The 72,089-nt window shown below is 33.4% G+C and overlaps 3 protein-coding genes and 1 long non-coding RNA gene across 4 annotated transcripts; all 4 read left to right on the top strand.

Annotated features, from left to right (window-relative positions):
* Positions 1-14,972: 14,972 nt before the first annotated feature.
* LOC131935280 (serine/threonine-protein phosphatase 6 regulatory ankyrin repeat subunit C-like) lies at positions 14,973-35,458 on the top strand. Its single transcript, XM_059291666.1, has 6 exons — positions 14,973-17,841; positions 19,036-20,343; positions 23,141-23,240; positions 28,067-28,115; positions 34,527-34,616; positions 35,321-35,458. Exons 1-6 carry the CDS (start codon positions 14,973-14,975, stop codon positions 35,456-35,458), a joined length of 4,554 nt encoding a protein of 1,517 aa, XP_059147649.1.
* Positions 35,459-39,987: 4,529 nt separating this feature from the next.
* On the top strand, positions 39,988-43,202 carry LOC131935279 (uncharacterized). The gene is made up of 5 exons (XM_059291665.1): positions 39,988-39,991; positions 40,392-40,528; positions 40,870-41,119; positions 41,371-41,543; positions 43,065-43,202. Exons 1-5 carry the CDS (start codon positions 39,988-39,990, stop codon positions 43,200-43,202), a joined length of 702 nt encoding a protein of 233 aa, XP_059147648.1.
* Positions 43,203-43,301: 99 nt separating this feature from the next.
* Positions 43,302-45,283, top strand: LOC131935286 (uncharacterized). Its single transcript, XR_009385919.1, has 3 exons — positions 43,302-43,431; positions 44,361-44,538; positions 45,198-45,283. It is a non-coding gene; the product is annotated as an uncharacterized LOC131935286 (long non-coding RNA).
* Positions 45,284-61,182: 15,899 nt separating this feature from the next.
* Positions 61,183-69,793, top strand: LOC131935278 (uncharacterized). The gene is made up of 4 exons (XM_059291664.1): positions 61,183-61,321; positions 66,160-67,308; positions 69,039-69,431; positions 69,776-69,793. The coding sequence occupies exons 2-4, from the start codon at positions 66,175-66,177 to the stop codon at positions 69,791-69,793; spliced, it is 1,545 nt and encodes a 514-aa protein (XP_059147647.1). The 5' UTR covers positions 61,183-61,321; positions 66,160-66,174.
* The last annotated feature ends 2,296 nt before the right edge of the window (positions 69,794-72,089 follow it).

Below are 72,089 nucleotides of genomic sequence, written 5' to 3'. Positions count from 1 at the left end.
ACACTAAATCTGCTAATTCTTTCCAATGTTATTATTTATTTAATTTTTAAATTACTTTTCAAATTCAATTAAATTTAAATATTGGTTTTAATTTTTTTTAAATTTTTCAATTCAGTGGTATTTAGCTTAAAAATGTCAAAATGTTTGATTGATTGAAAAATGATTAGCATGTTTTTGTGATTATCACTTATCATTTTAATCAATAAATATAATAGAATTCATACATTTTTTAAATGATTGAGCCTTATACTTCGTTTACTTTGATTATAATTCTGCGCATTTTAAGATAATTGATTACATGCCAGGAAAGGTGTTGAGTGTGTTATATCTCTCCCTTAAGTGTGATCAAAATATTATTTAAAAGTAAATATTTTAACCTAAAATAGTTTTTTCCTTATATTATTCACATTTTTAGAAAAATAATTCATAAAAGGACAATTTTTGTTTATTATTCGAGTCGTTATATTTTTTTCGCACATGATTAAACTTGCTTTAAAACACCTTTGTATATGTTTATGCGATAACTAACTCTTAAATAGTATTATTTTTTTTTTTAAAATCTATTTATTTTCCCAAAAAAGCAAATCATTACATCTTTTAAATCACATTGGTTCATTTAACTAACTTTTTAAAAAATGCCTTTGAGAAAGTTAAGACCAAAATATTCTTTCACAGCCGAGATACGACGAATAAGTTAACTCTACTTTATCTACCTAATGTATCTCAAGGTGTGAAAAAGTAAATTTATTAGCTATTTTGAAACAAATATGTTGGTCGATAATCCGAAATCACATTTAATTGGTAGGTGGTTAAAAATGTTCAACCCCAGATTGTTTTAGAATAACATTGTTATACGAGAATAAAATATATGTAAATTTTACTAACAAACTCAGAGCCACATAACCAATTAATAAGGCAACCAGACAATGTCTTTTTGTCAAAGAATGTTGCCGTGACCTAGAGATTATCAAATACAAATAACCAAATAATTTTAACAAAGCATTATTTAACACATGAATGCATGTAGGTAGTATCAAAGTTACCAGACCAGGACTGTAAAGAATACCAGACTGTATAGAAGATATCACAAAATTAACTTTCTCTCTATTTATGATTGAAACATGGGGTTTTGTGAGTGAGTGGATATTTGCATACAACGGCGTGTTGACGAATTTAGTAAAGCTTTACACGCTGAGTTGAATTTTCTCGCACATAGTACGCCGTCAAAAGTGTTGCTTCTGTGACTTTGACATACTAAATAATAGTTGATTGCATGCATCTCTTCTGCTGAGGATGGTCTTGGGGTCGTCTCCACTTATTCCCATCTGCCGTTTCCTCGCCAAATCGAAATATAATGTATATCAAAAATATATACTTTACCCAGTATTCACTCTCCTCCCCCCCCCCCCCATGCATAATTACACCCGTCTACCCGAAAGCTTAAAGTGCGTTTCCTCCCTTCCAGAATAAAATTAAAACAAAGACACACTGGAAGCATTTACGACCTATAAAATCAGTTCGTAATGTAGATACATTTTTAAAAAAATACAACTATCTTGGAGGACGCAAGTTTATGCAACACTAGGTGTAGATCAGGGAGAGTTGAATTGTAGAATAGCATAGGCTTTAAGTAAACAACCATTTGGAATAGCAACAAACAACTATTTCTATTGAAATAAATCAATTAGACACCGTGGAAAATATGTTGACCAAAAATAGAAGATAGTGCTAATATAAATTGTGTTGAACCCCAAAGTACCTTAGTATATTCAAATTGATTCCGCTTATGTATAAAACACAATGTAAACGGTATAAAGTGGAATCTTTAATACAAATAATAAATATCTAAAACCATTAGAAAACAAGGAGACTCCTTATCAACATGCAATATTAATTAGAATCTTTTGGATTGAAATGCATCTTTTCTTATTATGGTATGTTAAAGTGCTTTGTTGAGAAAATAAAGAAATGTGCCTGTTGCATATTTAAGTGAAGCTTCATGGTGGACTTGGCGTAATTTGGACGTTGGTAGGAATTTAACTGTAGAGACAGTTGAAACTTGAAGCTTAATCTGCTGTACTGTTTCTATGTGTTATAAGTTAAACTGAAATTTCCCTTTTTGTGTTGAAATTTCATTGCAAAATGTAACAAAATGTAAAGATGTTAAGTTGTAAAGGCTAAATTGCATTTTCGAAAATCACATTGATGTGTGAACTTTATAAAGCTAGTAAAATCGCACGTTTTTTTTTTAGATTTAGTAGCATATTTTAAATGTAAATAGATTTTTTGTAAAACAAGCTTGCGTTCTTATATTAAGTAGTTCAATTAGGGAACGACCAAAAGAAAAACAGGTGAAATCTGCATACTATGCCTAAATTTACTTTTGATGAATCTCAGTCATTTAAAATGTTTTCTCTTCTAGGTTGCTGCGTGATCTCAACAAACGTTTTTCAAATATTTTCCTGTTTATTGTTTTAACTCGTCATATTTTTTGCAGGTAAACATTTAACTTTTTAAAAAAATCACTCATCCATAAATCAAAACCAGTGAGATATATATATATATATATATATATATATATATATATATATATATATATATATATATATATATATATATATATATATATATATATATATATATATATAAACCAGTAATGTATAGCAAGAGCACTATTGCAGTCCGAACATAGTAAATACTATTCGTCTGTAGTGGCATTTAGTGACGTTCTTTGATGACAATGAAGAGAGGGTGCGAAGAAATCATGACTGCCCATTTTTGCAACTTAACAAGTAATGTTTAGTCTAAATCTTGCAGTTATTACACGCATTTCTATTAATTTTATTTCACCAAAATTACAGCACCTACTCTTAAAAAAACAAATAAAATTGTGCATTTTAATAGCGTTTTGGGAAATAAATGCAATTAAACTAGCGGTGAGCTTTGACTTAATTTTCTATCAAGAAAGAAGATCGAGGTTCTTTTGCATACTTAAAGGAATAACTCGCAAGGAAGCAAAACTGAAATGCATTTTGAAAATTCGTGTTGGCGGCCAATAAGGAGTCTTTTTGTACAGCACTTAACACGCCAAATTTAGGGATATTTTTAAACAACATTTAACTCGCTATATATAAGAATATTTTTTGACATATTTTGTATCGTTGTATCAAGGAATAATGTTTTAACATAATTTGATTCGCTGTATTTATGAATGAGCTTTTAACGGCATGTGTGTCACTGTATTTGTGAATAGGTTTTAAAAAAATTGTCGTTGTAGCAAGGAATATGTTTTAACATCATTTTAGTCGAAAATATTTTAAACTTGATTTGTCACTGTATCTAGGGATAATGTATGAGCATTTGTGTTGCTGTATTTAGGAATAATTTATGAAGATTTGTGTCAATGTATCTAGGTATAATTTATTAGCATTTGTTTCGCTGTATATAGGGATAATTTATGACGATTCGTATAACTGTATCAAGATCTACAATATCGATTTGTTTTCCTCTCCTTACCACATCAGTGAGATGTATCAACTGCGCTGAAAGATCTGTGTCGTTCAAAAGACCGAACAACACGCTGTGTACCATCAGACCTTGAATGTGACCAGGTATACCGGTAGTTCTAACCTGGCGTGTAGTGTGAGGTGTATGGAGCACTCAAAACTGTGCTCGTGTCACACGTATGTGGTTTCAACCAATGTGTGTACCGTGGGTGAGTACATCTGTTTGAATGCATTGTTTGCACATTTATGCTTAAAATTATAATTGTAATTTTTAAGTCTTTTTGTTTAAATGGCAGGCTGAATAATGTGTAAAATAGGTAAGAATTTTCGTTAGCCGCAGCTTCTGCCGTAGTCACAGCCGCAGATGTAGCTGTAGCCGTAGCCGTAGCCGTAGCCGTAGCTGTAGCTGTAGCTGTAGCTGTAGCTGTAGCTGTAGCTGTAGCTGTAGCTGTAGCTGTAGCTCTAGCTCTAGCTCTAGCTCTAGCTCTAGCTCTAGCTCTAGCTCTAGCTCTAGCTCTAGCTCCAACTTTAGCTGTAGCTGTAGCTGTAGCTGTAGCTGTAGCTGTAGCTGTAGCTGTAGCTGTAGCTGTAGCTGTAGCTGTAGCTGTAGCTGTAGCTGTAGCTGTAGCTGTAGCTGTAGCTGTAGCTCTAGCTCTAGCTCTAGCTCTAGCTCTAGCTCTAGCTCTAGCTCTAGCTCTAGCTCTAGCTCCAACTTTAGCTGTAGCTGTAGCTGTAGCACTAACGAGAAAACCACTGTCTGCATATGGATCTCCTCGCCAACAGATACGCAAACATTCGTGGAAGCAAGAGATAACTGTAGTGGTTATTACAATTTTTCGGTAAAGCAGAATGATCTCCCCTTAATTGTTTTTTTTTTCTTTACATAGAAGAGAATCACATAAAAAATAAACCGGGAGTGACCCCCCCCCCCCTAAACTTTCTCGAATATTCTTATATAACACTATGGGGGATGGCAACTCGCGATATAGACACTATTTTAAATCCATTTTTAATTACTTAAACTTTTAAAAATATAATAGAATCTAGTAGAAAAAAATGATCGCGCAACAATTGAATGGCAAACAACATCTGTATAATAGTGTGGAATATTATTAGTACTTTATAAATTCATTTTTGTTTTTTGAGAAATCCCAAATTGCTACATCCAGTCAACGGAATTGCTCAAAATTTGCAAGAAGGCAAAGCATTAGATCTTTTAATTATACATGAAATTTTGTTTATCTACCTAAAACAGTACTCACGTTATAGGCTTTTGAATAAGTCCCAATTCCGTGTATCGGAAAATGCTGAAAAGTTGTTATAGAATTTACAATTTGATATAATACTTATATATGAAATTTCATCGACCTAGTTTTAACTTTATTCAAGTTATCGTGTTTACAGACATACACACACTCACACACAGAAACATACGGACATAATGGCAGTCCAGTTTTTCCGACTCGAATACGAATAAAACGTCGACATTTTGATACATCTGGATTTATAATTTTTGCCCGATTAAAATAAGTCCCCTAGACTCCATATGTAATGAAGTACTAATGTGTAAAACGGTGAAAACCGTCAAAATTTCATATGATTTTTAAGCACGAATACTAAACTCTATACTCTGTATACGAGAAAGTAAAAAGAGACAATTTGAAAAAAAAACTTCACGCTGATGATAGATTGAAAATATTTTTTTCTAGAAATAACCTCAATATATGATGTGTGAAAGGTTATAATTTTAATCTGATCTATCGTAAAAAATTAATAACTAAAAATTATTTTTCTATTCCCTTAAGGTAAATAGGGCTACCTCTATTCCGGAAAGACGATTTTCACATGTATTTGAGCAAAGCTAAAAGACTCAGTGGTCACTTCTGGTACAGACTTACGGACAAGGTAACAGAGGATCACTTCCTGTTTGAGGACGATGGAGCGAGACTAGAGGTGGCATCGTACTCAGAGTTCGTCTCCACTGGTGAGTAAATTATAGTGCCCTTGCAAGCCAGACAGTCCATGGGACAGCTGATGTAGAGTTTATTTGCTTCCGTGATCTCAGCATGTGAAGGGATAGTGTGTTCAGCACTATTGCCAATCGATTTCACTTTAGGTACACAGCCGAACAGAATCACTCTAGTCCAAAGTCCGGATTTAACTCCAAACTCGAGATCATCTCGCGAGTTGTCAAGCGCCCTCACCACTGCACCACGCCATCCCTTGATAATCATGATATTGCGACAGAAATATTGTAATTAATTATGATAAATATAGTGATAAACGTTCATGTTCTATGCGATGGGAGTGTTATTGATATCCAGCTATAATTATTTATGTTTTTTAAAGAGTTTATGTACTAATTATATTTTTTTATTCCTCCCGATTTAGGAGAACCAAACAACCTGTTGTCTCTTGAATATTGTGTGATGTTCTCATCTTTGTTCCCTCTCCACATCGATTTCTCTTGTGATGTAAGCGTCTGATAAATTTGCCAGTATAACGGCCGGATGCCCTAAATGTATCATGCATGTGGTATAAATGGCAAGAAATTTTATTTTTAGGTTCATTGATGCCCATTTTGACGGTTAAGTTCTTAAAAGCTGTGATATTACGATGTGTTTACAGATTTTTAAAAAAAAATGATTGAAGATGAATTCACTTTTAGAGTCAGTCAAGTGATGAAATTTTTTTTAACATATTGTGTTTTCTTTTTTAAGTGAAAATGAATGGTCGCCTATGAATCGAGATCGGTATCTTAAATTTACCAGCATAGTACACACGATCTCAAGGCACTACGCTTTTTTTATGCCGACTTCTTTTTAGTAGCTACTGAAGATAAACCAGAAGTAATATTTGTTTGTAAAATACGAATATGATGAATGGTTTGAATATCTTAAGAAGATACATAGATTCAGTTGGATTCTTTGTTTTGTTTTGAATCTAAACACTTCAAAACGACAAATGCACCAATGTACTTAAAAGATGCACAACGTGACAATTGACTTCTTTCTTATTATTTCCTTAATTTTTGTTGCATAATTTTTAAATGATACTGCTAAAATAATTCCTAACCAGTTTTTTGTAAGGACATTTTTCACATTTAGGCTACTATTTCTGTTAATAAAGTATGTTGCTTTGTTTTTTAATCATTTAGTAGTAGCTTAAGAAACACTAAATCACTTATGTAAACAGGTTTTGCTGATAAATCTTACACTTCAATATTTAAATATAGTATAAAAAAATTGTTTAAAAAATGTAGGTATCTACATCGCTTAAAAGTAAATTCGTATAGTATTTTTTTTTAATTTTCTTGTTTATTTAAAAAAATAAGAAACAATTAAATAAAATGACAGATTTTTTTACTTTTAGTCTTGTAATTTTTTTTTAAAAGGATAGTGAACGATTAAATTTCTAGGGTGAACTGGATGTGTCCAAGAGTCCCGGGAAAGTTTAAAAGCGGTCCCTAACCCATAATACAATATTTCATTTTTCCCATGAGGCGTCCAGTTTAGCACCTTTTCTGCGACATCATCTGGACTTATTCTTAGGATATGCCTCATCCAGCACCATCTTGTTTATTTCGATTATATCTGTTTACCAGTATGGTGGCAAGTTATAGAGATAAACTAGTGCAAGTAAAGAAATAATTCAAACAAAGCAATATTTAACACAGCCATACTATACATACTCGTTATTTATGAGACCCGCTCAAAAAAGAATTCCAGTAATAAAGTGGAATCGAAATTATAATTTTCTGTATTTATTATTAAAGAAGTAAAGAACTGATAACGCTTTAAAAACTTGGCAAGCAATACATACGTCCATTTAAATTCAGACGCAAATATCTGATAGAACACAGCAGATACGGAGTCGTTTCTTTGCCCAGCCGCGTCTTACTAGCTAGCTTGCTTCAGATGCACATTACAAATGAACTAAATATATTAGTACTAAGAAGCCATTCGTAAATAGATTTGAAAATGAAATACTAAAAGTAAACTAACTACTTCAGTTGCTGAAAGGAATTGTAAAAGTAAAGACGGCTGCGCGTAACGCCTACCAAACGGTCCTGTTTATAAGCTGTGGTAAGAGAAACACGGTGACTCGCGAGTCGTGCATTTGTTCTATAAGTAAATCAATAGAAACTGTTCAAACATTAGACGTTCCGCATTCCCATGTTGCCACGAAGTCGACCCAGTTTGCCATGTTGGCTAGACTTAACATATGTAAGCAGTCGCCTAGCTAGGATCGTCTCATGGGGGGGGGGGGGTTCAAATTTATATATATATATATATATATATATATATATATATATATATATATATATATATATATATATATATATATATATATCACGACTACATCCTTCTAGTTCTAAGGCTAACGTTCAACTTTCCTAATTTATTCTACCGACCCAAGCTTCACCCTCAGGTTCTTTAACTACTGCCTGACCCCGGCATTCCAGCGAGGGGAGGGGCGGGTGCCCTAGCCTGCGCATAGCTAGGTGGGACAGGGATGAATTGTGTGCCAGTTTAGATGTGGGACGGGAGAGGAGTGGGGAGGGGGGGTAGATAACCAACTAGTATCAATATTGGACTCAGATATAACTCTACATTTATCTGTACAAAAATGTGTTGCTGGGCTTCTTTTAATAAATAGGCTGCTGATTCGACTGCTGCGAACGTTTTATTCACGTTGTTACACACGTCACTACATTTATAACGTACGTAATTTCCTCATCTATTTTAAGAAACTTACTGTGTAACCCTGTATAATAATGTGCCTTCAATCCTTATCAAACAGATTTATCCCGTTTGCACACATGAACACACATACAGAAGAACAATCAAACAATAGTGCTTACATTCACAATCCTACCTAAACAAAAACCCACATATGCGTTAACATATCCATCCAAATTAAAAATAATTTCACTCATTCTCTATTCCTTCAATGATTCGATGTATTTCAAATTTTTGAATAAGGATACATGCTCTGTTTTTTCTCCTTTTTACAATTTAAGATATATAGTCTTTTGAATCCTTTTATCATGTTCTGAACATAAAAGTAAGCATTAAAAAGCAAAAATGAAAGGTAGAAATCCATTTTGGTTGTCATGATGGCCTGAAAAAAACCTTCGCGATTTTTAATTCTTTTGGCACTTTTAAAAATGCTAAGGCTTTTTTATGTATGCATTTATAGTAATCATATTTAAACGGCTTATATTTCAGTATATATTAAAACTTTTTTTTCTATGAAAGCCATCAAAATTCCCTCGTGAAAAAAGTTTCACTTTTGCAAGAAGAACAATGACTGAAAATGTGGTTGGCATTGTTAGATAAATAAACGTAGTAGGCTTTTTAGTATTAAAAGAGTACGAACTGAGAAAAACAGCAAAACCATATCTGTGTAATTTGTAAAGCCGATTATAAGATTTGGGTGTTTCCAAGATTAATTAAATCAAATACATGAGAAACGCAGCATTCCAATTATGCCAAATACAAGATGATTAAGGATATAAAATGTTTCGTATAGAGCTTGTAAGATTAAGAAGAAAAAAAATACTTCATTAAGTCTATTATTTTCTTAATACAAAAATAGACAAAGTTTCCAAAAGTGCAAAAACACTCATCATGAAGAATAACAAGAAAGAGACTGCTAACCCGAGAGTCTCGAGTTTGAATCAGGGTTAAAATAAGTGGAACTTCTCTGGGTTAGGGAAACAAAGGCGGCTGGGCATAGTGCTAACCACACTATCCCTTCATATGTCGAGGTCAATGAATTAGATGAACTCTACTTCATCGGCCCCAATGTGTGTTGGGCATGAACGGAATTAAGTGGAATGAAAGGCAATGTTTTAGGTAGAAAATGTTTTGGTATTAGTGTAAGTCGACACTTCAGTTATTGGTTTTCTTTTTTTGAAATATCGATTTACTTTCTTTCTTCTTAACTAAATCTTAACCAGCGTTCTTGACTGAACCAGTAATAGCTACCACCTTGTATGCTAGAATGTGTTAACGTTTTAAATATATTTTAACGGAAAGCTCCAAACTATGTAATGTTTTGAGTTTTAGTTGTGAAGATATTTGATGGAAATGTGAGCTTTTAATCGTGGATTGATAAAAAACAAAATTCCCAAAGGCGGCTTTCGTGTTTTTATTTTCTTTTCTTGATTTAAATAATTGGATTTATTTAATAATAAATAAATAAATAATAAGGTCAAGAGGTTTTATGTTTAAAACCCATAAAGAATCTTCAAAACTACTATCATCATTTATTCTAATCAGGCAACGCATTCACCTAGATTGGATGATGTGTACGTTTAGTCGTGATACTTTTTTTATTACTACAAACATGTTATGTGATCTCTGAGAGTATGTTCACAGAACGACTTTTAGGCTGGTTCAACTTTGATATATTGTTGAATAGAACGGCATACACGTCAAGTGTGCATGAATCGTGACGATTTTATACAGGCCTTATATGGTAAACAAGCAAACTCGAACACCAGATGCGGGTTTTTCCTAACACGTAATATTCTTCAGCTTTTTGTTGCAAGTACCTTGGTTTTAAGTGTAGTTCATACTTAACACATGAGATGATATCTAGGCAAGACGTGTTGGGCGCTGAAGGTTAACCGCTATGTCTGCTCAAGCAAGCGTATCACATCCGTGTTGTGACCTGGATTGTCACATTCCACACAACAAGCCTTGAGTGGTAGGATAAAAATGTTGACACGGTGCACGAAAATAATATATATATATATATATATATATATATATATATATATATATATATATATATATATATATATATATATATATATATATATATATATATATATATATATCAGCGTATTAATGTATAAAATCCGAAATGAAATGAGACGTTCGTATTCTAATATGATTTTAAGAAAATCCGAGCTAGTCTAGCCCGTTTATATTAGGTAACAGAGGTTAATTGTGAACGATAGTGGAAACATACAAATACATATTTATGGTTATTATGACAAGTGAATACATACAGAAAATGTTCAAAAATATTGTAAAAATTCATTAAAAGGGTAAAATATATTATAATGTAACATAATCCATTGCAATCTATACAACATTTTTTTATCAAATTAATTAAAGGCGTGAATTATTGTTTTACCTTAAAACCTTCCGCTGACGAAGAGAGTCAACATGTGTGATTTTGGCAAGCCAATCCGTTCTGTTTATCAGTTTATCGCCTTTTATTGCTTATGGTTTCTATCATTAATTTTTGTCTCTCAATTTTTTTAAACTATTTTATTACAATGGATTAATACATTGATTTTTAGCCACACATCACATACACTTTAATAGGATTAAAAAATAACCTATTAAACATATCACAATTGATAGATAACTAATCATCTACTTAAGCACAATCAGATGAACAACTATTGTTCTACTGGTGTCAGTCACTTTCCTCCACACACTTACACACACACACACATACACATGTAGGCTGTTGTATAATAATTTGATTAATCGAATCATATGTAGATTTAAAATTTTCCAATATGGTGTCACACCAATTCATTTCGAAGGACGGCGTATTTGGTGTCAGCCCTTAGTTTATTGTCGAAAGTCGTCAATTTGTGCAAACATTATATAAATCTACCTAGAACAAACATTTAGAGGGCGAACTCTTACAGTTATTATCGTATTTGTAGTTGTAGTAAATTATTAAATTTCGTGTCACCCCCTCCGGCCCCCTCACCCCAACCCCCACCCCAGACGAGGATTGACGTGTCAGTTATTACAATTCTCAAAAAACATTTTGCAACGTTTAGTTGGTGTCCGCCCCCCCACCCCCCCCCCCCCTCCCTCGTTCCCAATGATAGCTTTAAACTGTCAACAGATAATACTAACGATGATCATCTATTGACAATTATAAATACAGCTGGATGTAGTATTGTTTTCTATATCGTTAGCAGGTTTACGTCATGGTGTCATGATTTGTCAATTTTGTTATTAATTAAAAGACCTTTTAACTCTAATTAATCATTTATTTAACTGGAATTATCGTTTTTGCTCTCTCTATATATATATTGCTATTATGCCTTGGTGTCACCCGGTCATGTTGGGCTTTAAACGTCTAAGGTATAAATATCTATTAGCAAAACATAAAAGTCCACTTTTTAACGTCAGATAAGAGAAAATAATAACGGTAATAAATGGGAAAGCAAAAAAAGTTTTATTAGTGTAAATACGTGTCTCGCATTTAACTTCTTCTTCTTCATCGTTCTATATTAAAATGTTATTATTAACCACCATATTTCTGGCGCAAATGATGCAAAAAACAAGCAATAACGTTGTTGCAAACACACCTTAGTTCAAACACACAGCACATCTCTTTAAAACACCTGGGCGGAAGCGTGTTAATTTTAAGTAGTACCACAGAACACTGCTTTCTTTTCAGCTGGAGCAGTTTACATGTTTCAAACTTGGTTATTCTATTGGCATTCGCATAGTTGGTAAAGTATCCAAAAATAGTATAAAATATATATGTGTGTGTGTCTGTGTCTGTGTCTGTGCCTCTGTCTGTGTCTGTGTCTGTGTCTGTGTCTGTGTCTGTGTCTGTGTCTGTGTCTGTGTCTGTGTCTGTGTCTGTGTCTGTGTCTGTGTCTGTGTCTGTGTCTATGTCTATGTCTATGTCTATGTCTATGTCTATGTCTATGTCTATGTCTATGTCTATGTCTATGTCTATGTCTATGTCTATGTCTATGTCTATGTCTATGTCTATGTCTATGTCTATGTCTATGTCTATGTCTATGTCTATGTCTATGTCTATGTCTATGTCTATGTCTATGTCTATGTCTATGTCTATGTCTATGTCTATGTCTATGTCTATGTCTATGTCTATGTCTATGTCTATGTCTATGTCTATGTCTATGTCTATGTCTATGTCTATGTCTATGTCTATGTCTATGTCTATGTCTATGTCTATGTCTATGTCTATGTCTATGTCTATGTCTATGTCTATGTCTATGTCTATGTCTATGTCTATGTCTATGTCTATGTCTATGTCTATGTCTATGTCTATGTCTATGTCTATGTCTATGTCTATGTCTATGTCTATGTCTATGTCTATGTCTATGTCTATGTCTATGTCTATGTCTATGTCTATGTCTATGTCTATGTCTATGTCTATGTCTATGTCTATGTCTATGTCTATGTCTATGTCTATGTCTATGTCTATGTCTATGTCTATGTCTATGTCTATGTCTATGTCTATGTCTATGTCTATGTCTATGTCTATGTCTATGTCTATGTCCATGTCCATGTCCATGTCCATGTCCATGTCCATGTCCATGTCCATGTCCATGTCCATGTCCATGTCCATGTCCATGTCTATGTCCATGTCCATGTCCATGTCCATGTCTATGTCCATGTCCATGTCCATGTCCATGTCCATGTCCATGTCCATGTCCATGTCCATGTCCATGTCCATGTCCATGTCCATGTCCATGTCTATGTCCATGTCCATGTCCATGTCCATGTCCATGTCCATGTCCATGTCCATGTCCATGTCCATGTCCATGTCCATGTCCATGTCCATGTCCATGTCCATGTCCATGTCCATGTCCATGTCCATGTCCATGTTCATGTCCATGTCCATGTCTATGTCTATGCCTATGCCTATGCCTATGTCCATTTCCATGTCTGTCTGTCGGTCTGTCTGTCTGTCTGTTGGCCTTATTAGGGGAATGGTGTTTTTCGATCCTTTCTGGCAAAAAGCCACTCTTTTGTTTTTTAGTAATATTTTTAAAGGGCCGAAAGTTTTATGACAGCAAGCTTGCAAAAATAACCACATACGTTTAAATGGATGAGTGATTGATGGGTAAGGGGCTGTTTATTCGAAAATCAACATAAGTAATCAAATTAAACTTCGCATAAGTGGTAAAACGTCAGTGATCGTTTTTTTTCTCTATAAAATTAGCTTAAAGGTCGGCGGTATCGGTTCTATGACATCACGCGCCAGCGTTAACTGTTCTATGACATCACGCGCCAGCGTTAACTCGGTGACGATGTGCAAAGTGGGGGAATGAAAAGGTGGGGGTTCAAGAAAAAGGACATGCTTTTTACATTTTTTGTCCCTTCTTAATATTTCCCCGCTGAGAAAATGGATCACCAATGAACTGTGTTTCTTCTAGATTTTTTTCTTCGGTTGGCACTTTCAAATCACAATTTCTATCTGAAACAATATGTTCATCATTATATTTGTTCTGTAATAGTGCCTGCTGTCATAACTATCTAAACCGCCTAAGAACGCCGTCATTTATGGGAGATCTAATATTGATTTGATTACAGCAAAAAATAAAGTGTTAAAGTGTTCGACCTCCCAACAATTGTTGTGGTCTTGGATGCACACTATTAAGTCTTAAAAGGTCTATATATCATTTATTTCAACTATATGAAAAAAAAAAGAAAACTCTATAACGGCATATATTGAAACAATACAAACCAACCACATTAAACCACAAAATCAACACAACAAACATGCGAATAGACATTTTTTTTCAAGGGAAACTACTCTAATATTTTTTTTAAAAACACGACCGCTGCCTTTTACCCACGGTAACGGGCGGCGACGGGCACGCTTGTTCTTTATAAAACATTTTAAAAACTTGACTTTATTATGTAATTTATTCTATATTTGCACAATATAGTTTTGTTTTTTACTTCTAAAACACATCAAAGGACTAAAATGTAACAGGCAAGCTAAATCTGATTATTTTGTTATTTCTATCCATCATTATGTAACTATATACTTTGTATGTATGTTGTAGCAAGTGGTTCGTGGTTTTTAAGTGTGTATAAGGACTAAATTAATATGGACTCAGGGTAGTTCTTGTGGTCTCTTCTTTTAAGGACAGAAGATAAATTGTTTGTTCATTTGTTCATTTATAATAGTTAAATCCACAATTAATACAGCCCATTTCCATTTCCACTGTTCATAATTGACAAATGGCAAAATTCACTGAAACTGTTTAGTGGACCAATAAAATGTATTTCCTTCACCAGCAATTAAAATGTAGTTAATAAATGAGACTTTGAATAGCCATTGAATAGTAGTCATCCTGTTTTTTTGTGTGTAAATGAATGCTTTTAATGTTTTTATTGATTACTTGAGTATTTATTATTATTGATTTTAGTATTGCTTCTGTACATTGATTTGTGTTTGTAATAGATGATGGGAAATCACATAATCTAACATTATTTGTTTTAGTGCACAAGTTATATTTTATATAGTTTACTAGTATAGAAATACGTAATCCTTAATGATATAATTATTTCAGATGTGTTGACGACCATGAGGTTCCACTATACATGGTGTTGGAAGAGCAGACATTTTGAACAATCTTTGAAGTCTTTTATAGATTGTCTAATGTAAAAGAAATCAAAACATTGCAATAAGTAATTTAAAAACAAGATCATGGATGACTTAATGGCCGCATCTTTACATGGTCATCATCAAACGGTAGAACGGCTGCTCTTAAATGGAAATAATGTACACACTCTGGATGACGCAGGATGGAATTCTTTAATGTTTGCATGTTATAATGGCCATGATACAATTGCTAAACTTCTAATAGACAAAGGTGCAGACTTAAATATTATTAATAAAGATGGATTCGATGTAGTTACGCTTGCAGCTCAAAATGGACATTATTCGGTTGTAAAATTATTAATTGAAAAGGGAGCAAATTATACTCGTGTTACTACATGTGGATGGAACGCATTAATTATTGCAGCTTTAAATGGTCATTTTAACATTGTAGAGCTTCTAATGACAAAAGGGGTCAGCTTAGATCAAACAGACATAAATGGAATGGATGCATTAATGATTGCATCCGAAAATGGACATTATAATATAGTAGAACTTCTTTTGAAAGGAGGTGCAGATGTTAAAGCATTGCAATCAGACAATCGGAATGCGTTAATGATTGCTAGTGTGAAAGGGCATGAAACAAATGTAGAATTACTTTTAAAAAGTGGTGCTGATTTAAATCAAGTTGATGCACATGGATGGGATTCATTAATGATTGCTTGTGAATTTGGGCGTGAAAAAATTGTAAATTTACTTATTCAACATGGAGCTGATGTTAACAGGGTCAACAAGAACAAATGGACAACTTTGATGATTGCTTGTGATAAAGGTCACTACAAATGTGTCGAGTTACTCACGTCATGTGACATCGATCCATTATTATTCGCATGTGTTCATGGACATGACAAAGTTTTAAAACTATTATTGCAACACGGAGCTGACATAGAACCAACAAACACACGTGGATGTGAGGCAGTAATTACGGCTTGTAACATGGGTCATTATAAAGTTATTGAATTACTTATTGAATATGGTGCAGATATTGATTTCACAGACAAAGATGGCAATACTGCTTTAATGCACGCAACTAAAAGTGGAGACATTCAAACTGTAAAGTTACTACTACAAAAAGGATGTAATTTAAACCATTTAAATAAAAGAGATGAAAATGCTTTATCTATAGCCTTCTCAGAATTAAATGTAAACATTTTAGTCTTGCTACTTAAATATAATGTAGAAGGAAAAACGCGGGGTTGTGATGCAATACTGACTGCCTATAAAACAAAACAATATCAGATCAAAGAGCTGTTAACGGTATATGGTGCCGATTTGAGAAACAAAGAAAGCGATGACTATAAAGTTTTAATGAGTGCCTTTAAAAATGGACATTTTAAAATATGTGACTTTCTTATCAAAGTTGGATTGGATGTGAACAATCACAATCATTTCAGTATCGACATTTTGATGTTGCTGCTTGCATTTGACAGACAATTGAACATAGATTGTGTTACAAAAAATGGCTGGAGCCCTTTATTATCCGCATGTGCTCATGGTCATTACACACTTCTTGAACTCTTATTACAACACGGAGCTGAGATAGATACAATAAACACACGTGGATGTGAGGCTGTAATGACTGCTTGTAAAAAGGGTCACTATAAAATTATTGAATTACTTATTGAATATGGCGCTCCCTTAACATTTGTTGACATTGATGGTAACAATGCTCTCATGCACGCAGCTGAAAATGGACATACAGAAATTGTAGAATTACTTATTCGAAACGGATTCGATTTAAACCAGCGTAATAAAGACGGATATAATGCTTTATTTTTAACATGCACCGAATTACATGTAGACACTTTAAAGTTGCTGCTTAAAAATAACATAGATGTTAACTGTATCGGAAACAATGGTTTGAGCCCAATGATAATGTCGTGTGTATACGCTGAATACAGAATTCAAGATAACAATTCAAATTGGTTATCAAAAGAGAAAAAAGAAAATAATAAGCTGAGCATCAATAGTGAGCCGATTATCAGGCATTGTCAAAACGATCTTTACAGTATCATGCACTTACTTTTTGAATATGGTGCAGATATGGATTTCACAGACAACGAAGGATATACTGCATTAATGCACGCAACTAAAAGTGGACACATTCAAACTGTAGAGTTACTACTACAAAAAGGATGTAATTTAAACCATTTAAATAAAAATGGAGAAAATACTTTACTGATTGCATGTAGAGAATCACATATCGACATTTTAAAGTTGCTGCTTAAATATGACGTCGATGTGAATTGCACTGCAAAAAATGGCTGGAGTCCATTATCATTCGCATGTGTTCATGGACATGACAAAATTCTAAAACTATTATTACAACATGGAGCTGACATCGATGTAATTAACACACGTGGATGTGAGGCAGTTATGACTGCTTGTAAAAAGGGTCATTATAAAATCATTGAATTACTTATTGATTACGGTGCTAATATGGATTTGAAAGACAAAGAAGGATATTCTGCTTTAATGCACGCAACTAAACGTGGACACGTTCAAACTGTAGAGTTACTACTAAAAAAAGGATGTAATTTAAATCATTTAAATAAAAGAGATGAAAATGCTTTATCTATTGCCTTCAGAGAACTAAATGTAGACATTTTAGTCTTGCTACTCAAATATAATGTAGACGTAAAAACGCGGGGATGTGAGGCAGTATTGACTGCCTATAAAACACATCATTATGAGATCAAAGAATTACTAACAGTATATGGTGCCGATATGAGCAACAAAGAAAGCGACGACTATCAAGTTTTATTGAATGCAAGCAAAAACGGACATTTTGAAATATGTGACTTTCTTATCAAAGCTGGGTTGGATGTGAACAATAACAATCATCTTGGTTATTGTCCATTAATTGCAGCAATAAAAAAGGGGCATACCCAAATTGTTGAGTTATTAATAGAGAATGGTAAAAGTCTAATATGTGTAGACAATTCCGGTAACGATGCTTTGATTCATGCAACCGAAAATGGACATTTTCAAATTGTAAAGTTACTAATAAAACATGAAATAAATTTTAGTTGTACTAATCAAAAAGAATATAACGCTTTCCTGATAGCTTGCAAGAAATTACATGTCGATATTTTAGAGGTTCTACTACAATATGACATTGATGTAAACTATATTGCAGAGGATTGTTGGAGTCCATTATTATTCGCGATTGTTTATGGACATCACAAACTTCTACAACTGCTATTAAAACATGGAGCTGAAATTGATATTATAAACAAGAAAGGTTGTGAGGCGGTAATGATTGCTTGTAGAGAAGGCTATTTCGAGATTATAAAGTTACTTCTAGAATATGACGTGTGTTTAACATTTGTTGACATATATGGTAACACTGCTTTAATGTATGCAACACAGTATGGACATTATCCAATTGTAGAACTGCTTATGCAAAGTGGAATTGATTTAAATCACTTGAATAAAAAATACGATACTGCTTTCTTGATATCGTGTAGAGAATTACATGTGGACATTACAGCGTTGCTACTTAGTAATAATGTTGATGTAAACGGTTATGTAAAATATGGCTGGACTCCATTTGTATTTGCATGTATTCATGGGCATGACAAACTTCTAGAACAATTATTAAAACATGAAGCTCAAACTAATTCACTGCATAATGAAGGATGTAAAGCAATAATGACTGCTTGTGAAAAAGGTTACAAAAAAATAATAGAATTACTTATTAAATATGACTTTTCTTTTAATTTTGTTGACATGAAAGGTAACACTGTTTTAATGCTTGCAGCAACACATGGACATATTGGTATTGTGAAATTACTTATTCAAAGCAGTAGTAATTTAAATGATTTAAATAAAAAAGGTGAAAATGCTTTACTGATTGCATGTAGAGAATTACATATCGACATTTTAGAGTTGCTGCTTAAATTCGACGTCGATGTGAATTGCTCTGCAAAAAATGGCAGGAGCCCTTTATTATTCACAATTGTTCATGGACATGACAAAGTTTTAAAACTATTATTACAACACGGAGCTGAAATAGATATAATAAATACACGTGGATGTGAGGCAGTAATGACTGCCTGTAAAAAGGGTCATTGTAAAATTATTGAATTACTAATTAATTATCATGCAGATATGGATTTCACAGACAGAGATGGATATACTGCATTAATGCACGCAACTAAAAGTGGACACATTCAAACTGTAAAGTTACTGCTACAAAAAGGATGTAATTTAAACCATTTAAATAAAAAAGGTGAAAATGCTTTACTGATTGCATGTAGAGAATTACATATCGACATTTTAGAGTTACTGCTCATATATGACGTCGATGCGAATTGCTCTGCAAAAAATGGCTGGAATCCATTATTATTCGCATGTGTTCATGGACATGGCAAAATTCTAAAACTATTATTACAACATGGAGCTGACATAGATACAATAAACACACGTGGATGTGAGGCTGTAATGACTGCTTGTAAAAAGGGTCATTACAAAATTATTGAATTACTTATTGAACATAAGGCGGGTTTAACTTTTATTGATATTGATGGCAACAATGCATTAATGCATGCAACAAAAAAAGGACATATTGGAATTGTTGAATTACTTATTCAAAGTGGTTGTAATTTCAATCATGTAAATAAAAAGGGTTTAAATGTTTTACAAATAGCCTGCAGAGAATTACATGTTGACATTTTTGTGTTGTTGTTTAATAGTCACAAAGACTTTCGTAAACGCATTGCACAAGATGGTTGGAGCCTATTATTATTCACAAGTGTTTATGGTTCTGATAAAGCTTATGAATTATTATTCCAGGAAGGATTGGGCATTGATGAAATAAATAAAAAGGAATCAGCTGAAGCAAAGATTTCACTTAAAAAATGTCATTTAAAAATTATAGAAGTTTTAAAAAAACATATCGATGATTTTAGTCGTACAGATTGTGATGGCTATAATGCTTTAATGCATGCATCTAGAAAAAAACATTTCAACATAGTAAAATTGCTGATACAAATCGGAGTGGATTTAAATAACTGTGATAATGAAGGAAATAGTGCTTTAATGCAAGCAACAAAAGACGGCAATGTAAATGTTGTTGAAATACTGATAAACATGGGATGTGATATAAATTTTGTTAATATATTTGGACAAAACGCTTTAATGATTGCTTGCCTAAATATAGAATACATAATCGCAGAGATGTTAATAAATACGGAACTTAAGAAAGAAAAACTTGTTGATGACAATTACAGAAATGTACATCTTTCGTATGAGTCCCAGCGTAAAATGTATTATACAATATTAGAATCTTTTTTTATCGCAGTAGAAAACCAGGAATTAACTACATTTGAATATATTGCAAACTTTTATTTTGAGAGTGGAATTTCAAAAATGTCGTTTAAAGAGATGAGGCTTGTTCGACTGCTTTATGAAATATGTACGTATTTATGTTTGAATAATATTATGTGTGTTTATATATACTTAAAATTACAAATATATTTATATACTATATATATACTAGTAAACTGACCCGTATAGATAAAAGACAACTGGTGCTAGTTTGATAGTTGTTTTTTTTTTCTCTAAACCGAAACCAAAACTAAAATACCCTCCTAAACCTAAACCAAAAGTTCAGTTTAAACAACAAAAATAATAATATCCAAACTGCAATTTAACAGCAAAGTAATTTTCAAAGTGAAAAGAAAATTTAACATGAATAGGGAAATTTAAAAGAAACCGAAAATCAAACAGAAACCGAAACTTGAAATTTAACAGGAAACGAAGATATTATTGATCTAGAATTTTCCCTGAAACATAATTCTTTCAGAAACTTGAACTTTAATCGAAACCGGTATTTTTTCATCGCCGAATTGTAATAGGTATTGGAATGTCTTCCGAAAACAAAATTTTAACCGAGCTGGAGCTTAAATCTTAACGGAAATTTAACCCTAAAATTTAACAGTATTCAGAGCCGAAAAGAGAAATTACATCTACATTTTTTCCAGAACCGGAAATTTTACGGAACCATAATTGGACCGAATTGGAAATATAATCACAAGCGAATATTAAATACGAACCGGAGATTAACTTCAAAACAAAATTTCAATGAACCATTTATTTTTTAAAAATCGGCATTTTAACTGTATCATATGTTGGAAATTGAAGCATGAACGGAAATTTAACCGGAAATTAAATTTCTTTGTAAACGGAGTTTTATCAAGAATCAGGTTTTTAACCGAATCCAGACATTTTGGCTGAAACAAAAATTTAGAACCTTAGCAGGTAAGAAATTTAATCGGAAACGGAACGTTATTCGGAAACGGTATTTGTAATTAATCCGGACATATAAGAGAAAATTTTAAAAAAATTACCTTGAAACGATATTTAACCTTAAATATTGTAATTTTAATTTATCATGTAAGGAAATTTAACCCGAAATAGAACTTTATTCTGTAAAATATTATATTTTATGCCCAATAAACAATGAATTTATAATTTTCTTCCATATTTTGGGGCACTCAGCTAAAACTTTTATGTGCATATCTTCAAAAAATTTATGGTGGAAAACCTACGAAGGGGTTACTTTTTCAAGATGGCCGCCGTTGTCATAGTTACCAAGATTTTTCCACGAATTTTTTTTTGTTGAAATGCATATGCGGATGCATCTAAATAAAACTGTAAAGAAATAACTGTTTTCTAACGAGTATTTAAAAAAGTTTTTTTTTAACGGAGCCTTCCCCCTTAAATTAAAAAAAATATATATCCGTGGTTCCTATTCTTAAAGCCTTAGCGATTTGAATAATGAATTTTGAGTAAAAATGCAAAGTTGAGAAAACCTGAAAAGAGGGGCGGAAAAGGCACTGTGCGTTTCCTATTTTAGTAAAAATAGACACGCCTTCATTCCACACCTCCCCAACGCTGAATAGTGAGTGAAGATCCAATGAGATATAGATTACCGATGTTTGTTGAACCGTGAATATTACACCCGTGTAGATAGGGTTAAGCACTATGTTTCTGTACAGGGCCTAAGTGAATACTTATCAGCTATCCCATCTAGTATTTACATTCATTGCTAGCATACCCTATACGGAGAGAAGGGCACACACATTAACACATGTGTCGTATACAGTCCGGTTTAAAGTATGATGAACGCTTTCAAGCCTATCACTGCATGCAGTAACAAGTTTATAAACTGGCCGTTGGTTAAATAGCGAGAAGGGGATGAGGGGGGTGAAGGGGATAGACTTTGTACATTCTTAACACTGACAGACATGTCCATGACGCATTGCATCAGCTTTGTATAAAGCGCGCCAATCAGTGTTTAATCGTGTTATAAATGACAATATACAATGCACTTCTTGGCAAAGTTTCAATTATTAAACTTAATGTTGTTGTGTAACTTCAAAATAACAAATAAAAGAGTATATTATGCAAATAAAGTAAACAAAAAAAAACAGGCGATTGTTTTTTTTATCTAGAAACCAGATGGCTGCCTAGCACACGTGGATAGTTGCAACTTATTGATTTACGGTACTATAATATTATTGGTCAAGCGTATCAATGAATCGCTCCTCATTCATTATTTTTACGCGCATTTCCTTATATGGAATTTGACATCAAATATTTACTTTGTAGAAAACCGCGTTTTTTCCCACTTATTTTTAGAACAAAAGAAAAGGTCACGACTTTAGCGGGTACACGAGTGCTTGGCCGATAGATTGCTGTAGAGTTTATGGTGCCCCGCGGACAATAAATTATTTAATACCCGCTCGAAGATAGCCCTGTCCGCGTAGTAGAATGGAAATTTGCCGGAGGGTACCATGTTTCACATCGCAATAAATGGATAACCGTAGGCTGTAGAAGTCCGAAATGTTCAGGTTAGATAGATATTTAGAAATAAAGATTTTGGGGAGCAAATGGTTTTTTTAATCGAAAACATGTGTATCTTATATCCAGACTAAGTTGCGCGAAATCTACATCTTAAAGTTAAACTTTTTATTTTATTCAAAATTGGAATTGGGGCATCTATAGATCACACACGTTTAGCATTAGGAGTTTTGAAGGCACTCCATTTCTACCACTACCCATATTATCTGGTATTGTACAAGTTCTTTTACTTGTAGACACTTATTTACCCCACTTTATATATTCGAGATGAATGATTATATTTTTACCAGACAAATCTTTTTTTTAATAATTATTTTTGAGTAAATAACTTTTTCTTTAACTTATAGGTAAGGAATTGAACAGCAGTACAATAATTGCCTCTTGGAAAACAAAACCGGAATTAAATGTGAATAGTCTAAATCAAGACGTTTTCAAAAACATAAAAAGGTAGCTTTTATTTTATGAACCTTATACTTCAATTCAATCTGAATTGTAAGTTAACTTGTATAGTTACAATGCTTCACAACTTAGAATAACCTCACACTCATCTTTATTCTATTTTTGAGTTCAATAATATTTTTTCTTAAAGTCGACAATATCAAAGTTAGCAGTTGTTTCAACCTGTTGATAAAAATAATGCAAATTTTACAAATTTCGCTCTTTTTTGGTTCAAACTTTTGTAAGACAAGTTCTTCAACAAATAATTTGAAAACCCTATTCAATATAGAAAATAAGGACAAATTGCTTTAAGAATGGATGTAAGTATAACTGTAGTGTTCGATTCTTAAGTCTAGGGGTTTTAAACGACTACTTAAAGTATAGCGCATAATACAGTAGACTAGATAACTCCAATGATAATGATAAATAATACTAAGAAGTTATATATATATATATATATATATATATATATATATATATATATATATATATATATATATATATATATATATATATATATATATATATATATATATATACTGGCGTACCGGTCCCCACGCGTCGCCGCAGGAATAGAAGAAAGTCCGACGAAATATATTAGAAGGGTCTCATCCATGCGTTACCAATCCTATATTCTTAGACCTTGTTTTTTTTAATTGAGTTATTTAAATGTAAACAATGCATGTGATTGGATCATAAATATCGGGACACGAGTTTACCTACTTTACCGTATGAAAACCTTGAGTGCACATTAATCACTCACCGAAATAATAAGGTAGAACACACTTCGGTGACCGCCCATGTGTCAGGGACGTAGAGGGGTGCTCTCAGGAGCCCCCCCCCCCCCCGATTACACTACCGCATAGGCGCCGAGTACGGCCCCTGGCTCCTTAAAACTAACAGACGCCATCGTGCCAAATAGCATCCAGTTAACCATGATGCAGATTGCGTCATTCACCAAATGAACAGGATTGTTTCTTTAATACGTAAAAAAATTATTTGACGTGTTTTAAACATCAGTTTGGCTGATGCAATATGTTACCATTACTAATGGTCTATTATTAGATGCTAGTTATCAATTTCTGATTGAATTGTCTAAAAATAGATGCTAATTGCATCATTCGCAAAGTGACGAAACTGTTTGGATTTTTTACGGACAAGAAGAAACACCCCAGTTAATAATCTAACCTTGGTTAATTTTTCTGATTATTAAAATAAAACGTATTATATGGCCTGAGCGGCCTTTGTAAACCTTTGGGTGCCGAAACTGAAATTTTTTTTTTTTGAAATTTTTGTTTGCAACCGAATCGCACCCTACCAGGGCACAGGTGAAGACGCCTGATTCAATTTAGTGAACGTTTGTAATGCCCTATCCTATCAATTGTCTATCACACTGTTTAGACCACGGGTTCCCAAACTGGGGGTCGCGAGTCGCGAAGGGCTTTCTGGGAGGTCGCGAACTGGTAGACTAAACCCTAGCAAATAATAAACAAAACTTAAATATTTACGTGAATATCTGAAATTTGGCTTTACTAACATCACTGGAAATTGAATAAACAATGCGTACTGTGCAAAGTTGTTCCGCGTCTTGCTTCTATGAAACCTTCAAAACTAAAACCTCATTTTATGACGAGTCATTCGAAAGACACCAAAAAAGATATGGAGTTCTTTCGTCGGCATGAAGCTAGTTGCAAACGTCAGAGACCTGTTCGAACAGGAAGTTTTCACCAAGGAAACACTGCATTAGTGCAAGCATCATATGAAGTCACGATTGAAATTGTCAAGCAAAAAAAACAAACAAAAAAACACAATAGGAGAAATTCTTATCAAACCATGCATGTTGTAGATGGTGAAATTATTTTTTGGGGATTCCATTGCAGTAAAGATGCAACAAATATCTCTGTTTTATAATACTATTCAGCGGCGTATAGCAGACATGTCCGTAAATGTAAAGGAACACATTTTGAATTGAATCAACAGACGTGAATCGTGTTCGCAGTTGCTTGTCTTTGTGAAATATATTCATTTAGATGATAGCAAAGAAGAGTTGCTATTTTGTGAAGATATCATGGAGAAAATAAATACCTTTGTTTAAAAAAAAAACAACTGGATGGTTAAAATAAGTTAGAATGGCTGTGGGGGTTTGTACGGATGGTGCTCCATCTATATTTTGGTCAAAATTGGGCTTTCAGAAAACAGTAAAATATTTAGCTCCTTAACCAACGGGAATCTACTGCATGCTTCACTTGTATGTCCTTGCCAGTAAGACTCTTCCGACTCTATTGCTATTAAAAGTCTTAAATTATATTAAATCTGCAGCACTTAAAGAACTACAAAAAACATTAATAAAGATCACGAGGTTCTGCTTCTCTATAATACAGGACGCTGGATGTCAAACGAACTGTATTGAATCGTGTTTTTAATTGAAAGATGAAATCGAATTCGGGGGGGGGGGGGGAGTTGCGGCTCAGCTCACCCCCCCCCCCCTGGAAACAAACGGAATTTATGTAGAAAATATATACTTTTAACAGTGTCGTCGTTCCCCCTAAAAGAGTAATTCATATTGAAAGTCTAGTAGAAAATCTTATTTTTATTGCTTATTAATTTCCTTATTAATTAAGTCATTTTAATCAAATGGGGGTCGCGGGTCACGTACTTTTTATAAAAGGGGGTCGCCACTCGAAAAAGTTTGGGAACCATTGCTTTAGACCAAACGTAGTCGCCATTGCGCTCACGGAAAAGTCCAGGGCACCAAATCGCATCCTGCCGGGTGGTTGGGGGGGGGGGGGCTGCCCATGCAAAATTGAATTCCCCCTCCCACCACCTCCCACCCACACCAAAAACCCTTTAAGGAGTATTCATCAACTCCCTAAAGTTTTATGGCACCTGGATAAACTGTGTCGTACCGCAATCGTCTTTTATTTTTATATACCGCATATATTGTGAAAAATCGCACCCTCCCGTGGCGCCGAAATAAAAAAAAAATACTTTTGCAGAACCCTTTCAGGTCGTGTTCTAATGAACTCACCAAAGTTTGATGGCGATCGGATGAAAGGTGTCAAACCAAAATCAAGTATTTTTTATATACTATATATAGTGAAAAATCGCACCCTCCCGTGGCACTGCCCTTGCGAAATTATAAATAATTTGTTTTTAAGAACCCTTCCCCAGAGTGTCCTAATCAACTCCCCCAAAGTCTATCGGTGGATCGGTGTCAAACCAAAATCATCTTTTATTTTTATATACCGTACAGATAGAAAAATCGCACCCTCTATTGACGCCGCCCTTGCGAAATTATAAATAAACAAGAAAAATGGCCCGTTGAGGAAGAATACAACGGGCGCTAGGTTGATAGTGCTGTCTATTTTCTCTAAACTAAAACCAAAACCAAAATCACCACCTTAATTCAAATTAACCGGAAACGAAAAATGACACTGAAAACGTATTTTTATCCAGAATCGGTACTTGAATAGGATTTAAGCTTGATCTCTGCTTTGGCCGCACTTCGGGCTTTGACCGTAACATATATATATATATATATATATATATATATATATATATATATATATATATATATATATATATATATATATATATATATATATATATATATATATATATATACATACATATATATATATATATATATATATATATATATATATATATATATATATATATATATATATATATATATATATATATATATATATATATATATATATATATATATATATATATATATATATATATATATATATATATATATATACAGAGAGAGAGAGAGAGAGAGAGAGAGAGAGAGAGAGAGAGAGAGAGAGAGAGAGTTAGATTTCAGAGGCCCCAAAACACCAGTTTTTGAGAGAACATTTGATCGAAGAGCTTTATAAGAATACAATATAAAATAATCATATTCTGAACATCTGTACACAATTATAAAGCTTTATCATACGCAATTTAAAAAGAAAACAAATGTTCGCTCTAAAAGTGATATAACACGTTTACATTCTTATGGTTTTGTAAAGAAAAGCAAGTAATACTGTTATAGGAAATCATTCAATACTTTAAATATATATATATATATATATATATATATATATATATATATATATATATATATATATATATATATATATATATATATATATATAAGACCATTTACCTAAATACGAATTTTTGTCGACCTAACTTGTATTTTACTTAGTATTTCTTATTTTAAAAAAAAGAGTAAAGTACCACTTAAGTTATTAGAGGTCACTCAAAAATTGAACGTAGTCAAAGTAAAATATCTTATATGAGAAGTTTCATCTACTCATGCTATTGTGCTCATATGGAAATAAAGTTACGGTTCTTGTTACCAGAAAAAAATTCTCAACTTGATAGGAAACTTCGAGAATGTTATACAGTCATCTGAATTTCATCCTCCATAAACAATACTTAAGTTAATGACCATACAGAAACCGGAAGTAGATTAAATACGCTATGGTAGACGGGAATTTGCTAAAATGTTGAAACGAATCTACAAATTTGACATATTACTGGGCCTATAGCTTAAACGATATTTACGACAACGATTTTCTGGTTCCGAAAGTTGTAAAGTAACGGTATTTAAAAAAAAAAAATAGACTAACATACTGTTCTGTACAACGTCGAAATATTCCAAAATGTAGATTACTTTTAAAGATTACAATACTTTATCTACGAGAAAGTAAAAATGCTACATGCCATTTTAAAGGTGTTTAAATAATTCATTTCAAGAAACTTACCGATGATAACGACATTTAAATAGTTAAATTATATTGTGTGTGTAACTAATTGAATGTCTTTTATTTCAGGTCAATGATCAGCTTTTTAGCTACATATTTGAACAAGCTGCATACTAAGGTATATTGGCAATTCTCTTTTTAATATATGCAATTGATGTATGTTTATTGAATAAAATAGACGCCAAAAAATGTATATCATTGGTACCAGTTCTCAAAACATGTTATGTTCTAACAGTTTGTAAGTAGAGGCGTAGCTAGAAGGTGGGGGGCGAGGGTAGAAAAAGGATAGAAAGAAAATGGAAAAACTCAATTTAAACAGCAGTTTTGAATTATAAACAGTCAAAGTTAAGAGACATAGCGGCTTCAAGCCTGTGCGTTCTGAATTAATTGTTTTCTACATTGAGTGTGTAGCTGTAAAGCATTTACCCTTAAGAAGCAGTGGCCCTAAAACTGCTTTCCAGCTTTTTTAAAATGGGGTTAGGGCGCTTTTTCGACGACTAAAATCAGAATATTTACCCAAAATTTGTGTTTGATAAACGTTATCACTTAGAAGAGAAAGAAATTGCACTAAAGCGTTATGTATGATTGTGTAACATTAAAAAAGAGTTATTAACTTGAAAAACCTGCTCTACCAACTTTGTCCAAGATAGTGGGGAGAGGGAGGGAGAATTTGTTCGTCAACAATAATCAATATTGGTGATAGGTTAGTAATTTAACGCTTAGAAAAGAAATCAATTGTAAATTTGTGTAACAGTAAAATAAGAAAATGGTGGTGGGTGGGGGCGCTTTTTTGCCAAGGTAAATAGTTTGGGTTTACACCGGAACGGTGGTTAGACAAATCTTTTAACACTTCGAATAGAAATTAATTATATTAACGCGTAATGTATGATTTCACGAGCCAGGTTTGTAGAGAAATAACACGACCAGTTCTTTTTCCAATTTTTACGATTCTCTCAACTTTAACATTAGATATCAGATACTTTTTTTCTTGATTGCATTACTTCTTGCCTGGATCACAGTATTACAATTATAAAAAAAAAATGTTACGGATGCTTGTATCTCTAACCGATCATTAAAATATAATACCGTCGAAGCGGGTGGGTGAAGGCGGTACTCTTTGCTAAAATTTTAAGAACTAAGAAAACTAGTATATTGTACCGAATAGCTCATTTTGTATTGCTTGTTTTATAACATGTTTTAATACTGTGATTTTCGTATAATTATGGCCACTAGACCTACTTAACGAGGTGAAAATGGTACTGCGGGTTAACTGTTACTTTGTTCAACCTAACCGATAATTTAAAACTGTAATATGTTACTATGGAAATCGTTCAAAAGAAACGACAAAAAGAAGACCAAATAAGCGCACCTCTTCTAGAAACTACAACTAAAGTAGTGGTTCTTAAACATTTTGGAGGTACTGTACCCCACCAGTTTCATATACTCATTCACCGAACCCTTCTAAATAGTTATATCGTCCACACTGACAAAATAAGATCGTAAATCATACAAGTGTCTTGACATCTGTCGTAGCCATGAGACTAACTTACCGAAATTTTGAGCTCGATCAAACCCAATTTATGAACAACTGGTCTAAACTCTTTTGATTTTTTCTTCTTCTTGTCGGCTTCCTAGCGGACATAGGTGTAGGCAACACTTCGTCAACTCATTTGATTTTTATGAAGGACACACCTTTATAATCCAGCCTCCCCCAAATTATCTCTTTGACACTATTTCCTCCAATTTTTAATAGTTTTCTTATACTCTTTCCCCGTGTACTATACACCATCAGTGGCGTAGCGAGGTCGGGTGTTACCCGGTGCGGCACTTAATGGTGTCATCCCCCAAGAGGCAGGCGTAGCGACCCTTCCCGGGGACAAACTTTCAAGTTTTCGATTTGCACCCCCCCCCTCAAGTTTTCGATTTGCACCCCCCTCAAACTTTCGATTTGCACCCCCCCCCCCTCAAGTTTTTCTCTATATATTTTGCTTTTTTTGCCTTGGTGTCACCCCCCTAAATGGTGTCACCCGGTGCGGTCCACACCCCCGCCCCCCCCCCTCGCTACGCCCCTGTACACCATCACCTTCTTAGTTATATTATTTACTCTTTCTGTTATTGTGCCCTAACTACCATTTTTTCGTTGCTCTTATTTCATTACCCACTGTCTGTAACCTAGCTCCGAACCATACAGTAAAAGAGACATATTTAACTATAGTAACTGATTAAATTGTTTTGACAATGCATTTCATTTCCACATTGGTTAAAAATGTAAAAACCTTTTTTCTGATGCTAATTCTAATCTGAACCGCTTATTACTGCCTCTTTAACAAGTATATTTTGTTCTGCATTTTGTTGTTTCTAAAAGGCAGCGCACATAAACAGACTTCGAGCTGTTGTGTCCATTGGATTCCAGTTTATTTTCTCTAGTTTGTTTCATTATACAGGCAAACATGTTTTCCAATGTGAACAATGAATGTTTTTGATAATTTTCTATTTTACGTCACTTGTATGACCTACTTCCAACAAACATATAATCCTATTATTTAACATATCATAATAGAAAAAGTTCCAAAAGACAGAAAATAAAAAGACTGTCGTTAACGTAAAACTATTGTTTTTATTGCATCATCAACACAAACGTTGACGTTTCTTTTCTGGAAGCAGGGTTCGTGCGGCTTCCTGAAATTCCAGGAGGTCCTGGAAAACTCCTGGAATCTTAAAAAACGTAAAAACCTCCTGGAATTCTCCTGAAATTTTATAATTCTTATGAGATCTCATGAAATTTTATTAAGCCGCGGCGCAAAACCCGACCAAAATTATTTGATTTTGTTCCGCCAATAATTGAATGGTAGTTTTTAAATGGGACGAAAATAAAAATAAACGCTCGGCCGTCGTCCGACTGAATCGCACTGCTGTGATCTACACATCGTGTGGCACGTGACGCTAGGCGATTGACCCGATTGGATGATACTATAAACAATTTCTAAAGATAGATAGGCCTACATGTGTTCCCGTGTTTGAATTGTCGGCTTTTGGATTTTTAAAGTAGACAGGCATGATTCATAACTTTGTCTTAAACTATTGAAACGGCAAAAAAAAAAGTTGTAGTAGTATTTACGGCTCAGGACTAATCGTCAAAATTAATCTTCTTTAGAAAACCCGGATAGCTGCGACCCGATCAAACAATGCGGATTCGCGTAACGTTTCATTATTTTATTTTATACATTAATTTTTCGTAAAAATGGCTATAGAAAATAAATTAAATTTTTCCAGTGGCTCTTTTTTTCGGTTGACTAAAAATTGTTAATACGCTTAATACTAGCTTGCCAAATCGACCAAAATGGGCTGGGGTGGGTGGGGGAAGACACTGACCATCCTACACGGTATGTAACACCCAACGTAACATTCATAGCCTCAACCCGCCCCCTCTACTCCGTGACGCGACAAGCCGACGATTGTCGCCTTTGATGTTGTATAACACCCGTACTGTACCAGAGCAGCTCGTGGTGGTTTCATACCCCACCTCTCTTCCCCATTCACTTTGTGGAGTTGATGTTACTAATCCTTGGACATAGATCAAGAAATCTTGCCAGACTTCTGTCTCTGAAATTACATAATATTCGTCTGACACGTTCATCGGGTTGGCCGACTAGCCTAGCATCATTGGATTTGGCATCCAAAAATCAATAAAATATCACGAAATGATATTAATTGGTAAAGTCTGCGTGCATTTATACCTCTTTTATAGTGAAAAACTCTTTAAAATTTGGTCCATACCCTCCCAGTATTTATCCTCTTTCAGGGTCTTTCTCTGAAAAATCTATTTTTTTTAATGACAAAAAAAAAATCATAACTTTTTTGTTTATGGTCAGATTTTGAAAAAAATTCAAACTGGTCTGTAGTCAGATTGATAGCCTCTATCCTAATATGTAACTATTATATTGTTTTACTTTTACTGAAATTAAATTTTTTTCATTAACTTATCTAATTAAATGTATTATCAAGTACGCTTTTTTTAAAATGTACAAATTGGGTTTCTTTTTTGTTTTTAAAATCTCCTTGAATTTTTTTAAACTCCTGGAAAACACATGGAAAACACCTGGAATTTTATTTGAATTTTTGAGCTTGAACCCTGTGGAAGGTACATCGTTATGATCACTATGTGATTATGTATTGTGTGAACTTTTTCTCGACATGTTCTAACTTCACATTTATAAATCTCTTTGCCTGCTGCTCCACTTATGGCTTTTATAAGCAAAAATTCACCAGAAACTCATGTCCTAAAATCTGTCTGCTAGGTAACGAATGAGGCCATAGCTTAGTAAGCACAACTAATACTGCTTTGTTTGCATGCACACTACGACAAACTTTCCCTTAAGGCATGTCTCTACCATCAGAGCGGGCGACCACCTTGATAAAAAGGTGTCTTTATTGTTATATTTCATCCCCTTTGATCTAGTTTCGTCCACCAGAGATGGTAGGATTGTCTCATGTTTGGCAAGCTCACCTACGCTGTTTATCGAACAAATTTCTTTAATCTTCGCATTCTATTTTAGAAATCTTAATTTTAAAATGTTTAGTGCAATATTACAAATTTATACGGCAAGCATTTCTCAAAATTTTTAAATAGGCCTATAACATTATTAAAAATAGTAAACAAAATCATATGACAGTCAATTAAAAAAAATGCTCAGATAAACTAAAATCATCCAATACACTATTAAAATTTTGGTGTGAGATATTTTGTCTGAGATATTTTGTCTGTGATCATTTTTTCATGGTATCAATTGTCCTGATATATATTGTCCTGGTATCTTTTGTCCGTGAGATAATTTGTCCTTAAGATTATTTGACCTGAGATCATTTGTCCTGAAATAGCCTGCCCCCACCACCCCCAGCATTGCGGGGTTTGGCGGCTCTGTAGTTCCGCCCCTTATAATATGCATGTGTGTGTAACTAGTGGAAAGTTTCCAACGCCACAATTGATAACAACGTTATAGTTGTCTGTTAACAAGGACAAAGTCAAGGCCAAGATTGAACAGAGTTACTGTGTAGCTGCGATATAAACTAGTTGTTGTGACGTAGCTAGTGTAACTAAAATAGAATTGTTAAGAACATAACTTTAATCGTAAACAATGTATTAGCTAATAACAATAACATATATCTGCACAAAACCAAAATCTAAACTGAAAACTCTCAATCTGTACTGAAAATCTACCTGGAAAGTTAATTTAACGGGAAATAATAATGTTTATGTATGTTTATTTTCTCACATATAGAAAATACTGATATTATTGCCACATAAAAATGTTGACAGACCATCAGCAAAAGGGAGAGAGAGAATTCCACCCATGAGTTTTATATTTTAGGATTGTTTAGTCGTAGGATACAAGAAATGTATTTTCTCAGTATCTCATTTTCTGAATTTTGCAGACCTCTAAATTTTATTTTTCAGTTTTTTGTTTTCTAATTTTCGTATGCCCCCAAAAGTTCGTAGGCCCTAGGCACAGTGTCTAAAGTGCTTAATGGATAAGATAACTCTGGCGGCAGCGGCAAGTGCCGTAACCGACAGTTAGCCACTTAGCTTTAAATAATTATTTAAATTTAATTAAAGCATAAATAGAAATGTGTATGAGGACAACATTAACAAAATATAAAAACCAATACATTAACAAGCAAGCTTTATAATGCACTGGAAATAAGAAAATATAAAACAAACGTGCTTTCTTAAAAACAAAAAAGTGTTTGTAAATCATGTGATCTCAAACATATTTTAGCGAGCACAGTTTTTATCATAGATAGCAAGTTTAAATTAATTCTTATTCTCAGTGCATTCAAAAACCATGCTTTTATAAACGTTTTTATATTTGGTTTATTTTCACATTTTAGTCATTCATTCTAAATGAAGGTTAATACTATAAAAGCTATTACTAAAATGTTTGCATTCAAAACACGACAAGTATAGTATAATCTTTGCAAAATCAGTTATTTGCTTCTATTCATTCCGCGGTTGATGCTACTGCAAAAACATAAGTTCATCGCTGTAAACAGGCTTATCGTTTAATCGCTTAAGGTTTGATACCAAATTAGACATTATAAAGTTAAAGTTTAATGAATGATTATCTATCAAATTAGATTTCAAGTGCATATCATTGTATTGTCTTTCGAATGTTTGAATAAAATCACTGCATTAGAAGTAAGGTCAAAATTGAGTTCCAAAATTTGCAATCTACCTATTTATAGACATTGTATGCTAAGTAAAAGCTTGTAAAAGACTATTTTCTACAGATTTATCGAAGAAAAAAGTGCCTATACTAATAGCTGGCTTACGGAATGGCACACGACTCTACGGCGTATATTATATATCATATGCTATATTCTGCATGATAGCCGTATAGTTTTCATTTACAATGAAATAATTTATCAATCATTTGAAAAGAAAATATGAAAATTATAAATCTATTTATTTTTAATTCTTATTGGATAATTTTAAACTAAAATTCAACACTTCCTATTCTTTTGCCCCCAGATTCCAACTGAGGATTTGCTGCTAAGCAGTATTTCTGAAGTGTTAGAAGAATATTCATCTGTGAGAACATTTTCCGCATTGGATTTCTACGTTTATCACAAAATATTATACAGTTTTGTCCATATGTTGTACAGTGAATGCCATCACAAATGGATAAACATACAGAAATTACTTTTACAGTACAAATATTGTGGTAAAATCTAATATGCCAATTTTAAATTTGTCTTAAATCCAATTTCCCCATGTTCTAATGCTTTTATTTAATAATCTAAAGTTGAAAAGTTGAAAAATAATTCATACAAATGTTTTAATTCAACACTTTTATTTAATAAAGCACTAAAGACGAGAAAATATATGATTTTTTTAACACATATCAGAAAACTACTATTTGAAAAACTAAAACAAAACGCTTGTGTAACTATATTATGCTTTGAAAACGATTACCGGAATTTAAAAAGGGACTAACGATTTTGTTATAATCATTTGCATATTTGGTGTGCTTGATGTTTTCTCAATGCTAGTCCTAGTTTTTCTTTTGTTTTAGTAGGTAAGGTAAATATGTCAGAAGTTTTTCTGTTTTATTATTATTTCTTTGAGTAATGACAAGCATTGGCAAAGGAGTAATTTGTTTCAACGGAATATAGCCTTGATCGGAATTTGTTGTCTGCGGTAGTGTTGCCGACGTCAAGGGGAAATGAAAGGTCAAAGTTAAATATGATTTATAGATTAAATTCTTAACACATTGAACAATTATAAAGTTAGCACCATCTAAATTGTACACATATTGCTTAAAGAGTCAGGGGCGTAACTACAATGCCGCAAGTCACGGCAATGAGGAAGAGATGGGGGGAAAGGGAGCAGAGTTTCTATCAGGCTTCCAGGAGGATATCTGGGCTTCTATGAGAGCGTTGCGACACTTTATTTTAAAGTAGCTTAATTTTCGTTAATATTCATGTGCAACCCAAGGTGCTACCGAAACCCGTGCCCAGCGCGGTGCGCTGATGGAATATCCGTTTTAATGCGGGGACCCCCACCCGCGGTCAGCGTATTGCGCGTAGGTATTATCCATATCCACACCGTAGCGAAGCATGGGTATAAGGTAGTATATATATATATATATATATATATATATATATATATATATATATATATATATATATATATATATGTATATGTATATATATATATATATATATATGTATATATATATATATATATATATATATATATATATATATATATATATATATATATATATATATATATATATATATATATATAACAGAGATTACAGTTAAATACATAATTGAAGAAGATCTACTGAACACAACAGTCACAGAATCTTCATTGACAGTTTGTTTGCTGCTAATTTTACGATTTGTTTGTTCAATGTGCCCTGAATTCTCAAAGGTAAAGTTGTTTGGATAATAAGCCAAATTTATAAATGGTTTAACATTTTATTTTATTTTTCAGAACCTGACGTTCTATATGTTTGGTAAAATAAAGTTTTAACCTTTTTTGTGACCTCTATTGTTTTCATACTTTTTAGTGTTGTACAATTTCCTAAAATTGCGTAGTTTAAAATTTATCAATTTACTGAAATGCTTAATAATTTTGAACTAATGTCTAATAATAATGATAATTTAAATCCCATCCCATTTTTTTCTTAAGCTTATGGCCGAATTTAACATGGTTGAAATGTTGACAGCTTGTCTAAACAGGCAAAGTAATTTGCAGGTAAACTTTAAAATAAAAAAAACTGTAATTACATTCTTTTAGTAGACCTGTCTAAAGTCAACGTAAAAATAATTTATCTTTGAAAACATACTTTTTTACCACAGAGTACCACCACGAGCTGTATTCTGTATAACGTCTTGTTTATTTTATACAATATATTTTGCCAAACGAAAAGAATTGACTACTTTCGTAATGCAAATACTGATGAGGTAAGCAACGAGTATTATGAGAGTTTAATATACTTGTTATCTATTAGGAGTTTACACTTTGGTTTTTATAGATAAAACATATAAATTAAGAATTTAATTTAAAATTTAATTAAGAACATTTTAATGCACTTAGCATTATGCTTTGATAGTAAGAATAGTACTGCCTCATTTCTTTGAATAAATTGTAAATCAACCTTAATATTCATCTGAAGACTTATTCCTTAATATGCATATTAAATATTAGGATGATTACCATAGTGCATTCTAAATAGGTTTTTAATGGTACTTTTATTTCATAAAGGTTCATTTATATTTCCAAAACCAGACGATTTGCCGAACTGCCAACGAAATAACCGAATCGTAAACAAATAATTAATCCGGTAACAAAACGGACCCTGACCGTAATAAAACGAACGATTTGGCCCCAGAGAAATAATCCTATCGCATATCACAACTTTTGGTCTAAAAATAACTGAACATCACTTTCCTAAAAACACTCTTAATTCTTGCCTTCTCACCCCACTACCCCCCACGTAACCTCAGTTTGAAATGCCTGTCTAAATAAGAATATTTTAAAACACTTTAATTAAGATACAGACACATTTCGTTAAATGCCAGTAATGCGTGATGCGTCAACCCGTTTCCTCATGAAATTAAAAATCTACTTAACAATAGTACGAAAATATTCTTCCTAAATCAAACGCAATTCAGAAACAATAAAACTACATTTAGCTCCAAAAATAAAGTGCCAAAAACGTAATAGATTTAGGAAATGTGTGCTTAACATCCGTAACGACCAGTTGATTAAATGCGAGTACTGTTTACCTCAAAACTCAAAGCTACTAAGTTATTGTTATGGCTATCTTTTATAACTGTTTTTTTTATTTTCATTCTCAAGAATACTCATATTATAAATAGGTTAGAGAGCCTAATAGCATACAGTCAGCATGAAGAACAAATAACAATGAGAACCTGATAACAAAAAACAGTAAGGAGTGAAAAAAGCAGAGGCTTTAGTTAGCGCCAGCAGTCAACCGGAAGACAGCTTGATTTGCCCAACTTGTGAGAAGGAGATTCAGATTGAGTCAATAAATAATTATTTTTGCCGTTTATTTGAAGCAGAGTTCGTTTGCTAGAAATTGATGAGATTATGGATCGCCAGCTAAAGTAGATATATTATTTAAATTTTAATTTTAGTATTGTATTCCGTTTTGACAATGAAAAAGCCTTGTGTGCACTTTAATCACTCTACATTATAGCGGAATAGAACACACTTGGCAACCGCCCATGTGTCAGGCAGGAAGTGGGAAACTCTCGGGAGCAAACGGTTACTCTGCTGATAGAGCGAACCTTAAGGTCTCTAGTTAGGTTTCAGCATCGAATGTCGTGTGCCACCGTGTCAATAGTGTAGGGTGCTCTTTAAAACAAACGTAGGCACTGACAGGATAGCCCGGGATGCTGAATCGAAACCTGCCGGGACACCATCTAACGCATTGTATGCGCCATGGCGCTCACAGGAAAGCCAGTGGCGCAAAATCGCCACTGGCCGGAGCGCCGCCTCTGCGAAAGCGAAATAGAATTGAGGAGGCTGTGCTTTGTTTAAGACCCACCCGGACCTACAAAGTGGTATCAAAGGTTCACAAAGTTCACATTATTTGTACTAAATTGCAATATTTATATATATATATATATATATATATATATATATATATATATATATATATATATATATATATATATATATATATATATATATATATATATATATATATATTTATATTTATATTTATATTGGAATTTAGTACAAATAATGTCCCTTTTTAAAATCTTGATCCATTAACTTTTACGATTACAAGTATCAGGTTTTAATGCTTAAATACATGATTTTTAAAAAAAAACGTTAAAAAATACTAGCAATACTTTTGTTGTGTATATACAGAATACTATGTAGAAAAACATCATTTTTTAAAGTTTTAATGAACTTTAATTAAATTATTAATTGTTGCATGTTTACAACGTTATGCAGTGAGGTGATTGTTTTTAAAACATTTATTTGTTATTATTACAACAAAAATATACATTGCACTTGTCGCACACTGTTTGAGCACGATGTTTATTTGCACCTGTCACTATTCCACGAGACTAAGTGTCCACACTGGTCCAGGAGATTCAGGGTCCACAGTGGTCCTGGAGATCCAGGGTCCACACTTGTCCAGGATATCTAGGGTCCACACTGGTCCAGGATATCTAGGGTCCACACTGGTCCAGGAGATCTAGGGTCCACACTGGTCCAGGAGATCCAGGGTCCACACTGGTCCAAGAGATCCATGAAGATACTCTGAATCACCAAGAGCATCTACTTCATAAATTCCTTCACCATCACTCAAGTCATCTATTTCACTAAGGTTATCTGCTATGTATTGCTGTTAATGCTTAAAAAGAATCTCCCTTTGATTTCTTAATGATTTTGTTGAAATTAGAAGAAAAACAAGGTACTATATAATCACCAATGCTGATATATAAAGTTAAAAGTAGTGCATAGCGTTGCAGTATTGCAACCAAAGTTTTGCTAGGATTAATAAATAAATTATGAATTGATTTTCAAATAACAGTATGTAATACATACCTTAGGTAGTCAGAAATATATTTTTTTTAAAATTCCAAAACAAGTTTATTCGACTTTGATGAACTTTGAAACGCCAACCAAAAATGCTGAGATAGAAAACACTGTGACCATGCACAAATTTGAGATCGGCTTGGCGGTAAAACAAATCTAGGTCACTTAGACATGCGCGAGCTGTATGTTAACATTGTAGCAGTCAAACAACGCGATGCACAGAATCAAACAAGTTTAGGCTAATATTTTATGGGAAGGTAACTGGTATGTTGCAGATGTGTAGCGGTATGCATTTAAGGGCTACAGTCATTTTTTTAAGTTTTGTGTAATCCTAGTTTTATACGTAAAAATTTTTCTATTTAACCTTATCTATGCATTACATAGACAATGGATATAAACTATACAAGCTTCGGAGCCTTGTCGCTTTAGCTAAAACGCGTTTTAGCTTTAAGTAAAGTTTTGAGTGCCTCTTAGAAAATGTCTTGATTATGATTATGGCTCATTTAAACTGTATTCTCTACTATCTTTAAAAAAAGCATTACAAATAAACAAATTTAAAAAAAATGAAAAAAAAAAGATTATTTTATTAAATCTAAAATTAACTACGTAGATGTATTTATACTTTCTTAGTTTGCTCAAAGCATCTTATTATCGTCTAATGTGTTGTTGAAAGTTATTTTTTATTGTGTTGTATATAAAAGATGTATTTCTGAATGTAACATTTTACACACAAATAATTTTCTATTTTTCTTACAAGGTAATCATCAAATTGAAATCTAGTAACAAAATAGTCTCATTTTATATACACGTTTTACTTTCCTTGATCGGTGAAAATTTGACTAATAAAAAGAAAGGTATAATATATTTTGTTGTAAACTTATATTTAAATTATCTATGCATGGGTACGTGGGGTTGTTTAGATTATTTTAGTTTGAACAAATACAATTAGTTTTAAAAAGCTTTTACCTTGAACTTAAACAAAATGTGATACATTTTTAATGTACACAGCAAAAGCTATGTTATTTTCATGTAGTCATAGGCTTTGCTTTCTTTCGCCGCACCTAGTGCTCTAACCCTAACAATGCCCTAGAAAATTTTAAAGCATGGAAAATACGAATATAAACATTTAGGGACGCTTTTAAATGAGAGAAAAATAAAAGCTTATGAAACAAAACACTTTAAAAACTGATTTAATTTGTTTTAATCGTTGATACATTGTGTTTAGTATTTTAGTTTACAGAGTTTATTCATAGTTTTTAAGTCTCCAATTTTTAAATCTAAATATTTTCATTGTCTGTACAGCTGAACTAAAACGAGCAATAATTGAAGGCATTACATTAGCTTCTATGGATCCAGATAGAGTATATTTTGGACTTGGACTGAATGGTCTTATGAAATGTCTGGCTAAATTGGCAGAAGGAGAAGATGAATTTCAAGACGTATTTTTAAATTTATTTTACATAAATGTTCTTTAGATTTAATTTGGCCCAATGAATTATTAATTCGTTATCTGCCATTATCGTGTAAGTAGGGTAATGTATAATCGAGCTTTTTTTTTTTACAATCAAAATCGCTTATCCCTTAAAATATTATCTGAAATCGGCATGTCTTATTTACTTAACTATAGACTAATTAATAATTATGTTTCTATTCATACACTTCATTGTGATAATGTGTGTAAGTAATGAGGAAGGATAGTTATTTTGTTTGATATTGATGCATTTATATTTTAAATTGTATATGTTTACTCGCATGTACTAATAATACAAGTATCTTTTAGATACTTCCATTGCTTCCAAGATTTAAAGAAATTCTCGTTAATCAAAATGATTCGGAACACAGAAATTTGACGGCGTGTTTAAAGGAGTTATGTAGGAGCATGCAGGCCAGCCAAAGAATTTTATTTGACGACACATTCAATGACATGTTAGGGCAGCTAACCACCAGTGAAGACGAAATTATTTCAGCAAATGCTAACTCAATATTTTGGAGATCAGGACAAAGTACTGGAAATTTGCCTACTAAAAGAGGTTAGATTCTTAAATTTCAAAGAATGTGTATATTGAAAGGACGCTTTGTGCTCTATGAAAGTATGGTTTAAAAAAATGAGAAGTGCACTCCATTTTTAACTTTTTTTCGCTCTACTGTTCTTTATTTCTTAAAAAAAATCAATTTAACTTCCACAATACGCCAACTAATTTCGATCTTTATTATAAGGAAAGAAGTGAACATACTACCCATGTTATGTGATTTTATAAATTAATGACATTTTTTCCCACAGATGTTGTCCTATCTGAAGAATTCCCGAAAAACTTCACAATTAATGTATCAGCAATAGGTGCAGGTTCGTTTGGTAGCGTCCATCTTGTAACAGATGAAGCTAGACCAGATGAGCAAAAATTCGTTGCTAAGAAATCGTGTCTAACGTCACTTGAAAAAAGGGATAGTTTCATAGTATGTTATATGGCTTATTAACCGTAAATTATATTTACAATAGCTGCAAAGGCTGTCGGAAAATAGTAAAAAACGTTTTTTTTTCTACTTGAGAACAAAGAATGACAAAAATTTTAAATAGAGTTTTATCAAAGTGTAACCAATCCTATGTTCTTTGATGCGTGACCTTGTTTTCTAAAACTAAGTTACTTAAATGTAAACAATGCCCGCGTTATATTTCTAGGATCATGTATGTTGGGGCACTGGTTTGCCTACACTACAGAATCGAGTGTACGTTATTTACTGTCAGTAATAGTGAGGAACGCAGTGAAGCGCTATCAGCCCATGTTACACTACCAAAGTGGCGCCGCGTACCAAACCTTGCTCGGCTTCATCATCAAATGTTTTTATGCCTCCCTGTCAATATTCTAGGGTGCTCTTTCAAACTAACGTAGGTACCATTAAGCTCATAGAATATCCTAGTCGCCAAATCTTACCCTGCCGGGGCGATCAGAGACGCGTCTGATTCAAGTTAGTGAACGACAATAATGCCCAATTTCATCTATAGCCTATCGCAAAGTTTTAAACGAACGTATGCGTCATAGCGCTCAAGTTCGTTTTAAAAGTAAGATAGGCAACGCGCGGGGACGGCAATCTATTTTAATATAAATTAAGGGTTAATCAGTAGCAACATGTTCTGTTTTATTAAATTAGGCCTATAAATATAATAAACCCATTTTGTTAAGTTGTATTTTTGTTCTTAAAAAAACAGACTTAATTCGAAAATATTCACTAAACCCCATCAACGTTACATATATTGCTCATTTTTATTTCATTAGTAACATAACTTTTAAATGGCTTACATTCATTTTTTATATACGTTTTTGATTGTGAAAGTGTATCACCTTACCTAATCGGGCATGTGAGGCTCGTTAGCTGAGGACAGCCACTCTTCTAAGAGAGACAACTCCAAAATCAAACAACTGCTGCCTTGTAGTTTGTTCTTGGTTGGATAAAGGTTATGGAAGTGAAATCCAAAAAGAAAAGCAGGCTTAAATCGGAGTTAATGGTCTGAATGGCGCATAACCAGTTGACACGTATCCTTAATTGTGATGGGGGAGTGGTCGAGTCGGCAAAAGTCTCGAGTTCAAAACCACTGGCAGATAGGCTCGATCCCTTACAACACTAAAAATTAAGAACGAAGAAGAAGAAGACCTAATAGCCACCCCTTCCCTCCAAACACACACACAACACAGCAGAGACCTATGTCTATTATCTACCACCAGAACCACAAATTATTAGCATTTACAACATATTTACTTGTTAGACGAAGGCTCAATAACAATAGACGTTTTTGCATGAGGCATATATTTCTGTCCGTAAAACAAGCGTTAATCACAACAAAACATTGGCACTAACCCTAGTGGCTCTAGTTTTCTTCATTTAAATTAAATAATGTAAAGTCTAGTTTATTTGTAGGAAGCCGAATCAATTGGATAGGAATGTATAACTCAGTATATTATTTTAAAAAATGATTTTCAGGATATGTGTCAAAAAGAGGCAACGATTTTACTTAAAGTAAAGCACAGACGAATTGTTCAATTTCACGGATTTAAGAAAACAGAGAATGAGTTTTTTATATTTTTGGAATATCTGAAAAATGTAAGCAAAACTACATGAAATGATTTAATTTTTATATTTTAATGAGTTTTGTAATATAGAGTATAAAATGTTGTCAGGTCTATTAGATATGGATAACTGTCTTTGTCATTTTTTTAGGGCACACTAGCAGAATTTATATCTAAGAGAGGTCGTTTGGATGAAAAGTTGACACGACACTTTACTACTCAAATTCTGGAAGGTATAGAGTACCTGCATCAGAATAATATTCTGCATAGGGATATCAAAGGTTTGTTGAATATCATAGAGAGAGAGAGAGAGAGAGAGAGAGAGAGAGAGAGAGAGGTAACTTGGATGAAAAGTTTGATAAGATACTTAACTATTCAAATTCTACATTGTGATATTAAAGGCTATCCTTGTCCCACGTCCACCTAACTAAAACAGTAGTAGCTGAGTCGTATTTTGGAAACTAGAAATAGAGCAAAGTGCCACTTTAGTTTGTCGGAGGTCAATCACTAATTGAACATAATTTAAAAATAAGATTTTATATGTATTTGTATAGCTGACTATCTAAGTAAAAAAGTACTTAATTTTTTTAATTCCCGTGCAATAAAGTACAGTATCAAATCCGTTTAACGGAAATAATTTAAAACTTGATAGAAACAAGAGCATACAATTTAATAGTTATATGTGAAGTGTCATTTATTTAACTTAAACGGGGCTCTATATATTGGAGTAACCTAAAATATGGTAAGTATCACTTTTGGTGAATGGAGGTTGCTCAAAAGCTGACAAAACCCTATAACATTGAAATACTATTTATATATGAAATGTCTTCAACATAACTGAAACGGTACTTATGTTTTCATGTACACAGACACATGGACAAAGCAAAGTATTTCCGGATCCGGTAGGGTGTAAAACGTCAAGGTTTTACAAAACATCCTTAATACATCGTATTCGGAAACTATCCGAATAGAAGCATGATTACACTTTTTCTATGCTCTGTAGAAAGGAGAGTAAAAATTGAGGCTTTCGTTACAAATATTTAGATTTTCAATAAAAGTGTAGTAAATATTCTGCTTTTTGATTGCCATGTTTCAATAAAATCCGATAACTAAAAAAATTGCCGAAATAATATAAAATTAAATTTTGGCCTATTTGTTATGAAAACTAACATCGATTTTTGTTATCGTGTGTATGCAAACATTTTTCTAGGCAATAACGTTCTTATGGAAGATGATTGGAACCTAAAGATTACAGACTTTGGTCTATCTGAGTTTATTGATGCCAATGGGGTCGCTACTGAAATTGGTACAGTGCGATACATGGCACCAGAAGTGATTTATACAGAAGGCAACGTAATACGAAACTACACAAGCAGAGCAGATATATGGTAAAAATTTGGATATTTGAAAATAGTTTATGAAAAATAATTAAAAAACGATTCAATAAAAGAATATTTATCCCTACTGCCTGCTAAACATAGATTGCAAATCTATTATTTATTATTCAATAAGAATGTGCTCTTTACATTATCTAAAATATAAGGCGGTATTATTTGTTTATTTTCAAATATAATTTAAGGTTATTTACTAGCAATTTAGTAATTAGATTAATTTTTCTGTCCAAAATTATGATAAAATAATTTTAAAATTTAGTCGATTTCTCCACTAAAATATTCGTCTTCAAGTTCACAATAATCAGCTTTCACGGTTTTTTGTGGTTAACTTCTATTTTTATTTTAAAGTATGTTTAAGAAATAAATACCACTATACACAGCAAGTTCGATAGCAAGTGTGCCATTACAAAATCAACCCCTGTCTAAGCCGTACTTCAGCTTAAACCCTGATATTGAACTATAATATCTAATCATCACACTAGATAAAATTTAAATATACACTCACAAACATAAATTATTATTTAGCGTTGACATTACATACAATAATATCGTATATATATATATATATATATATATATATATATATATATATATATATATATATATATATATATATATATATATATATATATATGCTATTTTCTGCACTGCAGGAGTGTAGGTTGCACTGCGGTAGAGATGGTGACAGGAAAACCTCCGTACCCATCACTTTACTCACACCAAATAATCTTCCAAACTGCTTTGGGGAATACACTACAATATCATCTGCCTGAATCTTCATCTGTTAACTTCAAGGAGTTTTTAAATAGGATTTTACAGCGGGACTCTAAGTTAAGGCCAACAGCTGAGTGGCTGTTAAAAAATGATCCGTTTATTCTGGGCAGTGACGAGATGGAGAGTTTAAATGACATTAAATGATTTTTTTTAATGAAAATAAAAAATCAGCAGTCTTACAATACACCTCAGCATATGTATATAAAACTAATCTGCATCAGCGTTGAAAAAAAAACACAATATTCAAACCAAGGCGTGTAGCCATACTTGATTTTGTAATTGGATGATTTACATTATGAAAAAACAATTTATAATTTAACATAGTTTGAAAACTCATTTTAAGGATTGAGCATCAATGTGTACATACCAGAATATTTTAATGTATTTTAAATTTTAGTGGTTAATTTCAAATTTTAAACACATTTTCTATGGCAGAAAAAAAATGTGATAAAATTGAGAAACAGCGATGTATATATATATATATATATATATATATATATATATATATATATATATATATATATATATATATATATATATATATATATATATATTAATATATGTATAGATGGACCGAGAGACAGACACAAAGACAGAAAAACAGAAAGACAGACTGACTGACTGGCTGACAGAAAGGAATTCAGGTGTCAGGCACACAGACGGTCATATTTATATTTAGATGTAATGACATTGACGTATCTTAAACTGTATTGGTAAACCTATATTTAAAATAGAACATTATGACTTTACTTTATGTTAATAAATATAATTTAAATTGCCGATTGTTTTATTTTTGGGCAATTATAATTTTATTTTTATAATGAAGTTAAATCATATTTTGCAATAGTAAAATTAGCTTTCTATCAATACATGTTGTTGTAATTAAATCTAAATAGTATAATTTTAATTTTCTATATATTTATGCATTATATATTGAATTAATTTTTGTTTTAAATGTTATTACACATTTTGAAGTTTATTTTAAATAACTAAAAAAAAAAAGCTTGGGACGCGTATTACATATTAATAATGGGCAAAAACCTGCAATCAATGTTTGCTACACAAGCTACTATATTTATTTATTTAAATACAGGTGCATTATTACATAATTTGAAAAAATCTTTATTTTATTCTTTTTAATTTATAATTACATACAATCTTTTTTAAACATGTTTTAGATACTTTTTTTTTCCAATATTTGATCTTTCTGTCTTTTTTAATTTTGTTTTGATTACAATTATACTGCATGAACAAAACTCATCTTACTTAAAGGTACTACTTCCGTGTTTGTTATTGTTCATTTTAATCTTTAAATGTACATTAGAATCATTCATAATAATGATCCCATTATTATTATTATTATTATTATTATTATTATTATTATTATTATTATTATTATTATTATTATTATTATTATTATTATTATTATTATTATTATTATTATTATTATTATTATTATTATTATTATTATTATTATTATTATTATTATTATTATTATTATTATTATTATTATTATTATTATTATTATTATTATTATTATTATTATTATTATTATTATTATTATTATTATTATTATTATTATTATTATTATTATTATTATTATTATTATTATTATTATTATTATTATTATTATTATATATGCTAAAACGTGTTTACTGTTGAGTGATGTTTTATTGATGTTCAAATTTTTTAAAGATAAAAATTGTTTCGATTGGTTCCATTATTACATTTTATACTTAGCACCATGAATATAATAAAAAGCACAATTTTTAAAAGATTTCATGAAATATCTTGCATGTAAAAACAACATTCTTATACTCAATTGTCTTGATCGAAATCCCATCATATTAAACTCTCAGAAATACAGGCTCATAGGCTAATTACATGTTTTAATTTAAAGACCAAAGACTTTTAAGGAGTTTTTAATTAAGACATTACTCTTCGTTCTTAATTTTAGTGTTGGAAGGGATCCCCTCCAGCTCAAGTAGGTATACGTGTCAACTGGTTTTGCGACAATGAGGCCATTAACTCTAATTTCAGCCTGCGTTGTTTTTTCCCACTTTTTCTTTAACTTGCTTTCGCCCCTGTTTGTTTGTTTGTTTGTTTTTCCAATCAAATCTTGCGATCGAAATTTCGGGCACTTCCCAGTTAGCTAGCGCGCTGAAATTTTCAGGAAAGCTATGTTTCGGATGACAATAGAATATTCAACTGTTATTATTACTAAATTGATCCATGGAAACATTTTATTGATCATTTTATACCCCTATATAATTGTACAAAAAACGTGGGGGAAAAAGGGACATAACCCAGTTACTGTAATTTGATGAAAACAAGGTTCGGTACTCTCCCTCTTTTTCTTACTGAGTTGTTGTCACGCGGTGTATGTCTACAAACAACTAGAACGTACCAACGGGTGGCCAGTATGGGGGAGACGATATGGTCGAGTGGTTGGGCACACGATTGCTAACCCACTCGACACGGTTTCAAATCTATGTGTTCTACTCAGTAACGTATTCACACAACGTGTTTTTTACGAGTTGTCTTCGTTTACCCAAAAAAAATGTGAAAAGATAAAATCGATAGCAAGATTTCAATGCAAACAAACAGACAAAGACTAAAAAGTAGAAAATAATAATCATTAAAAAAGTTTTAAAAAACCCACGTTTTCTGATTGAACTAAAAAGTAGAAAATAAATGCTATACATCACAATAATGCAAGCGATCACTTTACTATAAGCGATGAAAAACGTGGGGCGCCGTGATTTTCTTACAGTTTCTAATACTGTTGACTCTCTACAAGCTCCCTAATAAAAGTCAATAGTATTATCTAATCAATAGTAATATAACTTTTACTTCGGCGCCCCACCTTTTTCATCGCTTATAGAAAGAAAGAAAGTTGACGCTCCCAATGAGGTAGTGTTCTAGCCTTGTAGTGTAATTTGGCAAGTTATAAAGAGATCACGGATTGCGCATGTATCGAGATAACTATCTTGAATATACCGGCATAGTTCATTATTTGAAACAACGTAAGCCAAAGATGGTAAGTCCGGTGGTATACCAATAAATGTCCCGGTGCCTCCCCCTACCATAGCTAAAAATTTCCGTGATCCTTCAAATACGGTAAAATAATTATTAGTTTAAAAATTAAAAATGTTGGTACTTATCCATTTTACTATTTCACTGCCATTAAGCTAGGGCTTAAAATATCACAGTCACGTGGTTTTCCATGAAGATGGTAGAATGTTTACTTACATAAAAACAAATAATTTGACTCTTAAACGAAGTACCTGGCAGAATTTACTTTATTAATAGTGGAATGTTCAACTCTAAAGTGGCTTTTGAAAATTATATACATTAGTCAAGCTTCAATGCGAGTAAAACGGATAATGGAGACGAACTATTTTAATCAAAGTTTTAGTAAAACCACCGTAAGTTACCTTGATTTATGAATGTAGAGGAGTGTGACTAAGTTGTTTTAAAAATCAGTTGTGTACATTTATGAAATCAACAAAATTAAATTTTATTTTAAGAATTAACTTTATGTTTCGAAATAAATATAAGATCTCTTCGTTTTTATTAAACTGCTTTTGTGATAGTGTGCTGTTACGGGTATTAAGATGTCACGTTTGGGGAAAGTAAAAACGGTTGGGTACGGTACGGACCACACTAACTATTCATATGCCGAATTCACATAAACAGGTGAACTCTACATCGTCTGTAACAGGAACCGTCAAGTTCAGAATGGTAACTTTTCATGTTTTTTACTATTTAGAAAAGAAAAAAAAAATACCCAAACTCCGTTTATTGAGTTGGTAGATTAGGATGAGATAGGCATTATCTTCGGATTCCACCTTAAATGTTTGTAGAATATGATTATCATATTAGAACAAGGACTACAGTTTTTTCCTATAAATTTTCAAATAAACAGATACGTAGCTTCTAACGTAATTACTAATTTAACACTACCATATCTAGGTTCAATCGTTCGGTGGTACGATCATGAAGATAAGCAAGTACAAGTAAACAAATAATTTGAACAAGCAATGTGTAACTGAACCGTTCTTTAACCAAGTGTCAGCGCAAAAGATTATCTCTGAATAGGATTTTGTTTGCAAAGTAGGAATCGAAATTAGCATTTCCTGTATTTATAATTGAAGAATGGGTTTCAATTGTTTCCGTCAGTAGTTGATAAAGTGTGAAAAGCTTGACAGTCAGTCTATAAATCGATTCAGTGTTCGTCTCACTCAACTCACAGTAACTTAGCAGATTTGCTTAACCTCTATAACTTTATGTATTTCCTAGCACGTGTAGTTTAACAGTAGACACTGTCAAGTTAGAATTAACACTTGATTATTCAGACACAGCACAGCCCCAACCAGTGTTTCTTTCAGACTTTTTTCTCCGGGGGGGGGGAGGGGGGGGGCACTTGAAATTTTCGGGGGGGGGGGGGGCGGACACTGTTAAAAGTATATAATTTCTATATAAATTCCATTTCGTTCGGGGGAGGGGAGCCCCCCGAAGAGATGCCCCAACGACACGCCTTATCACAAAAGTCATTCATAGCTGTCTCACTGACATCAACAACACGTCTACACATTACACAGAGACTCAACATTCAAGGGACATCACTAAGATATTTATATCATAAGGTTCATAACTGTCTCTTTAGCAAATGACAGGTTTGTGGAGTCAGTTCATCGCCAATATTATGCTTATCAACACTTTAGAACGCGGACTGTCATTCAGAGACATTCATTTTCTTAGACAGTAATTGAATATTGTGGAGTTGTTAGCATCAACTAAAAATATTATTTACATATTATCTCTAAATTGCTATCAGTAAAAAAAAAAAGAAGTATCGTCACTTAATTATCTGAGGTCGAATGATATGATGGCAATGAAAAAACTATGTAATTATACTAAATTTAAAAATAAACATTTTTAAAAATATGGCAAGCGATAAAATATAGTTACATTTGTAAAAATTAAAGCCGTTTGGGAACCATCGAGTAAAATGCTTTTTTATATTTTTGTATTGAGTGTAAGTCGTTGAAAAGCCGTTTAGTATTATTTTATCAATTCAAATATTTTCAAAAACTGCCCTCAACATCTCCGTCAAGTCTACCGGAACTGCCAGGGAGAGTAAAACAATCAAAGTCACAACAATTGTTTCCCATGATAAAAATACACAATAGTGATCTATGGTGTAAAGCGTAGTATTGTATTTATTTTAAATAATATAACATACCCAATCACCACAACACTCCGACTCTACGAATCCATATTAAAAAGTATGTGCTAAGCTATTATTATATCACTAGCATTATTATTTGTTTGAATATTTCTAGCCTTAATGAAACCGGAAGTAATTGTGTACGTATTACACACGTTATAAAATATTCAATTACTGTTGAAAAATTTCTTTCTAGGCAAATAAATTTGTAACAATTTGGAACGATCTTCTAGTCTATAGTTTAGTAAATGAGGAAGCGTAGTGAGGTAGGGGAATTGTGAAAAATCAACATATGCCAACCCATTTTATTCCAACCAGTTTGTTAATGCGCACGTTAAGAAACGCCTAGCTTTCGACACTAATATGCAAGTTATTGGAATTAGATTGCTAAAAGAAACAGCCTGCAAACATAATTTCCTTTTTAGTGGGATGTCATGGTCTTAAGTTCGAAACCGGCTTCCAGTCTGCAAAGTGGCCTCCCACTTTGATAAGCACTTGACCCACGTAATGGAAAGTAAAAGTTCATGTGCATAGTACTGCCAAGATCATAGAAACAACTTAACTCTACTTCACATGCCCCATAGAATGTCAAGATTAAAAAGGAAACTTTACTTTTCATATTTTATTTTCAACTGAAGTAACACGCTGTCGTCAATTCTATTACCCGACAATACACTACATTGTCAAAGAAATCATTGTTGACATCTAGAGTATTTAAAGGATTCTGTTCATGTTTAAAACAAAATTTGAAATTAAATCTCGACATCGCATAAGCAATACAACAAACTTCTGGAAAGATGGCTAAGGGTTGGAAAACTACGGAGACTCCTTATCAACATGCAATATTTATTTCACTTTTCTTTTTATTGAAATGCAGCTGTTGTTATTATGGACTGAAACAGAAAGGGTCAACTTTGAGAAAGCAAATAACGGTCTTATTTAAATATTAAACATTAGCCTGAGGTTGAAGTTTTATCATTATAACGGCGTTGGTTACGAGTTAGTTGTGGGGAAGCATTTGAAACTAGAAGCTGACGTTACAGTACTGTCTTTATCATGTAAGTCTTTTGATACATATTTGTATGTTTAAACATTTTATTTGCTATAGCCATCATTACTTGTTTAATTTAACATATTCTAAACATATTATTTAGTATAGCCTAAAAGTGTTTCTCTAAAAATGTATTAATGTATACACTTAAAAAATCAAAGAAATACTTTTGTAAAATAAGCAGATTTATTATAATAATGTTTGATTAACAAAGTAGTAATGGGTTGTTTTACTTATATTTAGTAGCTCAATTGATCCGTACAATGCATTTGTAGTAATATTAGTAGATAATTATATTTAATTGCGGTACTATTAATAGTAACAAAGAAACTTTTTTTTCATCGTTAATGACCTTAATATAAAGTTTTTGTATGTTTCTAAGTAAGTAAAATGTATTGTTGTTTTGCAACGTATGGTAAACGTTTTGTGGGTCTCTTAATTCGTCAAAGAATTGTGCAGTAAAAAAAAAATTACTTTGATTATTTGCCGTATATTTATGTAAAACTAATGTCATATAATCAGTTGCGTCGCTAGGTCGGGTGCCACCCGGTGCGGCACCACATGGTGTAATTCCCCCCCCCCCCCCCACCCGAAAAAAAAAAATATATATATACAATATATATATATATTTTTTTAATTTATATATATATATTTAAGGTCTATATGTAATTGCAATTGGTGTCACTCCCTATTGGCGTCAATTAGAGCGCACATTATATTAATCCACCAATTAATTCATGCGGAAAAAGCATCGTTTTAATTTTAAATTATTAGATTTTGTTGTCACCCCCCTCCCCGCCCTGTCCCGGTCTCTGTAAATTTTGTAATTGGTGTTACACTCTTCTCCACCCCCCACCCCACCCCAACTATTGCAATTCTTTTCAATTATAGTAAAGATGTTCATTTATCGTCAATTATTAATATAGGTGGATTAACTCTAATTAACCATAAATTGAACTGGCGAAAAGCAAATTTCTTCTATATATTTTACAACTTTTTGCAATTTTTCACCCCGCCTCGCGACACTTCTGAAAATATAATACTTTAGTAAATGTATATAATTTGTCATAAAATAGTGGACAAAGAGACACAGCAACTAAGAAAATGTAAATTGTGTTCCCTCCCATATAGGTTCTTTTGTCAGCTCCAAGCAGTTAGCTCAAAAGATTTTCTGATTGTGGTAGTTTTCACCATAATATCAACAGGTTTGCATTTTTAACAATACAAAAAAATGTTTTAATCTATTTTGTTTATATTTCATTATTTTGTTAAGGTATTTTGATTAACGTTCATAATGTTAATGAAGCCTTTTTATATTGTATATTAAAATAGCGTTTGCCGACTTCAGTAATTTGCAGGTAAAATAAATTGAATTTAAAGCGGGTACCACAAGACGTGGTGAAAAATTATTTTAAAAACGACTCTTACATCTGAGAATATATGCAAGTGACGATGGCTGGGACTTGTAAAACGGTCAGTGACGTCACTAGGTTGAGTGTCACCAAGGGCGGCACCCTCCTCTCCTTTACAAAATAGAAAATAAACTATCTTAATAATATTTATTTACAATGGATTAATACATTTTATAAGTTATGTTATTTTGTAATGTGCAATTAAAAATAATTATTAAAAGTTATTAACTTATTACATTAACGAAAACAACATTTATAACAACAAAAACATGTGTGAAAAAAATTATAAATTGATTTTAGGCATATATCACAAGTGAAATAACTTAGCTGAATAATATAATAAGTCTTCAATTATTTCTCAGAGACTTCTTAGTGAATGAAAACTTTTAAATAAAATGTTATGAAACCTAGAAGTAGAAAGACAGGCGTAGGTGGATAAAATGTCCCCTTTGAGATCAATATATAACTATATTCCTTCTACTAGACTTACACGAAAGCATGTGCTGAATATTTTTGAGAAATATACAAACAAATTGCAATCAAAGAAAGATTTGTTACACATAACAACAGTCACCGTTGTTACTTGAAAATGCAATCACACAACTTTATGTAATAAAAAATGTATCGCTTCTCTTTTAGTAGGCTAGTTCAAACGGCTTTGCAAAAACAAAAATTAAAATATAATAGCATGTTTATTTTCTGTGTGTCAAAGTACAGAACACTCTTATCTTCACACCCCCATCGAACCTTCCTAGTAAAATGTCCTTACAGTATTTGCAAGAACTAAGTGTTTAGTCTAATTAATTCATTTTGAGAGAGGATTTCAGCAGATTCTAAAATTGATATGAATCTGTTAATTATAATGTAAAACAATAAAGATAACGTCCAGTATAAAGCCATTAGACCTTTAAACTTTTACTGTCTACACAGGAATACAGTTAAATATAATTTTTTATCAGGCTGAAATGTAACTCATTAATCATATAACAAATCTTGCATAGCAAGTCAATAAAACAAGTTAATAAAAAGTCTAGTGACAATGTAAGCGCAATTTCCTTATGTTATCTAAAAAAAGCTCAGTCGTAGCGTAAAGCACACACGGGGACAAAACACAAGACGTATAATGCTGGGGTGCGTTCAAGCTAGGAGAACGATCGGTTTGTAGGTGTTTATGTAATTTTAAAAAAATGTTTGTGACCGAACGAAAGGTTATTTTTGAAAACTTTCTTCGGCAATATTATTCTAAATTATGGCAGGAATCGATTGGTAAATGTTTCAAGTCGCTAAGTGGTCTGGTTGCCGAGATATGGGCCAAAAACTGCAATTTATCTAGGTTTTTTGGCTTTTCCGGGAAATCCAGGAAGGAATTCCGGAAATTTTTTTGGCCCACAATCATCCTCGGAACTTGCTTAACATATTTGCTTTTGGAACTAGTCCTCGATATTGCTTCGTTGAGGAGGAGATACGACTTAAACCTGCGGACACACATCCAGACATGACGAGTTAATAATCGCAATTGTCCAGTATGGAAATTGCGCTAAAAAAATACTATATCGACATAAGGCGTAATTACGGAAGCCAATTTGCACAATCAAACTGACAATTAGTTTGGTATTGCCTTCCCCTTTCCCAGGCACACACACTCACATACACACATTCCCATACCAGGAGGCTTAAATTAGCATTGATATTACTTAACAACAGCGTAATTTAGCCTTGATGTTACTTAATAATCGCGTCATTCTGCATTAATGCTACGTTACGACCGCGTCGTTTAGCATTAATGTTACTTTACAACCGGGTCATTTAGCATTGATTTTACTTAACAATCTCGTCATTTAGCCTTAATGTTACCTAACAACCGGGTCTTTTAGCTTTTTAACTACCGCGTCCGAGCATGGACGAATTTTTTGTTTCTAATGCGGTGTGTTTCTAATCCACTTCAATGGGCCTTATGGCGTTAATTTGTGTCACCCCCACTGTGGGCGTTCATTGACGAATCAGTTATTGAAAATTCTCAAATTTGATTTTTTTCCCTCAGTAAATGGTGTAAAGTTTCCAGTTGATATCGTCCCTCCCCACTCATCCAAGCAATAATTTTAAGATGCGCGTAGTTTATGGTAATCATGTTACTATAGTCGGTTATTTATACTACATACTGTCCGACTATTTTCTCTATTAGTTTCAAGTTTAAGTCATGCTGTCAACACTCCCCCCCCCCCCCCCCCCCCCCGCCTGTATGGATCGTGATTTTGTTTTTACAAACTATTTAACCTTACTTAATGATAAATAGAACTGATAAAATTCGTATGTATATTTTGCAACATTGGATTGGTGTAACCCTTGACCATAATTAATTTCAACTGTTGTATTCCGCACTCCCTGCACACACTTGTGACGCCTCATAAAATGTAAATTACAATAGCGTGATAAAATCTGCGAATAACCCCTTAAAGATAAGGTAATATGAAGTTTTATTAGTATTTTTAATAATAACTGTATGATTTTGTAAACATTGCACGAGATACTCTATGTAGATCTACAATATTGACTGTTCGAAACAGTGAGATATGTGAACTCTGCTGAAAGAAGTGCCTCTTACAAGAAAGTAAGCAACACGCTGTACACAATCAGCCCTTTGAGTGTGAGCACGTGCAGTTCCAACCTTGCGTGTGGCCTGAGTTGTCTGGAACATTCTACACTGTGCTCATGTTACAGCTACGTGGCTTCCACAAAAAGGTGCACTCTAGGTGAGTACATCTATGAGAACACGTAAGTAAACTTCAACACAATAGCACATTATTTTTTATATTTTATTATTTTCATCAAGAATATGGTTACAAAGCTAAAGAAATGCTAATAATGTAGCTATATTAGCTCTTTGCTATGTATTAGGTATGTATGAGATATTAGCATTTACATATAAGGTATAACATATTAGGTATTTGTTATTAGCTTTTGCTGTTAGCTATAATCTATGAGCTATTAGCTATTTACCATTGACCATTGAAAATTAACCATTGACCATTGACCATTGACAATTAACCATTGACCATTGACCACTGAACATTTACTATCGACTACAGACTACTGACTTTTCACTATTAACTATTCACTATTCAAATTGACTCTTTGGTATTAGTTAGTACCTATAATTACTTTAACATCAGCACTCACTGTTGCAACTAATTCACTTACCTTATCCCTTTTTTTGCGTTCCACTGTAATATTTGAAGTCAAACTGTCAGGATTGTTTACCGTCCAGGTGACTGGTTGACTCCTATACAATCGCCATATCCGGCTGTAGACGGGGCTATTTTCTCCACGGGAAGGTACTGTGATACCACTCTCGGCTATAGGGTTGCCAGGAATCAGTACACCACTGCCTGCATTTTGATCTCAACAGACAGACTTACATTCACAGACGCTAGAGATAGCTGTGCTGGTAATGATATTCAGAAATAGAGTAAGAAAGTTGGTTAATGTTAAGGTTAGAGAGTTAAGCTGCAGGACAATACCCGCTGATGTCGGTTAAGTCTCTACACATATGATTACAACATACTGTCTGTTATATTTTACCGTATCCTTAATGACACCAGCAATATAATTAACCAGTAGAGTAATTAAGTACCTAATGGATTTATACCTCCACCCTACATGTAATCTAATCCCTTCATCATCCTAACCTCATTATTTGTTTAGGACATAGTCGGAAGCAAAAGTCATAGCTATGACGTATAACACTGATGTATAATACTTGGTGTCATATAGTCGGATAGCGTAAGTGTACCCCCCCCTCTCCTTTATTAGTATTTTAGAAGGTAGCCTTGTTTCCTATTTACTTACAACATCCCCATCCCCTTACTACGTTTGAATATGGAAGTCTTTATTTTACAATGTAGGCCTATATACAAACAATTCTTTATTATTCTGACTAGTACATAATAGCTTGTTATTTAAACGTTTTTACTTTCTCGTATATACGAAGTATAGAGAAAGTATTGTAATCGTGCGAAAAAAAAAATCTCGACGTTTTACACCTCACTGATACGGAAAAACATAATTTTGCAAACGTGTCTGTATGTCTCTCTGTGTGTGTGTATGTCTGTCTGTGTAAACACGATTACTTGAGTACCGTTACAGCTAAGTTGATGAAATTTTATATATAAGTATTTTATCAAAATCGTAGATCCGCATCAACTTTTGAGCGATTTCCGATAACCGGAAGTGGTACTTTTTCTACTTTGAATTTGTCAAAAGCCTATAACTTGAGTACTATTTTAGATAGATAAATGAAATTTCACACGTAAGTAAAAGATCTAATTCTCTACCTTCTGTCAAATTTTGAGTAATTTCCGTTGACCGGAAGTACTAATTTACGCTATTTCCGATTTCTCAAAAAACGCATGTAAATTTATAAAGTACTCATAATATTGCGCACTATTAAGCTCATTTTGTTTTGGCGTTCGCTTGGTGCGCAATTCTTTTTTCTATAAGATTCTATTCTACTAGGCATGCTGCCCAGCTTCGCTTGGGATCCAGACAAAAGGCCGACATGGACAAAAGGCCGACACGGACAAAAGGCCGACACGGACAAAAGGCCGACACGGACAAAAGACCGACAGCCAAAAGGCCGACATCGAAAAGGCCGACAAGACAAAAGGCCGACAGCCAAAAGACCGACAAGACAAAAGGCCGACAAGACAGAAGGCCGACAGCCAAAAGCCGACAACCAAAAGGCCGACAAGACAAAAGGCCGACAAAACAAAAGGCCGACAGCCAAAAGGCCGACAGCCAAAAGGCCGACATGACATAAGGCCGAAAAGTTTTATAAAACAACAAACTTCAATTACAGACATGTTTAATTTTTTATTGAAAACCAGTTACATAATGATAAAGGTATATTACAAAATAGAAACAAAATATGGCCTAGTATGACAAATTGTACGCGACGCCACGCAAAAATTCAAGTGTAGTTCTGTTTCCCCTTTCTGCAATTACATTTGTTATCCTGTCTTCTTTCTGTAAATATTTTTTTTCCGCTTTTTTGCTGGCTCTCCAAGCAATATTGCCTCCATCTCTACTTCAACTCTACATTGTTCCTGCTTTAGTTGGTTTAGCAAACAAAAGACTCCAGGGTGATCCTTCCCTACAATTACCTGCCATCTCCTGTGCCAACCCTCAACCGTGTTTTGTGTCCTAGGAATCCCATGTACATGATTGTCATGTACAGACCAGAACTCTGGTGGAAAAGTGGTGGAACCATCACCTCTCTTGTGTTTAACAACCTCGCTCGACCACAAACGTAGGTCTCATCAAACCACTTCACCAACTCAACTGTGTTTGGTGTGAAAATGTTTTTTAATACATTAAATGCTGCCGGAATCTCTGCACCTGGAAGAAATGCCAGTGCTGCTATTTGTCGCATCAGCAGGCAGAACTATGGATCCTGACCATAAAGAAGTGTCAAGCCCAACGCTTGTAGCTTTCGCCATATATTTTGGCTAAAATGAAAAAAAAAACACCCTTTACTTGTAGCTGTTGGGAATTCAATGCAAGCATTGATTGCAACTTTCTCAAAGTCATGATTTCTTTGCAAAATATGGTGGTGACACCACTTTTATGGCTATCCTGTGTACACTCCCGTCCTCTCCAGAAGCATGGACCCCATTGCTCACCTTATAAGGATCGCATCTAGCATTGTCTCTTAGCGTTCCACTTTGTTGCATGTGGGCGATGATGCGACTGCTTTTGACTTGGTTCTTTGATGTTTGTTCACCTCGTTGACATAGAAGGAGCAATAAAATACAGTAGTCACCGCATTTCGCAATATTTAGGTGTTGATCTTTTGTGTTTAAGACATTCCCGTAATATCCGGTCGCTTGGAGCCGATGGTTCACCTAATAAGGATAGCAACTAGCATCGTCTCCTCTCTTGAATGTTTCATCTTATTTCATGCCTCATTTCGATAGTTGTCAAGATAGCAGCTATGCAGTAGCATATATTTTGCGATATTAATATTTTTTTTATGCTTGTCGGCCTTTTGTCCATGTCGGCCTTTTGTCTTGTCGGCCTTTTGTCCTACACCCCAATTATATGTATGGGAGGCTAAAAGACCAATTGTTTTTTACCAGGATTCGATTGAACAAATCTATTTGTTTGGAATAAAGGTTTAGACTATATGGGATGGGCAACAATCATTTAATTGTTTTGTAAGAAAAAAAGATGAAAGAGGCGTCTTATTTATACAATATTTTATAGAGAAGAATGGCTTTAGTCTATATTATTATTGTCGTTTTAAGATAAATTATAATGAAATAATTTGGACTAGTTAAGCCAGTCAAAGCCAGTCACAATTCTGTTTGATTTTCAAGTTGTGGGGTTATAAAAATAATTTTATGAATTTTATATTTTAGTTTTTAACTCCAGTACATTTTTACCTACCCTCCGTCACACATCGGCACAAAAAGCCAGACCCCCTCCCCCTAAAATGACGTCACACCTCAGCCTACAACCCCCCCCCCCCCAAAAAAAAAATCTTGTCTGAACTGTCAACTTTTATTTTAATCAATTCCTAATACAATTTATTAAAACAGTTTTCTAAAACGCGAAATAACGGCTAAAACTCGTTTTCTAACATGCCTTTTTTATAATACAAAATTGTGACGTCACACCATCTGAACCCCCCTCCCTCACCCCCCTCATCACACACCGTCACAAAATTACGGACCCCTCCCCCCTACGAGTGTGACGTCATATATGGACGACCCCCTAACACTACCGCAAAAACTAGACCCTAAACCTAACCCCAACCATATTTATGGGGTTCGATTAAATATTCAAATGTTAAGAAATCAGAAATATGTCAAGGTTGCTTAAATTGGAGCTGGCAAAAATTGGCGGGGCTTAAAACTTTTCGCCTGTTCACTTTCTGAATTAGGGGCGGGGCTTATCTGGACTAGATCAGAAAACTTTTAATTTTTTTTATGAAAAAAAAACGATTTTAAAAATGTTGTTCAGCAGTTATTTTGCATTTCACTATTGTTTTTTTTTTAATTAAAATTTTTAGTATCAAAATAAACAGTGATTTAATTTTTTTTCCTGACTATTTCTACATAGATGGTCATTGATAGTAGCACGGTAAAGGGAATGAACTCACATAATATTTTCATTAAAAATCCCACCTACTTGGTTAATTCCCCTTTTTAAAAAAATACAGTTGTAGAAGGAGAACCTATTAAACTGTGACTTCATTTTTGGAAAGTCTGACTATCTATGACGCTGGAGGCGGGCAGTGTTTCTTCCAGACTTTTTTCTTCGGGGGGGGGGGGGGGTGGCAGTAGACTTTCTTCGGGGGGGCGAACACTGTTAAAAGTATATATTTTCTATATAAATTGTATAAATTTCTTTTCGTTCGGGGGGGGGCGGTAACTATTTTTCGGGGGGAGATGTCTGGAAGAAACTCTGGAGGCGGGGTCAGAAAAAAAGCGTTTAATTTTTAGGGATAACAATACTAACACTACCCGTTTTATTACTAGTTGCAAAAATATCAATGCAGCAACCTTTTTTATGTATACACGACTGCTGGAGAAAATTCCGATATCTAAATTTAGAAATGGAGATTCAAAACACTGATTTATGGTGTAACGGTGCTGCGCTACTTAGAACACTTCAAATTTACTAAAAAAATATTATTTAGAATATGAGCATTTGTTTCTTTAGTATAGACGTATTAAAAATTACATTAGGTCAGTCAAATCTAGACATGGCCAACCACAATCTTTAGTTAAGGTTAAGACCTAGATCTAGTTACTTTTTATTTTTTTTAAACTAGGTCTTAAGTCTTAACTAATCTATACATACCTTGAAAAAATAAAATACATAAGGTAATAAATAAGCGAACTAGTATAATTATAGGTTCAGATCTAGAAAAAGACGACTTGACCAAAATAACATGAACGTTTTTCCCCCCTTTATTTTAGTTTGATTTGTTTAACTTACTGATCCTACTTTTAATTTATTTTTGGTAGACCTATAGGTCTATTAATAGGCCTAGTGTTATTCGGGAATTCCCAAAATGAAATGAAGTGTTCGCAAAAATACCACATTAATTAACATTAAATCACGCAGTACCAGATCTAGATCAACACCTAGGTCTAGATCTAGAACTAGATTCTAGAATCTAAGTAGATCTAGATTAGAATCTAGTAGATCTGTGTACTATATAGTAGATCTTGATCTAGAAATCCCCAGTCAGTAAACTATTTATAGGCCTACTTTTAATTTAATACTACTGGCATACGTCGGGTGAGTGAATTTTCTGGTAATCTATCGCCGTTATCTAATCTATTGTTTTAGCCAGTTTTAGGACGTAAACAAATCACCCGAGACTAGATCTAGATCTAGTAATGTGAAAAACAGGTGACTCCTTAAATTTTAATAACTATTTCACATTTTGAGGAGGATTTAGATTTCTATGTTTTGAAAAATACAAAAATGTTTCCTTGTTTCATTTTTATGCCATGTAGTACTAGTAGGCCTATGTAGTTCATGTAGTATGTACTATGTACTACTATGTAGATAGTAGATCTAGATCTACCTGTTTTTAAACAACTGAATTAAAACTTTTCAGTAATAAATGAAGACTAGCAAGGTTTCCAACAGATGCAACCATGCTCATTTACTATAGCAGCCATCTATTTAAATTTTTTTGGTAAACTATATTACTATATAGGCCTATAGTTGCTGTTTAGGGTGTTGGGAAATTGCGAGACGCTATAAGCGAAATGGTGAGGCGGGAAAATGCGAGAAGATAATGCGAGACATACCTGCGGAATCAAGGGTAAATAGCGAGACACCTTTTGCGAAAAAAAAAATTTTCATCTTTAGGCCTATTTATTTAAATTATTTTTTTTTGTTTTAAAATAAACAAGCATGTAGCCATACCCTTTAACACGAGTGTTGTATGTTGTTATTTTTTATCTAAATTTTATTACCTAGATATATTATCTAGATGTATATCTCGTTAGCGAGAGGAAAATACCGTCTCAGTTGACATTAATTTTAAAAATCTAGCCCGCTCAAGTTTATACAAACCTGAATTGTGAATTGGTATAATCTTGTCAGCAGGAGAGATATTCTGCAACATGTATTCATTGTTGTACTTGCAAAAAGTGTAAAAGTATAAACAATTCTAAAAAGTGTAATTTATTTTTAATTAAGTAATTTTAATTACAAACAAAATTTACATACAAAATCTTCTGAAACAGACCTAGCACTACTCAAACAGACCTCGTCACACCATCTTTCACACATAGTACATCCAACCCAGTTCATTAGACTCCCATTTATACTGTGCTAACACAGAACACAAATATGAACAGAATGAAAAAAAAATGTGCTTTTGTAGATAATCTGAATAAAGTCCGCTATCGACTAAACTACCATTTAATAGCTAAAAGAGGGTCATACATAAATGACGTCACGCTTTTTTGGAAGAGTTTTACCCCCCCCCCCCCCCCCCCTTCCCCTCAGTCACACATTTTCAAAACATTCAGACCACACCCCCCCCCCACTAAAATGACGTCACACCTCAGCCTACAACCCCCCCCCCCCCTCAAAACTGCAGTTGAATTTTTTTTTTAAACATGGATATTTTCCCAAAATCTTGTCTAATTTCTGTCAAAATAGAGTATTTTAATCCATTCCTATTACAATGAATTAAAACAGTTTTCTAAAACGTGAAATAATGTCTAAAAATTTTTTTTCTAACATTGTTTTTTTATAGTGTTTATAGTGTAACATCACAACATCTAACCCCCCCCCCCCCCTTACCCCTCATCAACCATTTCTATGCAACAATACAAAATATGTTTGCGGCGGCAGCGGATTCGGGCTCAAAGACGGTAAATTAGGCGGCCTCGGCGTTCCACACAAAAGACAGATGTTGATCTATCGTCTGCGGTATTTCCGTCGGTTTCGAACAAGGTGGAATTCTAAGTCAACACAAAAGATGGGGGGAGTTGACAAATCATCAGTATGTCTAGCGACGGAAAAATCGGAAGTTTTAACAATGTAAACTAAACGTCTTTGAAGTCTGGACCAATTACCACTGAAAATCGGGTGCGTTAAATTTTTCGCAGAAATCTTCGCATTTCAACACCACCCAGCGCAAGTATCAGGTTGTGGTAAAATGCAAGACAAAAAGTCACGTGACCGACCGTTTTCGCGCCCTTCTCGCATTTTCCCGCCTCGCCATTTCGCTTTTCGCGGCTCGCAATTTCTCCACACCCTGCTGTTTATATAGCAAATCTTGCTCGCAAACATTGCTGTTTAAAGTTAATTTCTGGTATATTGATATATTTACTAAACCTAAATCAATGACTAAATATTATTTAGCCATTGATTTAGGTTTATTTTTCATTTATCTATAATATTTGACACAATATACTTCTATTAAACTTGACAATGAGGTAACTTTTTTGTACGTTACTAGCCGCAGGCGATTTTGACGTACCTAAAACGATAGATTACCTTTGATACAAATATATCACAACATACTTCTATTTAAGCTTAACAACTTTTTCGCACAATACGAGCCTCAGACGATTTTACGTACCTAAAACAATAAACGAAAAGTAGTATCATCTAGTCATTCTATAGCTAGTTAAGCTAGTGCCGTAGCGGTAGTGGAATGTAGGTCTCCACACTACAGCTATTGAAGTAATCATTATATTATTTTTGAATAAGTTTATTGATGAATCCACTTTCTAGATCTAGTAATAATAACAATGTTGCATTCTTCAATAATATAGACACTAATCCTAGTATTTTCTATTAAAATGTAATAATATAATTTATAATATAGGCCTAGCCTAGGCTAAGGCCTACTAAAAGATTATTTTTAGTAAAAGAGCAAATCTAGTTGGATCTACATGACAATACATGTCAAGATTTAGATCTAGATCTAGTTATAATTAATTAGTATTTAGGGTTGTTGTTAAAGTGTTAGGCGGTGAAATACAAGAAGGAAATGTGAGACATAACTTCAAAATCGCTGGTAAATAGTGAGACACAATTTGCGGAATTTCTCTTTCGTTTCAAGCTGTTTGGTTTATTTTTCATTGTTTTTTCTTAGTATTTAATCCACCCTTGTGAAAATTTCAAGTACCACACCCCCACCCCAGAGAAAAAAGTCTGAAAGAAATGCTGTCTGCATGATTTAGTTTAAGCCGCCAAAATTAGGAAACGGGTATAGATTTTAGATATCGGGTCTACATTATGTCTGTGGGATCTGTGTTTTTTTTTCTCCCCAGGGAGGGGGAACACGGAATGTTTCTGGGGTGGTGGGTGGCAGACTTAATTTTCCATGGAATGGGGCAGACTCTGGTGAAAGTATATATTTTCTATACCACACTGATGAGTTGGCTGAAAGAAACTCTGAATGTTACCTTTATCAAGGATTTAGATTAGGAGCAAGGTGTAGGCCTCAGTTTAGGGGTATGATCTACGACTTATTTAGTATGAATGTGCAGTAACTACATGTAGATCAAGGTTACCAGATAAAGCATTGTGGTAATGTATATAATTAGGGTCTACACAGAATAGAATGACATCATTGAGTGCTGATTAAAAATAAAATTCAAAATGGAATGATGAAAAAAATGCACAATAGTAATGATGTCATTGGTAATATAGACAAAAAATAAACATCTTATTTTAGAAGCGTTAGTATTTGAGTTAAGGTTTGGGTTGATAAGGCTTCATTTCAGGTAAATTTTCCGGTTCAGGTATTTAATGCTGGTTCAGGTATTTAATGCTGGTTCAGATATTTAATGCTAGTTCAGAATAATGTTTTTTTCCTGTTAAATTTCGTAACTATTAAGGTTCCTATTTTAGTTAAATTTCTGTTTCAGTCAAGTTTCCATATCCGGATTCAGTTTCGCTTTAATTTAAATTTCGTTACCGCTTAAAATGTCAGTTTTTGGATAAGTTTACTTTTTCTTTTTTTAATTTGGTTTCAGGTTACTTGACATTTCAAATAAATTTCACGTTACTTAAATGTCCAGATTAAGTTAAATTCCGGTTCAGATTAAAGTTCCATTTTGGTTACATTTCGTACTTGTTAAAGTTGTAAATTTCCATATCCAGCTAAATTTTCAGATATGGTAAAAGTACCAATTTCGGATAAAGTTCAGTTTTCACTGAAATTTCTTATCAATATCATGTCAAATTTCTGTTTTCTTTCATCCAGTAAACTTTCCGAATCATTTTAAAATACCCGTTCTGGATAAAAATCAATTTGCAATGAAATTTTGTTTCAAGTCAACTTTCTCCAGTTTCAGCCTGAATTTCTTTATTGGGCTGAATTTTGGGATATGATTACAATGCCGATTCTGGATTAAAATCCATTTTCAATTACATTTTTTTCCTATTAAATTTGAGGTTGAGGTTGAGGTTTATAGAAAAAGACAACACCTTGCGCTTATTGTATTTCTCCCTCAACAGGCCATTTATCTAGTATTTAGAATAATTATGGAAATTATTCATACTCTACTAGTGATAAGCCACATATCCGAGATACAGCCTGTCAATTACAGTCAATTTTATCAAAAGTTTTACATTCCACAAGAGCTACTAACACATAGGCTACTTACCAACCTACTGTACTTAAATGAAGTAAAATGCCTACACACTACACTAGGAGATATGGAGTCATTTAGATCAGTGCACTCTAATTAGTATAGTGCACTGATCTAATCTAAATAAAAATATTTTTTATAACACTAATAATAATACTGTATATTATATTTACCAGAGGTAAAGTATAATTAGTATAACGCACAGAACTAGATTATGGACAATTCTAGATCTGGTTTTGTAGGCTTTTTACTTTTTAATAATTAATTATAGCGCTAAGATATCTAAAGTAAATAAATAGCTAGTAGTAAGACATTAAGTTGTAGAAATCTAAATGCAAAGTAACTACAAAGAAATACATAGTTTTTACCAAGTTTTTTGTGTAATGTGATGTTCTTTCTCCCAACAATATTAATAACAGTAGTTAAGATATATCATGTAAAGGGCCCCTCTTTTCTATGTTTATTTGATTAATTAAGTTTATGATTTGTTTTCTATTTTTTAAGGTTTTCTTTAAAAATATGGATCCCAATAACAACATGGACAAATGGGTAACTGAACCAGAGTTTGTGGAAGAAGGAGATGAAGCACAGAGGAGAGGATACAACCTACATAAGGACATGAAACATTGTGGGAAAAATGATCAACATTTAAATTTTATTCCCTTTAAATTTTTTCTTGGAAAGGAAAGTACAGTATTTAAGGTCATTGAGATCTTGGGTAATTTGACAGTGAGAATAAGTGCTCTCAATAAACAACGTATCAAACTTAATGCAAGTGGAATGTTAATTAGATTAGTAGAGGTTGAGAACTTAGACTATGGAAGAGATTGTTGTTTATTTTTTGTTATCATAACAGCCAAGCATGTGATCTCTAATGACAGTGAAGCAATAAGTGCGACTGTTGAATTTTTCAATGATGGAGATAACCGTTGTGATTCCAACAGTGCCAGGTGTATTAAATTGTTAGCATCAAATAATGAAGGGGATTTTTCTGAAGTGTTGTGTATGACAACAGACAGAATATTGGCAGCTAAAATAAAGAACCTGCTTGACTTTAACCACTTCAAGCTAGCACATAGAGAAAACTTGTTTAACATTTTTATTGAGAGTAGTACTAGAAAGCTCAACAACCCCTTCAGTCAACCTGAATCTGATTTAAATACCTTTAAGGAGATAAATAACTTGTTGCAGCACATAGATCAGTTTGGTCCTAAAGAACAATTACTAGACTGTTTTACACATCCTGTAAGATTTGATTTTAGAAACATAGAACAATTGTATTTAAATACGTTTTTGTTTGAGGTGATGTTTTTTTGTCAGAGTAATGGAATATGTACAAGAAATGTTACAACTGAAATAGAATTATTAGACAGAGTTTTTAAAAACTCTCAAGAGAGAAAAACTGTTATTACGTTAGTAGAAAATTTATCTAAACGCAAAATGACCAATCAGTACATTCATATTTGCTACCCATGTGACAAGTCAAAGCAAGTAAGTTGTCATTATTTTATGTCTATGCACAACACTCCGACATGTTCTAGATGTTATGGTGGTGCTGTGTTTATTATTCCTAGAGAATGTTTGGAACTCAATGATGATGGAGAAATTCAATTGGACAAAATATTGGTTCTGCAACCCTCTAACAGAAACAAAGTAGGTTGGAGACTTTATTTTGGCAGTTCTATGAACAACACTTTAAGGTATTTTTCATTTGTTTAATAAATGTATCTATTCTATTCATTTACTACTCAATCTAATACATTAATGCTATACATCTGTTCTGCAGCCTTGGTAAGATATTAAAGCACCACCATTGTCTTTTTGATCAGATTGTTATCTGTTATTGTTAAGAACATCCATGTTATCTTTTCATGTTTTTTTTTTGCATGCTAAATTTTAGTTTGGCTGATGACCTTGCTACAACTGTACCCCTTGGGCTTTCTTTTTTAAATGGTTGCTAGCAGCTCATCATGATGACAAATTAAGCCCTTGGTTCCCATCATGCTCTACATTAGGGGTCTCCAAACTACGGCCCGCGGGCCGGATGCGGCCCGCGAGGCTGTTTTATCCGGCCCGCGGACATCTTTTTAGCTGCGGAAAAAATTAAGGACCTTTTTTTTGTTTTGCCGTCCTCAGCAATAAAAACCCAAACATATCTGCCGAAACCAGTTTTTTTTATTGTTTAGGTAGGAAAAAAAAAACCTACAATCAAACACACTGACGTCGGCATAATTCTTTTAAAAAAAAACTTTAGCTCTAGAAGCCGCTAGACATGTAGTGGGCTTTCATCCGAGCTCTCTTACTTCTAAAATAAACCACGCTGTCGTCGGCACAATTCTTTGAAAAAAAACAACAAAGTCTCCAGCTCGAGAAGCCGCTAGAAATACACTGGGCTTTCATGATGTACGTTTCTTCTTTGTGGCATTGGTTAGGGGCCCGAAGTCCGTTGTACATTTTCAATGTAAAATATGTGTTTGTGATTTTCGTATAGCTTCTATCCTGCACTATTCTGTATCCTACAAATTATCAAAAATAATATAATACTAGAAACTTAGGTTTTACATACGTTTACTTGTTTTTACTTTTACAAGAAATGCCATAGTAAGCTTGTAGTGCCTATGCTTTGAATTATCTCCCCTGAGAAAGTTTTATAATTGACTTTTGGAAAAGTACCATCCCAAACTTCTGACTTACATCGGCGCTTTGTTGTCTTTTTCGTGTTTTTTTCCCGAGCCGACCCCAATCCCACCCCTCTTTCTAACATCGCAAGTATCGAATAGAGATAAATGTATCGTTTGTCAACTTCCTAACCGCGCATTCGCCACTTCAAATTGTCAGACACTAGCAAGCACTGGTCAGCAGACAAATTTTTACTTGCATAGTATTTGGTGCATCTGATTCACAGAACCAACAAGGTAGGATAATTTTTATATTGTTTAGAAAAGGTTAACCATTAGTAAATAAATAAATTGGACACCATTTATAGTCATTTACTGTTACCAAATGACGTCATTTAGGGGCTAGGTTCAGGCTTTTTGTGAGTTGTTTAAAAAACGTGACTTGTTGTGGATGGCCCCTAAATCAGGAGGTTATCCAACGCTTGAGCTGACACATGAAAAAAAAAAACGTTTTTGTAGTTATTACGCATTACGACATCTTTCATCCGATCGCCATGAAAATTTCGGAAGCGTTTGAGTACAGCCCTGCAAAGGTTTCTTGTTAGGCCCCACGACGCCTCTTACACCTAGCTAGGTCGCAACCAAGGGGTATTCAGCGTAAACTGAGGCCTACAGCATCTTCGGGCGTCGCATAATCAGGTGTTTTTTTTTTAAAGCGATATCGTGTTTCACTTTTTTTTTCTCATTGAATTCATTTATTTTTAGCTCTCATCGATGGCCGAGAAGAAGAAAAGGAAAATAGACGATGAGTGTCGGCAATTTCAAGAAGAATGGAATTTGAAATACTTCTTCATAAAATCCGGAGATAAAGCGCTGTGTCTGATTTGCAATGAAACCGTGGCTGTGATGAAAGAATACAACCTGCGCCGTCATCATCAAAGCAAACATCAGGGTAAATATGCACAGTTGGAGGGTAAAGTCCGTGCCAAAACATATTCTAAATTAAAAAATCAACTCACATCTCAGAGGACGTTGATCAATAAATCCTCAAATGAAAATGAAGCCTTAAAAAAGGCCAGTTATAATGTTGCCTATGTCCTGGCTAAAAGTGGCAAACCGTTTACAGATGGTGAAGTAGTGAAGGAATGTTTGATGAAGGTGGCTGAGGAACTTTGCCCAGACAAGTCAAAACAATTTGAAAATGTAGCTTTGGGTGCAAATACAATCGCCCGCCGTGTTGCAGACATGGTTGAAAACAATGTGACTCAAATTACGAAACATGCAAGCAAGTTTCGCCATTTTTCAATTGCAATGGATGAATCGCTGGACAACTGTTCCACCTCTCAACTTCTTGTGTTCATTAGAGGTGTGAATGAAGAAATGAACATAACACAAGAGCTGGCTTCTCTACATAGCATGCATGACACTGTTACCGGAGAGGATATATTCAATGAGTTAAAAAAAACATTTGCTGATTATAACTTGGACTGGACTAATCTCAGTTGCCGACTGTGGATTGAGGAAAGAACATGAGTGGCATAAAGAAAGGCTTGGTTGAACAAGTGAAGCAGATGTGTAATCAGAAAAACATTCAACAACCAATGCTCCTGCACTGTATTATTCACCAGCAAGCTTTGTGTGCTAAATATATGGACATTAGCTGTGTACTGAATCCTGTGGTGAAGATGGTGAATTTGATAAGGTCACATGGCCTCAACCATAGACAGTTCAGAGACATGTTGAAAGAAACAGACACAATATCGCAAGATTTACCATATTACACAGCAATAAGATGGCTAAGTTATGAGAAAGTTCTTAGCAGAGTATTTAAGTTAAGAAACGAAATAGGTTACTTCCTGGAAAGTAAAGACAAGCCACAGCCATTATTGTCTGATGAAGAGTGGGTATGGAAATTGGCCTTTGCTGCAGACATAACTAGTCATTTAAATTTTCTGAACCTAAAATTACAAGGGAAAGAAAATGTAGTTTCTGATTTATACACCCACATAAAGGCTTTCAGATCTAAATTTGTCTTTTTTTTGGAACACGTACAGGCCAACAATTTGAAGCACTTTCAGCAGTGCAATGACTTCATGGCTGAAGCAACAGCTAAATTCCCCACGTCATTTGCATGCGAGATCATCAAAGACCTCCAGCTGCAGTTTCAGCAGCGGTTTTCTGATTTAGATTCAAAGGCAGAAGAAGTGAGACTTTTTCAAAACCCTTTTGAGGCAGATGTGGCCAGGTGCCCAGATGAACTGCAGATGGAAATCATTGAATTGCAAGCAAATGACCTCCATAATGACAAGTTTAAAGAAGGACTGGCTGCTTTTTACAAGTTTTTACCCAAGGAAGACTTTCCTAATGTCAAAAATGTTGCATCCAGGTACCTTTCTATCTTTGGAACAACGTACCTGTGTGAACAAACATTTTCAAGAATGAAATACGTGAAGAACAATTTGAGAAAGAACTTGTCCGATGGTAACCTCAGGTCACTGTTGATGTTGGGAACTTCAAATATGAAGCCTGAAATGTCTGCTATTCTGGCATCCAGGAAACAGTTTCACCGTTCTCACTAATACAGGTTTCGATGTGTAGTTTATCAATGTATTATTACACAGTTATTGAATAAATAATATTTAATTAATAATAAAAAACACAGTAGCGTAGCGAGGGGGGGGGGGGGACGACATATGTCCCCTGGCGCCGACCTTAGGGGGCGCCAAAATGGGTTGGAAAAATAAATTGAAAGGTTGAGGGGGGTGAAAATCGAAAGTTTGAGGGGGGGGGGAGGGTGCAAATTGAAAGAGGGGAGGGGTGCAAATCAAAAAAGTTTGTCCCCGGGCGCCGGGAAGGGTCGCTACGCCTCTGAAAAACAACATCCATGTTTTGATTTCTTTTTTTTTGGACTTCGAGTGTGTTCTTGGCCCCCGAACTGCTATCTGATAGTCAATGCGGCCCTCGGGCTGAAAAGTTTGGAGACCCCTGCTCTACATCATTAGAGATGCTGTCTTTATAATAGTATGTCTTATCTCATTTCCATGGCTTGGATGCTGATTTTTTCAGTTTTTAAACAGTGGTTTGCTACTCTTTTACTCAAACCCTCTTCAGCCAGGTTGTCTGGGTCTAGTTTTTGTTTTTCTTTTAATGTATATTAATGCACCATTATTTAAATATCTATAAAGAAAAGCATGGTTCGCTCATATATATATATATATATATATATATATATATATATATATATATATATATATATATATATATATATATGTATATATATATATTATATCTTTTCTTATATATATTAAATTTATATATAATAAATATATATATATATAAACATATATATGAATTATTTAAGCAGAGATATTTAATCTACATAAATATAAATGAAAGTGTATGTGCATGCGTGGGTGTGTGTCTTTTATGCATTACTACACCTTTCATCTGCTCGCCATGAAACTTAAAGGCAGCTGTTGAGAATACTCCTGGAAGAGTTTCTGTTAAAGAAAAAAATTTCGCAAAGGGCGGCACCCCGGCAGGCATTGTTTAAATTTAAATAACTCAGTTTTAGAAAACAAGGTCATTCATCTAAGAATATAGGAATGGTAGCACATTGATGAAACCCTCTTAAAATATTTTGTCAGACTTTCTTTGAACCCCGCGACAATGAGCAGTAATGGCATGCTAGTATATAATATATATAATTTATACTATTTCAAAACATTTTAATTATATATTATTGAAATTTTTTAGGTAGCAAAAAACAACTTTCATTTCGGATATTTATCTAGTGGTGCATTATAGTATTAAGAT

This window comes from Physella acuta, unplaced genomic scaffold, assembly GCF_028476545.2.
Source record: "Physella acuta isolate Inbredline_101_S28 unplaced genomic scaffold, ASM2847654v3 ptg000141l, whole genome shotgun sequence".
NCBI classification, from domain to species: Eukaryota; Metazoa; Mollusca; class Gastropoda; family Physidae; genus Physella; species Physella acuta.
This window is presented reverse-complemented; position numbering and strand designations above follow the sequence as displayed.

Excerpts from the sequence above, each read along its gene's own strand:
- LOC131935279 (XM_059291665.1), top strand. Across the intron at positions 40,529-40,869 it reads GAGAAGATGAATTTCAAGAC|ATACTTCCATTGCTTCCAAG; the intron begins GTATTTTTAAAT and ends AGTATCTTTTAG. Across the intron at positions 41,544-43,064 it reads AAAAAAGGGATAGTTTCATA|GATATGTGTCAAAAAGAGGC; the intron begins GTATGTTATATG and ends AATGATTTTCAG.
- LOC131935280 (XM_059291666.1), top strand. The coding sequence starts at position 14,973 with ATGGATGACTTAATGGCCGCATCTTTACATGGTCATCATCAAACGGTA. Across the intron at positions 28,116-34,526 it reads TGAACAAGCTGCATACTAAG|ATTCCAACTGAGGATTTGCT; the intron begins GTATATTGGCAA and ends TTTTGCCCCCAG. Across the intron at positions 34,617-35,320 it reads TTTCCGCATTGGATTTCTAC|AGTCAGGGGCGTAACTACAA; the intron begins GTTTATCACAAA and ends TATTGCTTAAAG.
- LOC131935278 (XM_059291664.1), top strand. The coding sequence starts at position 66,175 with ATGGATCCCAATAACAACATGGACAAATGGGTAACTGAACCAGAGTTT. Across the intron at positions 67,309-69,038 it reads AACCCTCTAACAGAAACAAA|CTCTCATCGATGGCCGAGAA; the intron begins GTAGGTTGGAGA and ends ATTTATTTTTAG.